Raw genomic sequence first — 72089 nt, forward strand, 5'->3', positions numbered from 1 at the left:
TGAGACGTACAAAAACAAAAACAAACAACATAAACTGTTAGGATTCTCTCCCCTCCTCTTTTCATTTCCTTCCATCCCCTCATCTCACATTCTCTTACTTTGTCTTTCTCTTGCTATAAAAAATTAATATAAGATGTTGATGTGACTTAACCTTGACCGTTCAAACAGAAAGGGAGGGAAGGGAGGGGAAAAAAAGAGGGGAGAGAATCCTACTCTTGGGCTTTAAGTAAACATGAGATTGACACGGAGGATTGGGGACAGTGCCACCTCGTGCTTTAACGGAAAGAAACATTATTTTTGGACTAAATTTGCCAACGGAATACATCACAGGGTTTTAAATCTAATTATTTTTTTTTACCACAAGGGCTATCTTCCATATACTTTATGACCATAAGTACCATTTATCCGCACCAATCATATTAATAACAAAATTAATAATAACAAAGATATTACATTCATAATAAGGGTGATCAATCTGTACCTTTTTTGGTTATGCAAATAATGATATCCAGTCATACAATAAGATATATACTTGCTTTTAGAAAATTAGTCGTACAAAGGTATGAGGATGATTTTCTTATATGTGAGATTCCAGCTGACAGAGGTGAGAAGTAGGTAGTGCTCCATAAGATTTATGACAATGTGATTTCCACTAACATAAGAGCTTCTCGTGCTGATAATGTGTTGTAAAATTAAGGGTACGTGTGCAGTGGAATATAGTAAATAACACACCATATTTATGAGGTTCAACAATTGTGCCTACGTCCTTAGAGCAGTAGTAGTACTTTTTTTCATTATCTGAAATAATAGGAGCACAAAATAGCTTTGGCTATTTTCTCTCTTCCCTCTAGCCTGCCTCACTAGTTGTTTTCTTTTGCATCTCTCTTCATTCTTTCCTATCTTTCCATCTCTTATTTCTTTTCTCTCTTCCTTTCCTTTCTTCCATATGTTTCTCACCTCACTTCTTTCTTTTATTCTTCAATTTTTTATAGACAAAAGTTAGGACCTAACAAACCCATCATATAGGTTATTTTAGTACATTATGAGAACCAAAAGTCATCTAAGTGAAGTAAACTTTAATCATCTCTCGACACGGAGGATTGGGGACAATGCCACCTCGTGCTTTAACGGAAAGAAACATTATTTTTGGACTAAATTTGCCAACGGAATACATCACAGGGTTTTAAATCTAATTTTTTTTTTTTACCACAAGGGCTATCTTCCATATACTTTATGACCATAAGTACCATTTATCCGCATCAATCATATTAATAACAAAATTAATAATAACAAAGATATTACATTCATAATAAGGGTGATCAATCTGTACCTTTTTTGGTTATGCAAATAATGATATCCAGTCATACAATAAGATATATACTTGCTTTTAGAAAATTAGTCGTACAAAGGTATGAGGATGATTTTCTTATATGTGAGATTCCAGCTGACAGAGGTGAGAAGTAGGTAGTGCTCCATAAGATTTATGACAATGTGATTTCCACTAACATAAGAGCTTCTCGTGCTGATAATGTGTTGTAAAATTAAGGGTACGTGTGCAGTGGAATATAGTAAATAACACACCATATTTATGAGGTTCAACAATTGTGCCTACGTCCTTAGAGCAGTAGTAGTACTTTTTTTCATTATCTGAAATAATAGGAGCACAAAATAGCTTTGGCTATTTTCTCTCTTCCCTCTAGCCTGCCTCACTAGTTGTTTTCTTTTGCATCTCTCTTCATTCTTTCCTATCTTTCTATCTCTTATTTCTTTTCTCTCTTCCTTTCCTTTCTTCCATATGTTTCTCACCTCATTTCTTTCTTTTATTCTTCAATTTTTTATAGACAAAAGTTAGGACCTAACAAACCCATCATATAGGTTATTTTAGTACATTATGAGAACCAAAAGTCATCTAAGTGAAGTAAACTTTAATCATCTCTCGAATCAATAAGCATTCATATTGCTTTTTCAGTGGATATTCACTTGCTTTTATAACATATACATATTTGTTACATATTACACCCATACTCTATTTTACTAACTATATATGGGACAAAGTGACAATCAAGTTTTGTTTGGGGGCAAATGAATAAAGAAAGAGAGAAGTGTGTACTTGGGCCTTTTGGCTGGCGGCCTTGATGGCTTTCCGAATATGCCAAAGGCCATTCCTTTCGAGTCCCGGATTTCACAATTCACATCCTCTCTAGGACTCTGTCTATATAAATAGCCCTCATAAACTATGACGACTCCGCCGAATCAAAAACATCCCCGCCCACCTGAGTGTCTTCATCAACCCTCTCATCTCTCCTCACCGAACCCTCCCTCTCACCCGTAAGCTCCCTCTCTCTTGCTCTCTCTCTACATGTTTGTATTTGCATGTCGTATTGGATTCTTTGGTATTTGAGATTTGATCTTATATTAGTGTACTTGTTAATTGGTAATTGTTCTTTTCAATTTGGGTTTTGTTTTTGGGGTTTAAAAATTTTGGGGTTTTGGTTTTGAGATGAATAATTGATTGAAAACTAAAGACAGGGTAATGAAAAGTTGAAAGCCGCAAGGGTTCAAGCACCCTTTTTTTTTTCTTAAATCAAAGTTCGTTTCTTTTTCTTTTTAGTATCTTTTGTTTTGGATTTTTAGAATATAATTTGTAATCATCAGGGTGTATGTTTTGAACTGAGAATTAGATTCTAGAACAGCCTGAGCTGCAATTTGGAAATTATATGATTTGATTTGTGTTCCGGGTCGAATTTGGTGAGAAAATTTCGGTTTCGGAATTCATGTTGTGGATGTTAAAAAATGGTCAATGATGGCTTGCATTGAGTTTTATGTCTGTCTCATAACTCCTTTTGTTAACTAGATGTTGAAATAATATCACTTCCAGCAAATCATAAGGTTGACGAATTAAAATTTGTTTCATGAGTTCGTATGAGTGCATTATGCATGTGTTATGATCACGAAGTTGACGATTTCTTTATATCATACGAGCTCTTGTGAGAAGGGTGCCAATTTTTAGTGCTTTGGTTTGAATAGTGGATGCATACTTTCGTACAACGTCTAGTTTTAGAATTAATATAGTTGTTTGAGATTTAAAGCAACAACCTATGTATGCTAGTAAACCAAAACGGGGCCTCGGGTGCAGAACATAGAGCGCTTGCTCCTTCTCATAGTGCCCCGGACATTAATTGCCTTGCTGTTGACTGCAAGTATCACCCATCTTGCTCAGTCGGGGTTGTTGGAGTGACAGTCTGAAATTCAAGAGTGGATAGTGCTGTATAATGCTAATCTGTAACGCATCCAAGCTATGGGTAGTGGTATAGGTGTTGAGGGCTGCGGCTGATTAGGTGTTTGAATGGTTTAATTTGTTTCATCTTGTATATATGCATTTACTTGGTTGTTAGTCGATATTGTGTGAATTCCTTCTTGTTATAATTTGGTTCTTAAATGCTGTATCCCTCATTTGATATTGTCGTTAACTCAATTTTACTTGTCATAATTGTTAATGATGATGTTTATGTTGATTCACTGTGCTTTAGCTTTTACTAATCCTCTTCTCCGTTGGTGTATGAATTCAGGGCTAAGCATGTCAGCCATGGCAACCGTTCAAGTTCCCACCCAATGCATGTTCAGACATGCGCCCCAGAAGCAGTTCACCAGTTCAATTGTGAAGCTATCTTCTCCCCTTGGATCTGTGAAGAATATCTCCAAGTCCTTTGGCTTGAAAGCATCCTCAAACTTCCGGGCATCAATGGAGGTATACAAGGTGAAGCTGATTGGGCCAGATGGTGTGGAGAATGAGTTTGAGGCGGCGGATGATTGCTACATCTTAGATGCAGCTGAGAATGCTGGAGTTGAACTGCCATATTCTTGCAGGGCTGGGGCATGCTCTACCTGTGCAGGGAAGCTGGCGTCGGGTTCAGTGGATCAGTCCGATGGTTCATTCCTCGATGACAACCAAATGAAGGAGGGTTATGTGCTGACTTGTGTATCGTACCCAACTTCGGACCTTGTGATTCACACTCACAAGGAGAGTGAGCTGTATTAGGTGGTTTGCCGTCGGCATAAGTAGAATTATGAAAGAACGTGTTATTGTCAAGTCTCTCAATCATAGACCTTCCTTTTGTTCTGTTTGTTGTGGAATCGTGTATCGCCGTTAATTTTAACGGTTGCTGTTTTATTGGTTTCTGTCTGTGGCTCTTGAGTTTGACACATTTGGAGAGACATCAACTTAATGATGTTATGGCTTCATCAATTTAAAACATGAACAAAAGCTTTCACAGAGATAATCACCTATTGAATTAGGGTCCCAATTATCAATGGAACATTATCCTATCCGGATCCTTGTTGTGAGGATCCTAGGGATTGGTTTATCCTATCAGTTCATTAGTTATCTTATAGTCAGAAATTATTTTGAATTTTTTATTTAAAATTAAACTCAAACAGTACTTAACGAAAATTGGCCGCACAAAGTACGATGAACAGCCAAGATGAGTTGATTCCTAGGATCTTCTTATCCTCACAAAGAGGATTGGAGAGGATCCTCATTCCAGTTAAATCACCTTTAAGATCACTCGATTAATTGACCATTATTCCCACATACAACACCACCATTCATTAATGAAAATTATTTTCGTTAGGAGAGAGGGATTTAGTGGAGATTGAATCTGAATTAGGGTGTATAGACATGATTGTTTTTCATAAGTAAAGCTTTGCGTAAGTAAAGCGCCATATGCAGAATTCTTCATTAATTATGTGAAAATTTCAAAAATAAATGTAAAGGGTTATTTTCTATTTTGAAACTATTTAATTATGTGACTAATTATTTGATATTCATTAGTTTAAAAAAAAAAATTGAATCTAAGAAGAGTACTAAACATGAAGGTCGATTTGAGACTTTCAGACTTGTAAACCGATCAAATTCGTTAATCCTTATGAAAATATATTGGTTAATCTTTAATACTAAACTTGGATGGGATTCAAAATACCGAATTAAAAAGCCTCTTATTAAATTTCAGGCTCGTTTGGAAATGTTTTAAAATGATTGAAATCGTTTTTGAATAAATTAATTTTAAATTCCAAAAGTACTTTAAGTGTTTACCAAAAAAAAAAAATACTTTAAGTGCTTTTTGGAATTGCTTCTTGCAAAAAGCATCTGAAATGTACTTCTTACAAGAAGCACTTATGGTGCATTTTTAGGATCCACTAAAATTTTTACTAATGATTAGTTTTAAAAACATTTTTACCAAAAGAGTTTTTTTATTTATTTTAAAAGCACTTCCAAACAAATTTTTCATACCTATATAATTGAACTTAGGGAAACCAATTCACTAGAGTATTGTAGGTGTTTAGATTACAGACTTGAAGCAAAGGCCCACTGGGCTTGGAACTGTAAATTTCATATTAGATTTTGGTTGGTGCACCAGGCCCATGCTGGGTTGTAATGCCTAGGCAAGAATGTGGGTTAAGCCATTGTGCGGGGCAATGCCAACAAAAATATAAAAAAAAAAGGTGGAAAGTAGAAAACAGAAGAACTAAGGTTTTTTTTTTTTTTTTTTTTCTTTTCAAATAATATATTTTGTTAAATTAAATATCAGATCAGCCACCGTCATGCAAAAACTTAATATCTTTCCACTATTATAGTAAAGGGCCACTTGCGAGGAACTAAACTAAGGTTGAGTTTGAAAAAAAAAAAAGCGCACACACACAATATTGTTGGCATCAGCAATTTTCGAATGGTCAAACTCAACTCACCAATTTTTATTGACAAAATTGTTAGATAATAAGTTAGCAAATTTTCAGGACGGGCCTGGATAACTAAGGGACAAGGATTGTCTGCCCTCCCGTGCCCTCCTGTTTTGTGTGGTCACGGTTAAGCCACGTCAACATTCTAGATTGTTTTTTCATAGAGATAATAAGACAAAAATGAATAATAATATAAAATGTTGACGTGGCTTAACCGTGACCACACAAAACAGGAGGGCACGGAAGGGCACCGGAAGTGGGAGGGCAGACAATCCTTGTCCCTATCTAAGCCCCTATGTGGCTCCACCACGTGGAAAAGTGTAAGATTGTGGTAATTTATTTTTCTTCTAAATAATCAATATTATCTATACTAAAGATGAGAGAAGGTAGGCTAAACCTTGTAATGAGCTAGTCATAATAATATGGTTCAAATTCGCTTTTGACGAGAATTGCATCTAAGATCTCTTATTCACAAGTGAAGAGGAATATCACTAAATCATAGTACTAAGAGGAATATCACTAAACCATAGTACTAAGAGGAATACCACTTATTTTGATTATTTTTTTTTTGTTTATAAGAATAAACCATATTCTAAATTAACTTATTTTGATCTCTTTTCTTTTTATTTTATTTTATAATAAGTGATATTCTACATTAATTTATATTAAAAGGATAATGAGAGTTTGAGTTTAGAATACAATGAGTTAAAGAAGACATTTATCACCAAGATAATCCACCGCCACCATTGAACTTTGATTATTTATGAATTTGCGTTGAAGCATAGCCGCACAACTCGTAAACACGTGATTTATGCTAACCTACAATTGGACGATATGCGGTTTCCTATAATCACATTTGTACACTGCAGCTCACGTTCGTAAACTTGTAAATTACAAAAACAGAAATGGTGGTTGGGATGTGGCGTGCTGGGACGGTGGTGGTAGAGATGATGATGGTCATAGTGGAGGGCGATGGCGGTGGAGAATGTGACGGTGGTGTTGGTGATGGTGGTGGCAGTGACACGTAATAGATGCTCTACTTTCAAGTTATGAACAACATGTATTTTTGGATCATACGCTCCCTCACTCGGTTAATCATGCTCTTCTCTTTTATTATTCTAAAATATGTTTTTTTTAGTATAAAAGGGCGTGATCATGCGCTTTCATAGAGAAATCTGATAAATAAACAAATAAAATATATGCATTTCAATATAATAATTTAAAAATAAAACTAAAACAAAGGCCGCGTACCCGGAAAAGAACCATGACACGTGCCATTGCTGAGCTGTCAACCGACCTTTCTGTTGAACGTGCGAAGAAGCCGCCCCAAAGCGGTGCTAAACACGTGTGTTCTATTAAGATTTGTGTCAGCAAAACACACCTTTTATTTAAAAAGGAAAAATTTGAAAGAGTTCTAATTTTATAGTCCATCTTTTAAAATAGGGTAAATTACATAGTAGCCTCTCAGGTTTGATGTCTATTACAACCTCATACAACGTCTTTAAAACATTTCATTTTCATACATCATGTACCATTTTATTTCAAAATAATACATCCGTTAGATTTTCCGTCTATTAATCCGTTAAATGCTGACGTAGCTGCCACATTTGTGCCACGTGGCTGCCAAATGTGTGCCACGTGGTAAATATATATTTTTTTAATTTAAAAAAAATCTGAATCTTCTAAATTAAAAATAAAATAACAAATAAAAAATAATAAAAAAAAAAAGCCTGAAACCCATCCCTCCCCGCAGCCCCCCAACCTACCCACGCCCACCTCCACCTCCACCTCCACTACAATCCCCCACCCACCCCTCACCTTCCCGAAACCCCCAATTCTATTTGAAAAAAAAAAAAAAAAACAAAAACCCAGAAATCCCCGACCCATTTCTCCCTCTTCTTCACTCTCTTCACCTCCCCTTCATTCTCTCTTCCCAGATCAACGCCGCCTTTTCCCCATCACCACCGCAGAGCTCTCTCTCTGATCCCTCTGCTCCTCATGGAGGTCCTTCGTCACCACCCGATCTCGCCGTCGATCGGGATTTCTCATCGTCGCCTTGCTGCTCCTGCTCGTTGTCGTCTTCGACGACGAAGATGATACGGGTGAGGATGACGTCCTTGCAGTTCGAGGGGGGGATATGGGTTTCGCGCCGGAGGGGTGGTAATGGGATCTGATAGGAGCATATTTATGCGCCTTAGTTAGCTAGTTCTTATGCATTTCCATGGTGTTTTCTTAGTTAAAGTAGTCTTTTAAGCTAGTTTTATGTGTTTTCAGGTTTTAAGGCCAAAGGATGCAAGAAGATGCATTTTGGAGCTTTTTGGAGCAAAATTGGGCTTGGAATGATTATCACATAATTGGAGCCAAGGTTTGGACGAATTTGAAGACTTGAAGATGATGATTCCTACTTGAACAAGGTTTCCTAGTTGAAGTAGGAAAGTGCTTACATGAAGGAGGATTCCTAATCGACGAAGGATTCCTAATCGACGAAGGATTCCTAATCAACGAAGGATTCCTAATTGAAGATGGATTCCTAATCACATGAGGATTCCTAGAAGAACAAGGATTCCTCCTCCAACAAGGATTCCTACTTGAAGTAGGAAAGTTAAGCCAAGGTTTCCTACTTTGGTTTGATTTTTCCTAATTGTCCCTAAAAGTTCCAGCAATTATGAAGACTTTCTAAGCATTCTAGGACACAAAACAAAAGCCTAGAACCCTTTTGAACCCTTGCCGCACCCCCCTTTGCATTTCCTCTTCCTTATTTCCTGTTTTTATGCTTTAAAACACCTTCCTTTTGTGTTTTAAACCCTAGCCGAATTTCCCTTGCCCTTTCCTTTAATTTTCTGATTTATTTCCTAATTCTAGAATCCTTAGACTTAATTTCTGATTTCCTAATCAACCTAGGGTTTTAATTTTTGTTTTCCTTTAAATAAACCTCCTTGTTGCAGCCACAAAACATTCCACACACATCCATACAACTCCATTCACGCTAGAATTCATCCACCATCCCTAACTGCACCTATCCTTCACAAAACTCCATAGTTTCTGACCCCAAACCCCCCTAGCCGTGCCATACACCCATCCTAGACACTTTTCCACCATTCAACCTCATCCAAAACCATCCCAAACCATCTGCCATATTCATTCTACATTCCAGAAAACCTAGTTCTACAACCTGCCGCACCCCTCCACCATTCTTGCCGAGCTTTCCACCATCTTCCATCCATCCACCACTCATCCACACTCATCCTACAACCCTTGCCGTGCCTCTACACCCCCCAAATTCCATTCTACGTCATCAAAACAATCCAAGAAGCATCACCATACAATTTGCCGCAAGCAACAAAGGGGACATATTCTCTACAATTGTTTGGCTTTTCAATCTGAGTTGTTGAACGATTTTAGGTGTTTTCTATCTTATATTTCAATGTCTAATTCATGTAATCTTTGTTTTGCTTTAAGTATGATTGGCTAAATTCGTTTTGGCTAAGGGTGGATTCAAAACCATGATTATATATGTGAAATAAGTTGATTACTTCCAGTTATCGTTGCATAAGTCGTGAATACAATTCGCTTAACCGTTTGATTTAGAACTTATTCTTGTATGTTGATTGAGAGTGCACGCTTAATTTGCATGCTTGAATTTGGTGCTAGGATATAAGTTTGTTTCACCTAATCGTTATGAATTTATATTCGCAAGTAGTGAAGGTCGCTAGTCACGATCGTGTTAAGTAGATTCCTGGCAAGAGTATCATGCTTTTCATAGTTACGAATGTCTTGTCAATGCTTATGATTTCCAAAGAACGTAATGATTCTAACTTGTATCTTTATCATGCTGTTCATATAGAGAACTTGTTAGGAATAATTTGTTTGCGATGCATATTCATCCAATTCAATGATTCTAGGGAAATCTGAAGGTTAATTTAAGCGGACCTAATTAACTTGGAGTGTCGAGGTTCATAACTTGTTAAATTGATAACTGGAAATCGATTTAGATTGCATATATTTCATGTGTGGAGAAGAACCCCTTAGCTATTCCATCATCCATTGATTCATCACAATTTTGTCTTACAATCTGTTTTCTTTACAATCTGTCTATTTAGTTTATTTTCGTCCAAATCAAATCCCCATTTATTTTGAAGTCCTAGATTAGTTAAAAAGTGTGTTGGTTTATGTTTTTAAGTGTTTTGGTACAAGTTAAAACCCAAATTCGTCCAATTTGGTGCTTTGTGTTCAAAACTGCCCAGAAAGTGTTTTTAAGGCAGTTTTGAGTCTTTTAGTTGCTGTTTTGAGTTTTTGGTTTGTTTTAGTATTTTAAACGTTAGTTTTGCATTCTTTGAGTCTAATCTAGTGTTTTAAACTTTGTTTTTGCGTTTCTAATTTAGTTTTCAAGTGATTAGTGCCCCTAGTTAATCCCCGGTTAGAACGATCCCTACTTACATCATTACTACAATTGTCACAAATAGGGTTTAATTTGTGTGTCAACATAATTTTCACATCAGGATTTGGGTTGGGTTTCGCGCCGGGAGGGGCGTGGTAATGGGATCTGGGTTGGGGGGTGGTCGTATGGGGTATGGGTTTCGCGGGGGTATGGGATCTGGGTTGTTCTCTGGTTTTTTTTTCCTTCAAAGGTGCAGGTATGGGGTGGGGGAAGATGGGAACGGGGAAGAAGGCTGAGGGGGGTTCACGGGGGTGGGGTTTTGTTCAGCTTTTGGGTTTTTATTTTTTTTAAATTTAGAAGATTTAGGTTTTTTTTTTTTAAATAAAAAATTATTATTTTTGCCACGTGGCACACATTTGGCAACCACATCAGCACAAATGTGGCAGCCACGTCAGCATTTAACAGATTAATGGACGGAAAATCTAACGGATGTATTATTTTGAAATAAAATGGTACATGATGTATGAAAGTGAAATGTTTTAAAGACGTTGTATGAGATTGTAATAGACCTCAAACCTGAGGGGCTACTATGTAATTTACCCTTTAAAATATGTTTAATTTTTAGTAACTTTTGATTTTTGAAATAGGTTCAATTTTTAATTCAATTGGACCCATATCAAAAGACCTCTTATTAAAAACACCATAATTAGTTAGAAAAAATAAAAAATTAATCATGTTAAATTTACCTATTTGTTCGTATGGTGTTAGAAATAGAATCTCTCTACATTATTTTTGGCTAATACTAGGAGATCACATCATTTATTTTAAATTAAATTTTATATAATTAGATTATTAGTTAAGTGTTCATAAACGTTCATATTTATTATTAGTAACATATTATTTAATTTGTAAATTTTAATTTTTTTAATAATATTCTATATTATTTTGTAATTGACACGGAAGAACACCAGTCTGAGTATACCTGCTCTCCTATTGTTGGCTTATATCAATGTCATCACTTTGGACATTTGGAATAAAAGGTGACCTTTCAGCTGACACCTTTTCCCCTTTCATACCCCATTTATATATTCTCTATTTTCTCACCATCATAAACTATTATGTATGCTAACTACACACTTAATCATTCATCGTGTATTATTTTACTTAGTTTTAGTTTTTTTTTCAAAATTAAAAAAGTAACATTTAATACAAAAGTTAACTAGAGTAGGTAAAGTAACATGTGTCAGATGATTAGATGTCTAATGAACATACTCCATAGTTTATGATGATGAGCAAAAATTACTCCCTCTCAACATCAGTGCTCCGCCTTTTTTATATTCCATTTTTAACTACGTATATTATATTTTTGTGACACTAGCACACTAAATTTCAACCGCTAAACGAATATAAACATAATAAATTTTCTTGCGGCGAGATGTGTATTCAATACATACTTTTTTCACATTAAAATAACACTATATTTTATGAGATGAAAAGATCGCTTTCATAAATGGCGGTTTTTGTTTTGCAGAAGTTTTCTTCAACTTGCTCGGCATGGTGGATCTCTGTATGTATCGGACGTTGATTAATTGATAAAACTTTGGTAAAAGGGCAAGCACGCTGATAGCGAAGCACCTGATGCCAAACTTGATTGCATCATATGATAGACTTCGTTGAATCGTTTTCCCCTGCACTTACACTTCATTCTACACAACAAAAAGAAGATATTTATTAACCTTTCAGATCCTGTTATCGAGAATGCTAAACCATAATGCAGTCTATTAGTTAAAAGAGTTTATTGTAAGCGGTGAATTGCTTCAATGGTCAAGGTTTTTTTCAAATCATTATGTTCTGAGTTTAAACTCACATTGCGGAGATTAGTCTGCTTGGACTAAAAAGTGTATTTTTTATTTTGAATAGAAAATATTTTTGAAAATATGTCACATATTATGTTTGCTTCACGATTTATTAAGTTTGATCAAGTCAAAGGAGTCGTCTACAATTTGCTTATGTTTCCTTTTAAATGTATTCGTTTTCTTTTCAAATGGTAGGGATTTAATGAATTCAAAAAGCTGTTACAATCCTGAAATAGAACTAAATTCATGTTATGTTTCTATTAATTGAACAAAAAATAAGTCAAAATCTGATATGTATACAATGAATTAAGTAAAGTTTTGGTTAGAGGATTCATGAACTCATACAACAAGGTTAGAAGTCAAACCAGCAAAAAAATCTGACCCAAAGAGTTCCATTCTCCTTTTGCATTTGATAATTCAATGGTAATTAATGACATGGACAATTGCCTATAATCTCATCTCAGCTCCTTCATTATCTAAACCGAAACCTAACTTAATACTACGATATAGTGTATTATTCTTCATTTGTAAGTAGGAAGTCTTATGTTCAATTCTCGTCAAATGCAAATTTGAATCATATTATTGTTAACTAATTATGAAGCTAAGCGCACTCTTTATTCCTTAATGTTGATAAATATTGTTGGTTAAAAAGGAGTTCGCAAATCAAACTGCCCAAAGATGGCAAAAGAAACAAAAAATATAGGAAAAATCACTTTGACTTTCCATATGTAACCTGACCTGGTGGTAAGGGCGTGGATTGCGGCTCCCCAATAAACAAAAAAGGGTAAATTACACTGTACCACCTCAGGTTTGGGGTCTATTACAATCACATACAACATCTTCAAAACATTTTACTTTCATACATCACCTACTATTTTATTTCAATATAGTACCTCAGCTACATTTGTGCCACATGGCAAAAAATAATTTTTTATTCATTTAAAAATAATTAATTAAAGAAAAGTTTAAAAAATTAATTAATTAATTAAAAAAAAACCATAACCCAACTTCTTCCCCAATACCCCCTGTAATATGCTGAAAATTTAAATATATGGATTATATATATTCATAATTACAAAATGTGGAGAAAATCGAAAATAAATCGATTTATGGTTACGAAGAATTTAATCGAGAAATTTTAAAGTTTTGTTTCCAGAAATTATTAAAAGTTACGGGTTTGTATTATTGAGATTTTATGTTATTTTTGGAGAAATTATATTAATTCATATGAACTTAGTTGTAAATTAAACTGATTATGAAGTTTGAGAATTAATTATTTAAAATCCGTAAACCTTTGGAAGTCACAATTTATATTTTTGGATAGAGGACGATCCCACGAGCGTGTAGGCAAAAACTGTGGAGCCAAAAATAATCACAAGGCAACACGTGGATTTTTAGTGAAAAGGACAAAGTTACCCTTGAGACACACCGGTTGTCCTACGCGTGAGCAATGGACAATCATTCTTTAATCAAGCCAAGAGTGTCCAAAAAAGGTAACCAATTCCAAATTATCTCATCCATCCTCATCTTAGGTAATTACTTCATAACCTACAAATTATTCCATATAAATGGAGATTAATTGGCTAATTAATAGATTAATTCCTAATTAATCCATTAATCACCAATTAAATTGCCCATTTTCACACAAAAAACCTCTAAGGGCCGGCCACCTCCATTCCCTATATATATGACCCTATTTTTTTCTAAAAAAGGAGGTCCACACTCTTGCAAAACTCCCAAAAACTCTCCAAACACTTTTCTCTCTAAGTTCTAACTTTGGCATTGGAGGTTCTTCGACCAAAGCCCTCTCATTCATCGTGGGCACATGAGGCTCTTGGCCTTGACCAAAGGTGTTGATTGTTTTGTAGGTGCAATTTTGTCAAAGAAGGAGAAGGCGAAAATTTGCATCCACAAATTGGTGCTTTCATTGAGAGTTGAGTCTCACACTCGTAGAAGACTTTCGCATCCAAGGTTTTCTATTTTCTTGTCCATTTGTAGATTTTTCGTACGTTCTCACTATTAGAATTTTTTTATTTACAAAAATTCTTTGATAAAACGTAAAAGAGAAGTACAATGGCTAGAAATTTAGAAAATTCAACAAATAAAAATTTCAATATTCAAAAGATGGGACCACGGCGATCTATGAGGCTAAATGTGACAATAGGTGGAATGACACCACCACCACGAGTTTCCACCACTGGAACCACCTGCGGTGAGGTCCATGGTGTCACCACCACGGCCCGAGCCGTGCCATCCAAGGCAGCTCACGGCACTAAGGCCACGGCCCAAGCCATGTCACTCCACGCCCAACGCGTTGCCAAGCCGAGCCCAAGCCTCGCACCTGCATGCATCATACTCTGAGCAGTCCACTCCCGTGGCCCAGCCTGCTCCTGTCGAGCAGCTCACTCTTGTGGCTTAGCCTGCTCTCGCGGCCTAGCCTACTCCCACGGTCCAGCCTGCTCTTGTGTCCCAGCCTGCTCTCGCGGCCTAACCTGCTTCCACGGCATTCCAAGCAGCCCAAATCGACCTAAGACTATCTCAACCATCCAGACCAACCATTGAGTCGGGGGCATTTCCCCATGTTTCTCCGCGGAATTGACATTTCCCAATTCAAATCTCGCACCCAGAGCTTACCACACTTCCATTGCTCAAGGAGGCATATTCCTTCCAAGCTCTTCTAATCCAAATGACGAACAACACTTGTCTCGACAAGTCATAGAGTTGACGAACGCCATTACATAACAAATAACCTTGGTGAATCAACTCTTGCAACGCACCGAGATCTAACTTGCCCCGGAAGAGGTGTCCCAAAGAAGGACAAGGGCAAATGAACCTCTCCACCAATGTCCCGGCAAGCAGCCACTTGATGAGTCACGAACCGAGTGTTCTAACGGAGTACTCCCAATTGGACCCCCGAGATAGCGTATATTCTCATCTTAGTGCGTGAAGGAGCGTGCACTCTCAGTTAGGCCCACGGATAAACATACACTCACGGTTGGGGCTACACTTCCATAATCAACATGAGCAACGTTCCAAGCAAAGTGTTCATTCGCGGCAAGGCCTGCAAGGAGCATCCTCCACCTCACATCTGAGCAGGTAGCACAACGGATGGAGATAAGTATCCCTCAATCCTACTCAAGTTCAACCAGCAGCTTGCGAGTTACTCGCTCTCTTGCTAGGAGCATACCACACCGACCACAGTCGTGGCATAGACGAGCCGAACACATGGAATAGCAGCTTAGACTAGCAGGTCACGACCGAGGGCAGCCGATGGCTCTGCCATCCCAACAAAGGCAAATTCAGGAAGAAGTAGAAATACTCTTGAACGAGCGATTACACGATTTCTCGCATAACGAAGCTATTGACAAGGTGTTTCGATGAGACATGACCAACATAACTGAGTCATCTTTCAATGACAAGATCGAGCAGACGGAACTACCCCACATAGATTGCCGGATATAAAGACTTTTTCTGTTCCGACAAAACATAGCAGCTCAGCCTAATGGCACGCCGATGGCAAACGAGTACCAGAAAGACACACCAACCTAACTACCAAGAACCAGAGGCAGGTCTTATTCTCAACACTCCAGACAATTCCTCCTGCTGCGCACAACTTGGCCCAAGCCAGCCCCATCTCTACTTTCATAACCACGCCTGCCTACTTCACGGTTCCCGACAACCATTAATCTTGCACCATAGCTCTTAGCCATGTTGATCTTGCCATGTGGCTCGTGCCAACCAAGCCTCAAAAAAGCACACAACGAAACACCTAATGATGGCACAATAATTCTGGGAATAGCTCACTGCGCTTGCACTTTTACGCGAGGTCCACAAGCAGTTTGAAGTCTCAAGCAGATCGCCAAACATGACCTCGCAAGTTAAGGATTATTTCGGTTGTCCCAGCAGTCTAGCTTTCCTCAGTTGCACTCACGACAACAACTTCCATGCTCTCCATTGTGAGAAGATAAACTAATTAATCTCCAATACGAGAAGGTAAACCAATTCCCCAACACCCATATGGGTCTGCTCTCCAGTGCGAGAGGATAAACTAATTGCTCTCCAATACGATAAGGTAAACCAATTCCCCGACACCCATATGGGTTTGCTCTACAGTGCGAGAGGATAAACTAATTACTCTTCAATGCGAAAGGTTAAACTAATTGCTCTTCAATGCGAGAGGATAAACCAATTCCTCGACACCCATATGGGTTTGCTCTCCAGTGCAAGAGGGTAAACCAATTCCCCAATACCCATATGGGTTTGCTCTCCAGTATAAGAGGATAAACTAATTGCTCTCAAGTGCAAGAGGGTAAACTAATTGCTCTTCAGTGCGAAAGGGTAAACTAAATCTTTGACACCCATATGGTTAAGCTCTTCAGTGCGAGAAGGCCATATAGTTCAATAGATCAAATGCTTGAAGATCAACTAAGCAATAAATGGTTAGAGGCAGCAGCCACTTTTCACTTAACAGTTCGCTCATCTGACACTTCATCTTCAACAACTCTGATCTTGGCAGCTTCATCCTTAACTGCTTCATATATAGCAGTTGAAAAATCAAACTCAAGCAGTTTCCTCATTTTCAACAGGCAGCCCAAACAATTGCCTATTCCATGCCACTTCCTCGGCCTATACCGAACCAATCATTAGCTTTAATCAAGCCGAGCTGCTCAAGCAATGGCCCTTGCCATAACACATCTTTGGCCCATGCCAAGCCGATTCCTAACCCCTGCCAGCCGACGTGCCGCACCACCTAGACGACTGCCATGTGGTAGCACCACCCAAAAAGAAATTAAGTTTTTATTACATTGGTGCGGCACGAAGAAGACAAAGAAAGCAACAAACGACGGTCCTTTGCATGGGCAAGATGTAGAAGATTGCTAGAGGAGGGGGAATAAATATCATCTAAGCTCTCTTTCTCTCTCTTGTAGGGTAGAATAAATCACTCTCCAAAGTTGATTTAATAACCCACTTAAGGTGGACTTAAATAGGTTTTGAGAGAAATTTATTTCCCTTTCCTAGAAGGATCTAATTTCATATTAAAGAGGGAATCTACATCAAAATAGGAAGCAGTCCTAAGTTTCCTAGAGCAAGAAGATCTCTACACAGGCTGCCCTTTCCTACGAGCAGCCCAGTTGGTGTGGGGCATTTGTGGAGCCAAAAATAATCACAAGGCGACATGTGGATTTTTGATAAAAAGGACAAAGTTACCACTGAGACACATTGGTTGTCCTACGCACGAGCAGTGGACAATCATTCTTTAATCAAGCCAAGAGTGTCCAAAAAAGGTAACCAATTCCAAATTATTTCATCCATCCTCATCTTATGTAATTACTTCATAACCTACAAATTATTCCATATAAATGGAGATTAATTGGCTAATTAATGGATTAATTCCTAATTAATCCATTAATCACCAATTAAATCACCCATTTTCACACAAAAAACCTCTAAGCGCCGGCCACCTCCATTCCCTATATATATGACCCTATTTTTTCTAAAAAAGGGGGGTCCACACTCTTGCAAAACTCCCAAAAACTCTCCAAACACTTTTCTCTCTAAATTCTAACTTTGGCATCCGAGGTTCCTAGCCAAATCCCCCCCATTCATCGTGGGCACGTGAGGCTCTTGGCTTTGACCAAAGTTGTTGATTGTTTTGTAGGTGCAATTTTGTCAAAGAAGGAGAAGGCGAAAATTTGCATCCATAAAAACCATTCGTGAAACGGAGTTGTAACGATGAGTTATTAATGTTTAAAGTTAGGGACATTTTTAAATTTTTGACCCTCCTCTAGAGAGCTCCAGATTTGTGGGAACTCTGATCAGATGCCACGTGGGTGGCTGTGATGGAGAAAAGAAAGAAATGGATGGCTGGGATTGAAAGAAAGGGGGAGAAAATGAGAGAAATGAGGACGAATGGGGGGGGGGGGGAGGAACCGAGGAGGGAAAGGAGAGAAAGGGAGAAACATGGGGAAACAGGGTTTTTCCCCAATTCGTGACCCGACCCGGTATAATCTTCCAACTCCGATCAATGTTGATGACAAGGTTGGTGTCCAAATGACCCTTACCTCAAGACCAAATGATCCCTCTTCCATTTTCATTCGAAAATGTAGGAAAATTTGGTGGAATTTTTTGGTGAAAACCATACGGAGGGGTGCACAGGTTAGGCTTCAATTCGCCACAATCTGAAGCTAACTCCTGCAATTACTAACACCAAAACACTCTCCTTAAACCCAAAACCAAAGCCCATGCATTAGTAGGGGTGATGGAGTTGTTTTGGAATCGAATCAAGAACACCAAAAAACAAGGGTTTTCGGCAGTTCGTGGCAAATTTGAGGTGTTTCCCTACCAAATTGGACTTGGCCGCATGTATGAAAGTTGCTCCACTCATTGAGTATACTTGCCTGTAAAATTTGGTAATTTTTAGAAATAGTTGATATTTTCCGGCAATTCGGGGTAGCCGATCGCCACTGGAGGCGGCAGGTGCGGCGGCGCACGGCCAGGGAACCGACGTTGCTATTTTTCATGTAAATTTCGATATTCTGAATCTATAATTGGTAACCATTTGATATGAATTTGATTATGAAGGTTAGTGTTGAATATGGTGGTTACTAGAATATGTTTGGAAATTGGTAAATAATGAATTGTGAACTACAAATGGCTTGGTCCTTGTTTAGGGTACGTAGGCAGTCTAACAAGACGTTAGATGCAACCATAAAATAAGTGAAATTAAATAATCGAGAATTAATAGTTAGTCGGAGTTTTGAGCTAAAAGAATAAATTGGTAAGATAATTGAATATTGGTATGGTTGGTGAGAGCATTATGGTTTTTACCATTTTGTGGAATTAAGGAATTAAAAGTAAAGAACCTTAACCTTTGAATAGAAAAATTTCAAGAGTTTAAAGTGGGCCTACCATCAAAATTATTATCCGAAATAAATTATTCAGGGCCGGGGTGTTACAAATGGTATCAGAGCAAATGATCTTATTTTACGAGATGCACTATTCTTGAGTCTTGTTGGTGCGAATTATGATATGCATTGTTAACACACCCCGACCGAAGTTGAGACATGTTGGTCATCACGTGAGCGTGATGTAGCCTTGTGTGCAAAGCGGAAGCGATAAAGAATAAGGAAAAACGAACAATTTAAAACCAAGCAACTAGCAATTCCAGTTAAGAAAGGATGCTAGTGAGGATCTAAGTGTATAAATACACTTTTAGAGCAATAAAATGATCTAGTTGCAGTCAAGTAAGACAATTACCAAGATACAACACCCTAAGGTGAATCCTACTTTTCGGATTCTGTCAGAACACCGTTGGATTCCTTGTGGCCACCAAACTCTGCTACCTAAAACCTGGAGGGGCGAAAAACAAAGTTGAGTGGGTCAGTAAAACACATTTACACAAAAACCTTATTTTCCTTTGAATATACTAACCTCTCGTCGTAAAACAAGTATATAGATACTTTCCCATAAAATGGAATACATAAATATGTATATATCTCAAATCATGCTAAAAAATCAAGATTCATAATTGTATGTATGCCATGCCTATATATATAACAGAATAAGCAATTCAGGTAAGAATAGTTTCGTAGAAATCTAACATGTTAGCCGGAACCTTTGTGGTAGTCTGTACGGCTGAATTCATAGCTCAAAAGTCAATCTAACCAGAGTCACTACAATGACCTATACGGCAATATACTGCACAAGAGTTAGAACCAAAATCAAAGGTCTGTACGACGATAATGGGTGTAATATAATTATGCTCAATACTACTTTTACATAATAGTCGGGCGATAAATCGCTAGTCACCTACGAGTCGGAACCATAAATAAGGTCTGTACGACAAGACTGTGCACCTAAATTGGATCCAATGTGAGCATATGGTGCGGGAGGTGACATAATAAACAGGCCTGTGTCATATCTCTGGCTAAATCACAATCACCCTAAGTGCAGTTTTATCAATATTCAATCACATATCACATCATCGACAATTCATAAAACCAAACATAACTTACCTGAGCTTACCTGAGCCTTCACAGCACCATGCAACAATATGCACAATTATGATAATGCATATACTAAAATAAAATATAGCATAGCATGGCATTTCAATCACATTTCCTTAAATACGTTTTCTGGGAAAAACGTCAAGTGTATATATATATATATACTGAAAATAACTGCCCACTCACTGATATGAAACCGGGTCGTAACCCCCATGCCTAGCCTGGCTACGTTCGTCCTCCGGATAGGTCTCGCCTATAGGAGAAGTAACTATATAAACATTACTTTAATGCACATATACCAAACTATGTAATAACTTTTCATACATAGCTCAAATTAGGTATATGAATATACCACAGTGACCTACACAACGTCACGATCACCCAGGAATTTTTAAAATATTTTTCTAACCCCACACGAGCAGCCACGCGCAGGGCAATACACGCGGCCACACGCAGGGCAATACGCGCTGCCACACGCAGGGAATCCTGACGGATTCTCTAACCCCGTTAGGAATATTCCGTTAAAAGCTAACAGATTCTGTTAAGTTTACCTGAAGGCGTCAGAATATTCCGTCAACTCTGACGGAATATTCGCTCGTCTTCTCCGATTGTTCGCCGGACTCCTCGCCGTCGCCGAAAAATTAGGAAATCGAAAAATCTTCATATCTCAGCCAATTCAACCCCATTTTCCATGAAATTTTCACCAAAATGAAGCCCTAATCATGAAGAACACAACCTTGCCAATTTGAAGCTCCAAACGTCATAGGATCTTGCCAGAGAAATTCCACAAAATCCGGCCAAGCTTGAAGCTCACGATCCCGACGTCCAAAACACATCAACGAACTACTCCGAGCTTCTTGGAGACGTCTAGAAGCTCCCTATGATCTTCAAAATCATTGAAACCTTCGTTTTTACGTGTGCATGAACACTGCACATTTTTGGGTTCTCGGGTTCTCAGGGAAAATGGAGGTTCTAATCCTAGAGAATAGTACCATTCAACTCGTAAGGTCACAAGGAACAAGATGGTGACCTTGAATCCCTCGATCTGTGAAGATTTGGCTTGGTTTAGGTGTGGTCCGTACGGAGAAGGAAGAGAGAGCAAGAGAGAGAGTCTGAGAGAAAGGGCATGGGAGTGAGAAAGAGAGAAAGTGGTACTTTTGTGTGTGTGTGGTTTACAAACAACCAACCAATCACCATTAATTTCCTTTAGTTCCAATTGGTCCCAAAAAACTTAGGAATTTAACATATTAGTCCACTTCTAATAGCATGTCACACACAACACATCTCAACGCCTAAGGGCATTTTAGTCTTTTCACACCGTCGATACTTAAATAATATACTTCTCCGGGACGGGCTGTGATAATTGTGGTTGCATTAATTCATATTTTTAGGAATAAGTGGCATTCATGTTTCATATGTGAAATACATATATAAATTGTATTAGGATTGTGGTACAATTTCCTTTGAATTATGAAAGTTTCGTTAATGAGAATTGTGATTTGCATTTATAATGCATTACTTCTAAGTTATTTGAGTAATGAGAAAGTTATGTGAAATATATATATATATATATATATATATATATATATATATATATGTTGAGAATCATCATCAGGTGAAATGAATTGGATTGACATTATGTTATGTAGTATGAGATATTATTGGGTTGTGGGTGTGAATTATGAATTGTATTGATATTGCATTATTTCATAAGTTCTATGAGTATGACGAAATTTATGTGGAATGCATATATTGTGAATTATGATGCTTTAAATCGAATTGAGTGGGAGTAGGAAAATTTTAAAATATAGTATTCATGTTATAGCTTTGAAGATGAGCATTTGCTTCAAGTTTTGGATTAATCTTGAATTAAATTGATATTATGCTATGCATTATGAAAATGTTGAATGTTAAGGTGATTGTGAGGTGGTGGTAAGTAGGTGGAGAATTTGTATTATACCTAGCACTTGAGATATTGAATTGGGCAAAAAGGCCCATGGATATAAGGGGGGATATGTGAATTGGGAAAAAGACCCGTGGATATGTGAATTGGGCAAAAAGGCCCATGAATGTGAAATTGGGCGAAAAGGCCTGTGGTTATGTGAAATGGGCGAAAAAGGCTTGTGGATGTGAGAAATGAATGGGCACAAAGACCCAGTGTTCTGGAAGAAAAGCTCCTCGTGTGGGTTGTGGAAAAAAAAAAGTGTGATGTGTATTGGTCAGGTATAGTACAATCTTTTCCAGCCTACTGATGCGAAAATTATCTTAATACACAAATTTAACCCTCTTTTGACAATTGTAGTACAAGTATAAGTAGGGATCATTCTGGACCGGGGATTAGGAGGGCTTGCTAATAACCTCTAAACTGACTCAAAAACATAAAACTAAACTTAAAAATACTTAACAAGACTCACAAGACTCAAAGCAAACTTAAAATACTCAAAACAGCTTAAAACAACTAAATAAACTTAAACTAGACACTAGGAATGATTTTGGACGAAAATTGACTTTTACTTTAATCAAAACATTTAAAAACACAAATTAAAACAGATTCTAACTAATTAGACACACTAAAGTAAAGGGGGATTGAGTTTTGGACGAAGTTGAAACAAACAAACAAGTATGAAAAACTAGACAGATTGTAAAACGAATGTGAGAAATAAGGTGATGGATGGGATAGCTAGAGGTTTTTTCTCCACACATGACATGTATGCAAATAATTCGATTTCCAGTTACTACTTCATTGAATTATGAACGACAATGCTCCAAATTAACCGTGACATCACTAGTTAACTTTCAGATTTTCCTTGTTTTATTGGATTGGATGACATCATTCGACAACCCAAAACATTCTTCTAAAGTTCCCTACATGACATCATAATAGAGATACAATCAAAGATCATTACATTTAATGAAAATCATAAGCATTGACAAAGCACTTGCAACTATGACATCATGTCACTCATGCTAGGAATTGAACTTAACGCAATCGTTTATAAGCGACCTTCACTACATGTGAATATAAGTTTGTAACGATTATGTGAAACTTCCTTATATTCTAGCAACGGATTTATGCATGCCAATTAAGTGTCGACCCTTAATTAACAAATACAAATAAGTTATCAATCAAATAGTTAAGCCAATTGCATTCACGATTCAAGAGTTCATAACTGGAATTTATCAAATTATATTGCACACATAATCATGGCTTTGAAATCACCCCTAGCCAAGAGGGGTTTAGCCACTCATATTTACAACAAAACAAAAGGAGATGAATTTAAACATTAGAAACGAAAGAAAGAAAACACTTAAACGCTCCAACGATCCAAGTTGGACAGCAAGCACGTCCAAGCACTTTCCTTCCCTTCCTTTGCTACAGCACAAGGTGTTTATGAGTGTTTGAAGGTTTGTTTGTATGGAGGAATGGATGTGAAGATGAATGGATGTGTTTGGGTGAAGGTTGTATTGAAATGGGGATGAATGATCAAGCAAAAACTAAACTCTATGGCTGCCACACACACTTCCTTTTATAGAGGAAGTGCACGGCAATGGAGGGAATTTGGTGGTGTTTGCAATGATTCAAGGGTAAAAATGAAGTAATGATGCAAAGCATGGGGGGTAACATGGAGTTGTGTTGTAGCAATGAGTGCATTGAGTGGTGTTTGAAATGATTCAAAGGTGAAAATGAAGTGATGATGCAAAGCATGGGGGGTAAAATGGAGTGGTGTTGCAGCTAGGGAACATGAATGATTGTGCACATGGTAGAGAAATGATGCACATGGTAGTCAAAGGTGCAGCAAGACTCATGATGCACAGCATGGGATTCCAAATGTGGTGGATGGTGCATCAATAAGTGCATGTAGTGGAGGTAAAAGTTGTATGAAATCTGATGGGTGAAGGGGACAAGAAATGTGCAGCAATTGAGTGCAATGATTCAATGTTTTGATGCATGGAATCAGAAATAATGAAGGAGACAAGGGTGGTGCGCGGCATGGGTGGATAATGAGTGTAATGGTGCATGAAATGAGTGCAAGAAATCTGGTGCATGAAGGGGACAAGGGTGATTATGCATGGCATGGGTGGAAAGGTGAGTAAGTGGTGAATCTAGTGGTGGGTTCAAAAAACCGAAAACCGAAAAAAACCGAAAACCTAACCGAACCGAAACCGAAAAAACCAAACCGAATTGCAAAAACCAAACCGAATCGAATTCTTTTGGTTCGGTTTCGGTTTTAGTGGTTTAGAAACCGAACCGAACCGAACCAAATTAATTAAATTAAAATTTTTTAATTATTTTTTTAATTTAATTATCTATTTTGGGTATTATTTTCTAAACCCAATTTGTAAGCCCAATGTGTTGCCAAACTTTAAATCCAAAATATTAAAAATAAAGCCTTTAGAAACTCGAAACCCAAACTTTAAGCTCAAAATATTGTTTCTTTACCCATATCCAGATTTATTTAAAAAAAAAAAAAAAAAAAAAACCAAGATGAAACATGAAAACAAGAGTAAACTGTACTATATGCATGCCACATTTCAAATATTATTTTGCATTGGATATGTATTTCTCTATGTATAGCAAACCTGCAGCAAATAACAATCATTAGGATGATAATAGGCATATATTCCTTTCCCATCTCATTGATCTCCTATGCAATATATAACCCAACCACCCACGGATACTGCAAGGAAAGCCATAAGCTTCTCGGAGAGAATTTATAAATCACAGGTTGATGAGTGTTCTCCGCTTGGATGGACGTCATTCCATGATGATGGTTTTTCTTGCATACACGGAATAAGAGCCTATTGTTCCAGGTAGTCATGAAAACAGCTTGATTTGATATTCATTTGTTCTAGTAGCTAGGTTTTAGTAATATAATTTATCACCATATTTATCAAGTTTAAGGTCTAAACGTTATTATGTTTTTTGGAATGATTTTAGGGCAGCTAAATAACATGCCAATATCTAGATTTTAAAAAAAAATTCATGGAAAAAATCGAACCGAAAAAAACCAAACTGAAAAAAACCGAACCGAAAAAAAACCAAACCGAAAAAAAATGAACCGAACCGAAATTTCGGTTTGGTTTTGGTTTTGGCAAAAAACCGAACCGATTTGAACCGAACCCAGCCCTAGGTGAATCAATGAGTGCAAGGAGGTGAAAGGATATTATGCACATGGTAGACAAAGGAAAGGAAGTGGAATGATGCAACAAATGAGTCAATGGAGGGAATATGGATGATGTGCACGGCATAGGAATCCAAAAGGAGTGCAATGGTGGTGCAAGGCAATGATGGAAAGGTGAATGGTGGAGTGACACCCCTTTGTAGCTGAGCTCTTTGTCCTTTTTACACTAATTCTTCTTTCTCTTTAACACATTCCTAGCCTCTTTAGTCTTCAATTTCGTCCATCCACCTTGTTTCATGCATGTGCTATCCATTACAAGCCCAAAACTACTCCAAAATGCATCTTATTGCTTTATAAGGCCTATGGACCTACAAACAAACGAAAATAGCTTAAAATACATAATTAACTAAGAAATAACAACATAAATGCATGAGAACAAGCTAACTCAGTCGCATAAATATGCTCCAATCACCTACTAGTCATTGATGAAGATAAAAGAAAATGGTGGTGAAATTAGTGGTTTGACAATGATATAGGTACAAATTTTAAAAATATTATGGCCACGATAATTTGGTTGGAAACTTTTATTTTTATGGAAGATACGGTGATTTTTCGAATGGGAAGGAAATTATAAACTGTAGTTATGCTTGATCATTATATTTGGAATGGTGAAAAGATTATGGAATTTTCTCCTTTATTTAGGGTGGATGTGAATGAAATTATGAAATGATATTTTACTTCGTTTAATATAAACGAATTTCTAGTTGTGTGATATGAGAACTTTTTATGATTGATGAAAAATTGATGGGGAAAAAATTTTACAAATTTGATTATTTTGGTTGCCTTGGTCTTGAGTTGGCATTGTTAGATTTGATATTGCAAACAAAAACTGATGACGAGCATATATTCTCGTAACTATGTGATTATTTAAAATTTAATGTTGTTGACCGTTAAAGTTGTGATATATATATATATATATTTCTCTCCCTTGGATGATGGAATGTAAGTAGTGCTCTGGAAGTGCGAGTCACTAATTTATTAAATTTGTGGCTACATTTGAGGAAAGTTAAAAGTGAAGCAATCGAAAGGAAGATTTAAAAGGTTTTACTTTTATTGTGGGCAATTTAGTTAATTGCGAAAAATGAAGGGAACCATAAAATGAGAATTTATATTGGTGGTGTTGCGAATTTAGTTTTAATTTTCTTTCCATTAACCAGTGAGTGTGATTGGAAATTTTCCATGAATTTGGTTGAAAATTTTTTTTTATGTTCATTTTGCCAATCATAAAGTTTTGGTTGGAAATTTATAATATTTATTGTTGCCAATGAGTATGGTTAGAATTTTTTTTATTTATTCTGCCAATAAATGTGTTTGGGAATAGGAGAATGTGAGTGATTATCACAATTATAATTCGTTGATTTGCTTATTTTTTTTGGAACTTGAAAGTGTGGCATGAAATTTCGAGTTCGTTAATATTAACGTTTTCCCGGTTGGGTTTTACGTTTGGGGAAGAGAAAGTTATAAATTCAAATTTGATTTGTTGGTTTGCCATTAATGAATTATGACAGAAAAATCTGATATTTTGTTAGTCATGATAGTCATGGTTTGACATTTGACATTTTAATCAACTATGCGTTGCGGAAATGAAGGTTTAAACTTGAATGTGGAAAGAATAGCAGTGGCTCTAATCAATATGATTGTGCCTACATGTGCATTGTTTGGATTTTGGTTAGAGAAATATTTCGTATTATTTGCATAGATGGTTAATAACAAAACGTGTGCCATGTATGTGAAATCCCAGATGCCCAAGTTCAAATGCAATAGATGAACATATACTTAAGTTCAACCCGTGTTTTGGTTGGTTGATGCATGTTAATTTCAAGCCTTGGTTTCATTTCAAGGTAATGAAAATTTTGGATCTTTATTTTGGTATGGTAGCGAGTAATGATGGTTGGAATTCCAATGATTTTGGTTGAAATTTTTGCTAACTGATTTGTTAATTTTAGTGGTTTGGCTTGATATTGTGATATTTACTTAGCTACTGATGAATTACAGCTAGAATTTACGATATTTATTCTGTTAAGGTATATGGCTAGAAGTTATGGTATTTTTACTTATCAAAGAAGGTGGTTGGAAAATTGAGAAAATGGGTGCGATCACGATAAATTCTTCATTGATTTTTTTCTAATTTGAATAAAATCGTGGACAGAGGTTATAATCTTATTCACCATAGTAGAGATGGTGGAAATAGTGCTAGTTCTTGCTCGTAACTTCACAATTGAAATCTCGGGGACGAGATTTATTTTAATGGGGGGTGAATGTAATACCCTGAAAATTTAAATATATGGATTATATATATTCATAATTATGAAATGTGGAGAAAATCGAAAATAAATCGATTTATGGTTATGAAGAATTTAATCGAGAACTTTTAAAGTTTTGTTTCTAGAAATTATTAAAAGTTACGGGTTTGTATTATTGAGATTTTATGTTATTTTTGGAGAAATTATATTAATTCATTTGAGTTTAGTTTAAAATTAAACTGGTTATGAAGTTAGAAGTTTGAGAATTAATTATTTAAAATCCATAGACCTTTGGAAGTCACAATTTATATTTTTGGATAGAGGACGATCCCACGAGCACGTAGGTGAAAACCGTTCGTGAAACGTAGTTGTAACGAAAGAGTTATTAATGTTTAAAGTTAGGGACATTTTTGTATTTTTGACCCTCCTCTAGAGAGCTCCAGATTTGTGGGAGCTCTAATCAGATGCCACGTGTGTGGTTGTGATGGAGAAAAGAAAGAAATGGATGGTTAGGATTGAAAGAAAATGGGAGAAAATGAGAGAAAGGAGGATGAATGGGGGGGGGGAAGAACTGGGGAGGTAAAGGAGAGTAAGGGAGAAGCATGGGGAAACCGGGTTTTTCCCCACCCCGTGACCTGACCCGGTGCAATCTTCCAACTCCCACGCATTAGTTGGGGCAGCGGAGTTGTTTTGGAATCGAATCAAGAACACCTAAAAACAAGGGTTTCCAGCGGTTCGTGACAAATTTGAGGTGTTTCCCGACCAAATTGGACTTGGTCGCAAGTATGAAAGTTGCTCCACTCATTGAGTATACTTGCCTGTAAAATTTGGTAATTTTTGGAAATAGTTGATATTTTCTGGCGATTCGAGGCGACTGACCGCCACTAGAGGCAGCAGGTGCGGTGGCGCACGGCCAGGGAGCCGAAGTTGCCATTTTTCATGTAAATTTCGATATTCTAAATCTATAATTAGTAACCATTTGATATGAATTGGATTATGAAGGTTAGTGTTGAATATGGTGGTTACTAGAATATGTTTGGAAATTGGTAAATAATGAATTGTGAACTACGAATGACTTGATCCCTGTTTCGGGTACGTTGGCAGTCTAACGAGACGTTAGATGCAACCATAAAATAAGTGAAATTAAATAATCGAGAATTAATAGTTAGTTGGAGTCTTGAGCTAAGAGAATAAATTGGGAATAAATTGGTAAAATAATTGAATATTGGTATGGTTGGTGAGAGCATTATGGTTTCAACCATTTTGTGGAATTAAGGAATTAAAAGTAAAGAACCTTAACCCTTGAATAGAAAATTTTCAAGAGTTTAGAGTGGGCCTACCATCAAAATTATTATCCGAAATAAATTATTCGGGGTTGGGGTGTTACACCCCCTTTCCCTGCAACCAAAACCCCCCATCCCACCCCACCCCACCCCACCGCCACCTCCCTTGCAACTCCCACCCGCCCCACCCAAAACCCTAAAAAAACCCAGCTGTTCAACCCAAACTCAAAAGAGGGAATTGAATTCCCGAGACGAAATGAAGGAATGGGAGTTTTGGGAAGGGCAAAGCAAAGGGAATTCTAGAGAGAGAGAGAGAGAGAGAGAGAGAGAAGAGAAGTGGACTAAGAGAGAAGAGAATTGGATCGAGAAGGAGAAAGCAGTTACAAGACCCGACCTGTCTTCTTCTCCTTGTCTCCATGGGGGCACCTCTGTGTGTCTTCTGCAACTCTTGCTTCCAAAAAAACCTACCTGAGTTTTTTAGGGTTTTCGGTAGGGTGGGTTGAGGTAGAGGGGGGTTGCCGTGGAGTTGTGGGTGGGGGCGGGATAAGGGGTTTATGTTGCAGGGAAAGGGGGTCTCGAGGAAGAAGATGGGTTATGATTTTTTTATTTTTTATTTTTTAACTTTTCTTTAATTAATTATTTTTAAATGAATAAAAAATTATTGTTTTACCACATGACACAAATTTGGTAGCCATGTCAGTTCTTAACGGATCAATCGATATAAAATGTAACATGGGTATTATATTGAAATAAAATAGTAGGTAAGGTATGAAAGTGAAATATTTTAAAGATGTTGTATGCGATTGTAATAGGCCTCAAACCTGAGGTAGTACAATGTAATTTACCCAACAAAAAAATATGGAAGGTCCTGGTTTCGATACCCCGAGTTGATGAGTCTACTTGATAGTGGCCACAGATAGAGTGAAATTCCCTATAGCCTATTCGGGGGCCGGAATAGGTGAATAATTGTGGCCTGCCACAAATTGTCTTTTTTTTTTTTTTTTTAATTTATTTAACAAACGATACTATCTACAATAAGAAAAAAAGAGTGAGTTCAACCTCACAATGAACTAGCAATAATTAACAAACAAATTTACCGTGCGGGTAAGTCACTACATCCAACAGAGACTAAGCTGAATTTAATACGTCAAAGCAAACAATTGGCTTTTAAGAATCGCTAAATCCAAATAAATATTAGTGCAAAAGTAGGAAACCCCTCCACCATGATCTAAACGAATCAGTGTGTACCCCAAAAACAAAGCTTTACTTTGGTGTACACAGGATCGTTTTTTTGTCTACTCAATTGTGATTGAATGTCACTTAAAGTTCATTTTGGCTTGAATTCAATCAAATTGAAGGTTGTTTAGTGACCTATATGTTTCAAGTGGATAGCAAAATTTACCATGCTAATTATAATTCTTAATTGAATTGTTGATTTATTTGACATCAAAACAGATAAAAGTGTTCAAACAAGAAATCCGTGTGGGAGTTGCGCTGCTCAAGCAATCATACACAACTTGTTTTTTCTGAACAAATATTTTTTCTTTGTCATTAGCACTACTATTGAGTGACATATCTGTCTACTTGTAAGTAGTGGCAGATTCATAATTTTAACTTTAGAGGGTTTCTCTGTAAAACGTCCAAGTATATTTAGTGAGGCAATTCGTCGAGCATTTTGTGGGCATGTCGTCATCTGTTGAGCCATTTGGCCGTATGTCAATCGAGTTTGTCGAGATCCTCTACCTAATGTTGTCGAGGCCTCCTGTAGAGATACTTCGAGCATACATTTCATCAAGTACTTGGTGGGCACAAAAAAATCACATACCATAAATTCAAAGGACTTTACATTTGTTTTCCGACCTCTATAGGTTCTACAACCACCCTAGTCCCTATATCGATTCGCCCCTGCTTACAAGTTATAAGTAGAATATCTAAAATTTTGTTCCCATAATGAGTTTAATGCTTGATTATATGATTTCACGTAGTGTATAAATTTTTGTAAAATATGTGTATCAAAACAAAATCTTTTCTTCTTTGACCAAAAAACCTGTTCTTGGAAGGCAAAGTGCACGCTCCTATATATATTAAAGGATCTTGGGCATTGCTAGGTGCTAAAAGTTGTGCGTAGTTCTTGGGATACAGGCTGCAGGGGCCAGTGGGGGAGGTGGCGGAGTTGCCTTGTTGGAGGTGAAGCCCAAGATCCGATCAGTAATGGCAGCCTCCACTGTCTTATTCACAATTATTCTGCTCTTCCTCGGTCTCTCAGGTTCGTCCTCCTACTTTCTTCCACCTTCACCTGTTTGGTTCCCAAGAAAGTGCAGGAAAATAAAGTAAACACAGAGAAGAAAAGGATGGAAATTTTGAGCTACAAGTCTCAGATTTTCTTCCTGGGTCCTCTTAAAAGAAAATTTTCGCAATTGGGTCTTTATATATTTCCTTTTTGGCTTTCATGAAAGAAAGAGTAACTGAAAATTTGAAAATTCTCTTTTGCCTCCCGTCTAGTTTCCTCTGTTTTCTCACCAACCAAACATAATCCAATCTTCTGTTTTGTGATCAATTTATATTAACCACTCACTAATCTACGATGGGTTTTTTTTTTTCTTTCTAAAATTCGGTATTAGACATTTGACAACGTATTTTCATCGAATTTAGTATCTGAATTTAGTATCTGTTTTCAGATTCAACACTCCAAGTCCAGAGCCTGAGCTTCGGAATCAACTATGGACAAATAGCCAACAACCTCCCATCTCCGTCGCGAGTGGCCGTCCTCCTCCAGTCCCTCAACGTCAGCCGCATCAAACTCTACGACGCCGATCCCAACGTCCTCCAAGCCTTCTCCAACTCTGACGTCGACTTCATCATCGGCCTCGGCAACGAGTACTTGCAGAGCATGTCCACCGACCCTCTCAAAGCCCAATCCTGGATTCAGCAGAACGTGCAGCCCTATCTCCCCCAGACCAAAATCACGTGCATCAATGTCGGAAACGAAGTCCTCGGCGGCAACGACACCCAGCTCTGGTCGTACCTCCTCCCGGCAATGCAATCCGTCTACAGCGCCCTCGTCGACCTCGGCCTCTCCAAACAAGTAGCTGTCACAACCGCGCACTCGCTTACTATTTTAGGAAACTCCTACCCACCGTCGGCGGGGAGTTTCCGACAAGATCTCGCTCAGTATATCCAGCCGATCCTCAGCTTCCACTCGCAAGTTAATTCGCCCTTTTTGATAAATGCTTATCCCTACTTTGCTTACAAGGGCAGTCCAAGTGAAGTTTCTTTGGAGTACGTGCTGTTCCAGCCTAATCCTGGCATGGACGATTCAGTCACGAATCTCCACTACGACAACATGCTGGATGCCCAGATTGACGCCGTTTATTCTGCCATCAAGGTGATGGGGCATTCAGACATCGAGGTCCGGATATCCGAAACCGGGTGGCCTTCGAAGGGGGATGCGAACGAGGCCGGCGCCACGCCGGAAAATGCTGGTATTTACAATGGTAACCTGATTAGGAAAATTGAAGAGAAGCAAGGGACGCCGGCGATGCCTAAAGTTCCGGTCGACATTTACGTTTTTGCACTTTTTAATGAGGATTTGAAGCCCGGTCCTACGTCGGAGAGGAACTACGGACTATATTATCCGGATGGTACTCTGGTTTATGATATCGGATTCCAGGGTAATCTTCCTCAAGTCCAGGGTAATCCTCCTGGAGTACAAGGTCTTCCTCAGCTAACTTTTTCTGCAGACTCGAATGTATATGTAAGTAAACATTACCTTTTGTTAATTATTCTTTCTATGATCTTGGTTGGAGTTAATTTTCTTGAATTTTGAATACAGCGATATATTTATATTAATTTGATATCTAAGCAGAGAAAATTATTACTAGACCATAATTTTCTTAAATTTCTTAACAATGATGCCTAATGCTATATTTTCTTTGTTTTTTCAGGCCATGTCCATCTTCAATTTTCTGATCCTTCTCATTGTGTACTTATTATTATGTGCTTATTAGAGCTCATATATTTTATGAACAACTTTTTGGGGAGGAAGACATGCAGACAGGAGCAAACATGAAGAATTCCACAAGATTTTTTCAGAAGCAATAGGAATTCTAATAGGTTATATTAATAGCTTTAATTCTTCTTATACTGTATACATTTAGTTTCATTGATTTTCTTTCTACACTAGTGAGCTAGCCAATAATCTTCCATAGCAGCTCAATTTTACACAATATTGCTCAATAATGGGAAAAAAGTACACACAATTCTCGTTCTCATTGTATTTTTATCGAGATTCATTACTCTGCTTTTGATGTCTTATGTTCGATTTTTTTTTTCTCTCACTTCTATCGGAAAAAAAGATATTCAAAATGTATCTAGTGTTTTATGTTCGATTTTCTTTCTTCCGCTCTCAATTGTATCGAGAACAAAAAAAAATATCATATGCATGGATTACTTGGATCTAATATAAGACCTAATATAAAATCGAGCGTAATGATATTTTAAGATTTATCTAACCAATATCATTTAGTAAAATAGGATTTTGTTGTTGTTGCTGTTGCTGTTGTACGGTGGGAAATCAAATGGCATCTGTGAGGTAAAGGCTGTCAGGTTCTGTCCACTTCATACGTGCACCAAGTGGACTTTTGACACCAAAAAAAAAAAGAAAAACATATTTTATGAGTACAATGACACATAAATTGTTTGTTTTTATGAGCGGAAGCCATCCCTTCCTTCCTTATCATTCCACTTGTAATCATGCATGCGAATCTTTCCGTGTACAAAATTCTGTATGGCTTCCGATTCACAAAAGTCCGAATTGGCTTTTGACTCTTCCTTTTGGGTTGCCTTTTCTATTTTTCAAATTTTAATTTTAGAGCTATCTGAATTATAGAATACAGTCCATATCAAAAATAAAACAAAATAATATATAAATTTGTAAAGGGACGGAGTTAGAATTTTTTTTTAGTGGGGACAACATGAAAAACAATTAAAAAAAATCTTTTTAGTGTTTAGGAATTTCAAATGACGACAGATCACAATTTCAATATTATAAAAACTTTAATGTAGTAGTGGAAAATGGCAAGTTGATAGGAAAAATATTAGGAAAACTAATAAAAATGATTTGAAAACTTTGAGTTTTAACGATAAAGACAAAATAAAGGATAAAGTGAATAGTACCAAGATTGACTTTTTCGTGTAAAAATGTAGCTTTTCGTTTAAGTGAATAGTACCGGGAGCTTTTCGTTAAAGTTCTCAATATGAACACACAAGAGGCGGATGAGGGATTTATCGGTTTCAATGACATAACAAGATCACTTTTGATCATATTAAGTTTGATATAGAGTAGAAGTAGTATGAATGTATGCTTAATATTAGACATATATTTTCTTCAAAGATAACACGTGTATATATATAATTGTAGTATGCAACTTAATTAACGAATTATTTGAGTAGGGACATCTACCTCTAGTAGGCATTCATTGGATCCGTCCATGAATTTGTATGAGAAGTACATTTTCCAAACTCTCACGATTTGTTGTGATAAAATTCAACGATTAATAATAAGTAATTTAATTAAAATAATATCAATGATATTATTATTGAACCATAGTACGGCTTAACGTCCATAAAATCTTTCATATGGCACCAAAATTAAATGATAATTCAGAAATCCTTATCAACTTTACCTTTGGCGTGTGAACTGTTATCTCGAAAGTGGTCGGCAACACGGCTCTGCATTTTGTTTTTCGTCTATTTGCGGCGGCCTTTCGAGTTATCGAAATTGAAGTTTTTGAGTTTACATGCATTAGGGTCACGAAGTTTTTGCTTGATTTTATATCTCCTGTCAAGCTTAGGTCAAACTTTAACCAAATAAATATTATTCTTCAGACTTTGGATATTATTATTTTTTATCGTATCCAGTTTAGGGCTTCAAGGCTTCAACTAACTTCAGTTCGACTTGCCAATGTTATTTGCGTCCAGTGCTATTTATTTTTACGTGCGTGAGAATTGAGGGACTCTATTGCAACAAATATATTGTTCTATAGATTTGCAATCGATGATTGTCATTTGTTTAACAGTATAACTCGTCCGATAAATACTAGTCACGTGGTTTCATCGATTACAAGATAGTTTTCTCCGCTCGATCACCCTGCTAATTTGTCCATACCTGACATTAGTATTCTCTGCCGCTTGTAATATTTCTAATCCTTAATTATGTGATAACGACGGTTAGAAGACTTAGAACAAATTAAATAATATAATTATATGATAAAAATAGAGGTATTTTTCTTCAGTACTTTGTGCAAAGATTTTCGTCAAAAAAGCAGGCGCAGTGAGTATAATCTTGTAGACAAATTAAACTTAGTAACCATGATTTCTTCATTAATTATTTGGTGGGTGAACAAAATAATTAGTGTCAGAATAATTTTGTTTTACTAATGTAAACAAGATCAAGCAAAGCAATATAAAGCGGTCGCTTTCATTCTTTTGCATTGTAGGATTCTCAACAGCAATTCAGCTGCAGCCTGGGCCCCCAAACCCAAGTAGGATAAGCTTTGACAGATACATATATACACATGGAGTCCATATCACACCGAGTTTCAACGATATGAACTGTCTATTTTTCAACTTAGACGTTGAACTAATTAGTGGAACCCAGTTGATGAAGTGTGGATCAAGCAAGATAGGTGATGTTGGGTTGGCAGTTGACAACCAACTCGATTTTTAGACAGCTTGATCCAACCATTTGGTTTAATTAATTAACGATATCAAATATAAGAGGTTTCATGTCATTGGTTTTAAGAAAACAGAATACCACATTTAATACAATTCTTCTAATTAAATTGTTAGCCTCACATTTTCTGGGGGTCTTGGATGATTGCGGACATGCCAATACGCGGTCGAATAGGCGAAGTGTGTACTTCAATTTTTTATTTTTATTTTTATTTTTATTTTTATTTTTTTGTTTTTCTTAACTTCTTCAAACAATTACGGCTGAGGAAGTAACCCCTCGGAGTTAGATGTTGCATGTTGTTGAGGCCTAAAAATGTGCAGTGATTATGTGCTTTGGGTTGCATGTTGTTGAGGCCCAAAAATGTAATGAGCAAGCCCAATCAAGTCTTGAAGCCCAATTTTCAAGAGAGCCCCAAGTCAAGCGCGAATACATGCAAAGGTGCGGGATCGAGGAAAGAATATATTCACAACCATGTCACACTACCTTAATTGAGCCAAATATTTATATAAATCATGCCATGTCCATGCCTATTTGTCATGCTAAAGTAAGCCCAAGCCACATGCTTAGGGTTTGTCAAGTGAATTGTGGTGTAGATGGTTACAGGAGTTTATTGGGCCTATGTGGAGTCAAGATTATAGAGGATTTTATGCTGCTTGGGGCCAAAGATCCAAGCCCATAACCCTTGTAGCCCACATAGGCAAGCATTGAGAGAGAACATACTTAATTTACCCATTACCTAGCAAGCTAACTAATCTAATTAGAAAGGAATCAAGTCCTAGCTCTAAGATCACGTGAAACCCCTAGCAAAACATGCATTTAATAAGGAGAGAGGCTAACTTTCCCTTCCCAGCTCACACATAAGTTCAACGCGTGAAAGCCATGAGGTGCACTACCAAAAGTAGCGCTTGTGGAAAGCTGACCTGGGAAAGCAACGCCTTGGGAAGGAGGCATGATGCAGGTTTGATAGGTTGGTAGCACCCAGCCATCTTGCACCGAAATAGAGGGTAGCAGAAGAACTAGGGAGAAAAGGGAGAAAGAAACAAGACATAACTAACGATTCCTGGGGAATGAATCATTCAACTACAAATATAGGTCAAGAACTTTAGAGGGGGATTCAAGATAACAAGGAGGGCCAAAGAAGCCAACGAGGCATCAATCTGCAACACGACTCAATAAGTATAAATAGTAGTTTAATTAATTTAAATAGGTATAAATAGTAGTTTAAAAAAATAATTTGTTCAAAACACTATATTTAAATAGGTACAAATAGTAGTTTAATTAATTTAAACAACACATATGAGTTGATGTGTGACTGTTGTACTATAATAATTTTCAATGTGATGGGAACACGACTCAATACACTAAATGTCATAATACAATTGGTTAAAAAAAGTTTCAAGTTTCCAACAAATTGTAATAGTACACTTAATGTACCAGACTGTGTATCCAATACACTAAAAAATCTCTCAGTCGGCAAAGATGGTAAGAACTTCTAGTGAGGGCTTCATTGTTGATCAAACGAGAACCTAAGGCCATCTCAATTGAGGGCCAAATCCCCAACTTAGCCCCTTTTGTCAAAACCCATCTTCAATGGAGGGTTATAAAGAATCTACCCTAAAGGATTTAGGCGCCAATTCCTGAGGGCTTGCTACATTTGGCCCATTTGGTAAGAATGAGTCATCACTGTTCATTGCCCCATAAAGTGAAAAAGACTATCTGGGACATCATATAGCAGTAATTGTGTGCTTCTGGTTGCATGTTTTATCATGCACCCGCAACTTTTTATACACAAACTGACACTGTTTATATGCGGGCCCAGAACTCTAGCCGTTACAATTTTTTTTAAACGTGAAAACAAATTTTATGTGAAATCTTGCTAATCGGTTCTCATTCTTACACCTGTTATACTCTAAGAGCGTGTTTGTTTGCTCTCGTTAGAATTCACTGGAATGGATTACTTTGTTAAAACTACTAATCCCGTGTTTGATGCGAGTTGGACTAAACTTAAATGAGACTAAGTCGGACTTGTTCTGACTAAGTACTTCGCTAGGTCGTCCTAGTGAGACCCCCCAAAAAGCATGGGATTCCTAATCCCGTCTCCAGCATCGTTTGCACGCCTTTGTCGTCTACAACTTCGACTCCCTTACCCATACCCAGATCTCAAACCCACTGCCTAAATCTCAAAATCAATACCTAAAATTCAAAACAAAAAAATGCAAAACCCCCAAATTTAAGCACCTGCAGACAAATCCCCACACAAATTCATAATAAAAAGGCAAAATCACCAGAAAATTTTGAGATTTTCCTAGAAAGTCAGTGAAGGCACTGGGTGGAGAGCTCCGATAAATCCTCTGCGCGAATCTCTGCATAGGGAAAATAGGGGCATAGGGAAAATAGGGGGAGAGTGGACGAGGAAAAGTTGGAGAGGGGAGGGCAAGAGTGGGTAGAGGAAAATAGAAAGAGGTATATGGAGAGGAAGAGAATTCTAAAATAATGGTGAAACAGGATACAGAGAGGAGAGGGAGAGACTGGCGGAGGAAAAGAGGAGGAATGGGTTAAGATGAAAAAACATGAAAAGATATTGGTTGACAGAGAGATGATTCTAGAAACAAAAAAAAATGATAAATTATTAATAAATATAGATTAAATAATATAATATTTGAATCTTTTAGTTATCTTCTTCTTAGTCGGACACTGCACCAAACACTTCACTAAGTTAGTACAACTTAGTCTAGTCTAAGCCAGTCCAGTTTAGTCCCTGTAGTTAGTCAAGTCCAAGACAGTCCGGTGCAAGAAACGCACCCTAAATACTTCTCTCCAAAGATAGATATATTCGGTATACATCTTCTTAAAAAAATAATTTGTTCAAAAAATTATATTTCGATAGGTACAGATAGTGTTTTAATTAATTTAAGGGAACTTTAACGAAAAGCACCCGGTACTGTTCACTTTAACGAAAAACCACATTTTTACACTAAAAAGTCAATCCTGGTACTATTCACTTTACTCTTTATTTTATCCTTATCATTAAAACTCAAAGTTTTCAAGTCATTTTCATTAGTTTTCCTTTAATTTAAACAACACATAGGAGTTGATGTGTGAATATTGTACCATGATATTTTTCAATATGGTAATTAAAAAGTAATAAAATATTGAGAGGAATAAAAAATAGCCCATGTACCCAATGTTCTAAAAGACACTAACCGCTAGTTGGGCGGCACATTAGGACCTAATGACTAAGTGGCTAGGTGGACCATACAGATTTAATTCAATTTATTATATATATGAATTATAGCCTACTTACACTCTAAAAAAGTTTATACTTGTAGTGAGAAATTGGGATAAGTTAAAACTTAAGCCATTTTGGCATTGGCATCATCACACCTGTGCACAGAGAGAGAGAGAGAGAGAGAGAGAGAGAGAGAGATAATGAAGAGAAACACGAAACAATGAGAGAAATAATATGGGTTCTTTTTAATAAAAAATTAAAAAATAATGGAACCCTAAACTTTGAATTGCCTAGCCACCGCCTAGGCCGCCTGATCAACTTAGGTCACCTAGCTCTTCTAGCCTGTCTAACCCGTCTAAGCAGTTGCCTACCCCTACTTGATTTTCCTCTACATTTTGACCTTAATCGCATCGATCCTCCACCGCCTAAGTCGATTTTGAGAACAATGCATGTACCATTCAAGATGAAAAATTATAACCCTGCACTATTCCTTAAAGATTATATTTTTAGTATGCTATATTTAAGAATGGTGGCTAAATATGGCCAAACCATTGGAGATGCTCTTAAGAAGGCTAATGAGATCTAACTAGAGTTCTTTTTTCCCTTGAGCAATGGTACAATAGAACGAGAAATTTTTCCGGGTTCTGGTCACTATGACCCTTGGTGTTGTAATGAATGAAAATAGACACGTGGCTCTTCCATGTTTAAATTAAATTGCAGTCTGATAATTTCTGAGATAGTGGGCCCCGCAAACTAGAAAATAGAAACTTCGTTAAACTCCGTCAAACTGTGTCTTTATCTCTGCCTCCTCCATCATCCAGATTGCTGCAATGTGCGACGGCCTCCTCCTCCATTGCTAATATCTCAGTTCTCTATAGCTTCTTTGAGTAATTTCTTATTCTTTTATGGGTATTTATTTTTCTTCTTCTGGTTTTCATACTCTTCTTATCTGAGAGGGCACTCCCAACAAAACCTTTCGAAATATTCAGCTTTCTTTCCCCCCGATAATACCTCTGCAAACAAGCTATACTAGAGCAAGAATATCTCATATCATCAGGGTTAAAAGCAAGAGTATCCCATATCATGCTTTTTCCCTGTCTTTTCCTTTGGCCTTGTTCTTACCTGCAAGACAAGGAGAAAGAGAGCAATCAGTCAGCACTTGGAATCAAGCTTCCAGCCAGGAACTGACTGCCTGGAACCCCTTACCTGATTACTTACCTGGCATTGCTCTCGAGTACTCATCTTCAACATCTTATGCTTCTAGGGAAGATACCGCATCTGCCTGAGGAACAGATAGGGCAAGTGAGAAGGATACAAGGAAGCATGTGGAGACAAGCGTAACAGCACACGTGCCGATACATCCACTACTCTGAGCAAAAGTATCCCATATCAGCAGGGTTGAACGTACTCTAGATTTGATGGACTTGTTTTGACCCTCAAATTCTTCAGTCGGCCTTATACTCTGGAGGAAACCAGAAAACCCTCCAGCCCAGTTCAAGAATAAGCCTGTGGAAAGTTACTTCTTCAAAAGCAAAAGTATCCCATATCATATCTTCTCATTTTTCTTCTCTTTATCCTTCATGCTGCCTGCAAGATAGGGAGAATGTGAACAATCAGCCGGAGCTCTGATTGCTTACCTTGTCTGTCACCTCTTTCAGCTGATCCCCTAGCTCGGCGACTGGGGAGACTCCTACTACATGGTTTGTATCGCGCTTCACCAAGCCTGAAACTACAAGTAAGCTTCAAGTGAAATTGATACATTACCTTGTGCATCTCCACCAGTTAAAGATACCACCCCTGGATGGAGGAAGAGTACTTCCAGAAAAGATGCCACATCTACCTATGAGACAGATAAGGCAAGTCAAGACGATACCACACTCCGGTACTTAGAAGTTTCGTGATTACGAGATCATTCTCCCACAATATTTCCTAATGTCATTTGTACTAAATCATTCACTTGTACTCACTAAAGGAGAGCTTGAACCTATGTACTTGTGTAAACCCTTCACAATTAATGAGAACTTCTCTATTCCGTGGACGTAGCCAATCTGGGTGAACCACGTACATCTTATGTTTGCTTTCCTATCTCTATCCATTTATATACTTATCCACACTAATGACCGGAGCAATCTAGCGAAGATCACAAAAAGCGACCGTTTTCGCTACCTAGGATCTATCTTGCAAGAGAACGGAGAATTAGATTGAGATCTCAACCATAGAATACAAGCTGGATGGATGAAGGGTAAGAGTGCATCCGGCGTGTTGTGTGACCGTCGTAGGCCACTGAAGCTCAAGGGAAAATTTTATAGGACGACAATAAGGCCAGCGATGTTGTATGGCACAGAATGTTGGGCGGTGAAGCATCAATACATACACAAAATGGGTGTAGCGGAGATGAGGATGCTTCGTGGGATGTGTGGGCACACGAGAAAGGATAAAATTGGGAATGAGGATATCCGAGGTAAAGTAGGAGTAGCCGAAATTGAAGGAAATATGAGAGAAAATCGGTTCTGGTGGTTTGGACATGTGCAAAGAAGGCCTACTGACTCTCCGGTTCGAAAATGTGACTACAGGACAGAGGTTCAGGGCCGAAGGGGTAGAGGAAGACCTAGGAAAACTTTGGAAGAGACCCTAAGAAAAGACTTGAGTACTTGGATCTAATTACGGAGGACATGACACAAAACCGAGCGCAATGGCGTTCTAGGATTCATATAGCCGACCCCACTTAGTGGGAAAAGGCTTTGTTGTTGTTGTTGTTGTTGTTGGTTTTCATACTCTGAATTTCATGAAATCAAACAAGGAGTATTGAATGATTTGGCTTGACAAGCCATGCATGGCGGCCCATTTGCACTAATTTTTCTGTAAAATGAGGTTTTTATCTGATTTTTCTGAAAAATGATAGTACAACTCAAAGAAACAATCTGAAACTAAGGGCTGGTTTGGTATTGCTGTGCTTTGAAAAAAAACTGTTGTGAGAATAAACGGCTGTGCTGTGAGAATAAGCGGCTGTGAAATAAATCAGTAGAGTGTTTGGTAAACTTTTTTGTAAAAGTGAGTTTGAAAAAAAAAAACAGTCTGATAGTGGATCTTTTCATTAAAGGAGCACTATAGCTCCGTGTGCTTTGAAAAAAAACCAGTTTTCCAAAGCTGCAAATAGCAGCTTCAACTTTTTCCTTTGATTTCAGCTTATTCTCACAGCAGCTTCCAAAATAAGCCATTTTTTTTAGTTTACCAAATACCTAAAACCCTTACAGCTTTTTTTCATGGGTGCTTTTTTTTAAGCACCTCACTCACAAACCATCCCTAAATCTGAAGCAATTGTTGATAAACTGCAGTATAGATTGGTGTCTTTGTATGAGGGCAGGGAAGGCCATCAGAACTAAGGACAAGAACCAGAGTAAGGGTTCGTTTAAATGTTATTGACGGCAGTGGAAGTTTGGCAGACTTTCTTTTCTCTTTGGTTTTTTAAGAATGCAATTTAATTGAAACATGGAAGAGCCATGTGTCTAATTTTCATTCGTTGGAACACCAAGTGTCATATGTGACTGGAACCTGGAAAAATTTCTCCAACAGAATGTGTCAACCATAATATAGTACAAACTTGATATGGAAGTTAAGTTGAAGACTTCTCACTTACAAGTAAACATAAATGTCAATAAATCATGATATTAAAAGAGCTTAATGTTAATTTAATTACATTTGTTATTCAAAAGCAAGTCTTGTGTTCGAATCCAATCCAACATCAATTGGATAAGGGTTGAACTAGAATGGATGCATCAAGTTGAAAATCAAAGTTATCCATAATAGACGAATGAACATAATATGAAATTATGAATTTTACTTTACTAATTGAAAAGAATCATCGAGAAGGCTATACAACTCAAGGAGACTGCATCTTGTTAGACTTACATTTTACAAAGTCACAAAATGTTCTATTTATAAAAGACATTTTACAAAGTTACAAAATATCCTATTTATAAGGGGTTAGTGCCCTAATCCTTTTATTTATAATAGTACCCTTACATATTAATAAAAAAAATATTTTCAACGTATCCTAACCGATTATCAAATTAAATTGGTTTGTACAGTCTGCAATTCAAAATCTACACTGGATCGAATATAAATTGGCTGAATATTATCAGTTTTGAAACAGATGAACACCAACGGATCGAAAAAATATTAACAAATTCGAGCCGACGATTGATGAACGCCTCTATCAAAAGGTAAGAAATGTTTTAATTTACAAAACAAAAATGTGAGGGTAAGAAATGTTTTAATTTACAAAAAAAAAAAAGGTAAGAAATGTTTTGAAAAAAATGGAAATTAGTTGTGGGACCCACTTCACATTAAACTTCAACGATCCGAAATGTTTATTTAATAAGTCTTGATTCATAGATCATCCTTGCAAAAATTTAATTCAATCCAAAACCGTTTGCCTATTTAATTATCACGATGAAATCAATGTTTCTTAGAGAACAAAGTGTTTGTCAATTTCTTCGAATTCAATTAGATGCCTCAAATATTTCCGATTTGGCTAATATTTTGCAAAGATGATCTATGAGTGCAACTTAAAAAATAGATAGTTCGAATCGTTAAAGTTCAATGCGGTATGAGCCCCACAACTAATCTTCATTAAAAAAAATGGAAATTCATTCTCTAAAAGGCTTCCGACATCTATACACACACACACACATACCATAATGCTTCTTACACACACCCTTGTTATTTTTTAGGCATTGATTATCTTTAATTCATTTGATCCAATGACATGAAATTGAGAAGAATGTGTGAGAAGTTTAAATAAGGACGTGGATCACTATCCTAGGCCAAATTACTTGAAAAGCATTGAACCAATTCTTGTCTAGGTGGTCCACTGCATAGCCTGCATTTTATTAGTGAACGTTTAATTGTATTCATAGTTTCTTATGGAAAAATAAATAAAAAATCCTTGGGTGTTCCGGAGTGATGGACGGAGCCAATGAAGGCCTCACTCAAGTAATTCGTTTGTTTAGTTGCATACTACAATTATATAATATATACGAGTTATCTTTGAAGAAAATATATGTATCTAATATCCAACATACATTCATTCTACTTATACTCCATATCAAATATTATATGAGCAATAGTGCTTGTTCTGTCATTCAAACCCAAAAAACTCTCTCCCGTCTATCATGTACTTATATTTTTCTCATCACTTTGCCACTTTCCATTACTATATTGAAATTTTTGTAACATTCGAATTGTAATACATCATCATTTGAAACCATTCTAATATCATATTGCGTATGACCATATTATAATAAGGTTTTCTTAATTGTTTTCGGTTGACCCACTAAAAGAAATTTCTGATTTCGTCCCTAAGTACTTGGTACTCTGATTGTTTTAATTCCTAAATCTTTATTTTATTTTTTTAAACAAAAACTTAACAACTAAATAATTTAGAATATCATATACTCCAAAGCACTCCAGAACGTCTCTTCTCGTGGGATGGAATCATATGGCTGCATATTCGCAAGGAAATGATACACGTGCTTAAAATTATTACTCCAGCCGCCCAAGGCTAAAGATCCATCCTTTGTCTCCTGTGGAATACTGCAACACCGTGACGACCTTTTCAACTACAATTTACAAACGTGTTGGTGTTACTACCGGTTGGCTAAGCAGCCACCCCCCATGTGTAATTTCAATCATAATTTTTTCACTTTACAGCCGTGTGCGGCCCGTTACAAAGTTGTGTCACGAAATGGATGTGGAAAATGAGAAGATATATCTCTTGATCTCTTCCAGCAAGACCATCATATTAACTGATCCGTATCTTTGAAATTTCATCTAATAGTCTTCATCTGCAAATGAAAATTTTTAATTTCTAATCACGAACATAAAAAAACCGTAAAGATTGAATGTCGCTAGAGGAAACAAAACAAAGGATAATTATCGAAATTAAAAAGTTAAAGCTTTTAAAAGAAAGAGAAGAAGATGCATCAAGGAGCATATAAAATAATCAGACAAAATAAAAGCAAGTAGGAACAAGAAACATGAAACAAACAAATACTTTGTAGGGTAAAAATAGAACTAGCTGTAGGAACCACTCCACGTCGAATTTAACGATCTGAACAGTCTATTTTAAAAGTCTCAATTCATAGATCATCTTTGAAAAAAAATCAATTTAATCCGAAACCATTTGTCTATTTAATTATCACATTGAATTTCATTGTTTCTTAGAGAACAAAGTGTTCGTCAATTTCTTTGAACTCAATTAGATGCCTCAAATATTTTCGAATTGGCTAATATTTTACAAAGATATTTTATAAGTTGCAACTTGAAAAATAATGATTCAAATCGTTAAAGTTCGATGTGATGTATGCCCAACAGCCAATCCTCATTTTTTTATCCAGTCCCTTAACTCCAAACCGACTAACCGTGAACTCCAAGTGATGTCCATCGAGAAACAAGCACAATTTTTTCGTACAAGGGATCAGTAGGATGACAGATGACTCCTGTTTCAAACAAATGAGGGCAAACGTAACAAGAAGATTAGGCGTTAATTACAAAAAAAGTTGGAATCAGTAGAATCCTATTTCAAACGAATGATCTCAATCGAATACACCCCCTTTATCGGGCATGTTTTCTCCTTTTACATCGTATTGACAAAGGTTCAAAATCAACAATCAAATATACAATGCGAGCAACTTTTACAATTCAAAGCATAAAGCTTGCCTAATGTACACAGTACAAATTCCTCACCAGCAACGAAATACTTAACAAACTAAATACTTACAAAGAGGAAGGCCAAATCAATTATACGACACAAGAAATGGGATGACCATAGACATAAATTCGTCGTAACCAAAAGTTGCCGAACCAGTATACCGCCGATCTTTCTCTTTGAACCTATCGGTCAAACCCTGAAATCAAAATAATGACAATATTTACATGTAATTAGCAAATTCCGGCAAAAAATTCAGAATGAAAGATCAGCACACTGCATTATCTGCTTAAAGAATTGCATCAAACTAGCAATTTGCTCACCCTCACAATCATCCCGCATCTGCATATCAAACAAAACGCTATGTCAGAAGAATCATAGCCACAAAATGATTCTTAGGAAGAACTGAACAATTCATGTGAAACTATCTAGGGGTTATGCCAGACGTCTGCCTTTTAGACATGATTTTACCTGAGCAGTGGTCCTAATTCACATACTAGCAAAAGAAAGCTTCCACTACATAATATTAGAAGACTTACTCGACAAAACTGTCAAAGTTGAGTTCAACCCTGCGCCCGCTTCCATCGTCATATTTGGAAATCAAAAGTTGAAGAGCAGAAGGTGGCATGGCAAGGCCTAGACCGTAGAGTGCATCTCTCAGTTCCATAGAATCAATCTTTCCACTCCTATCTTTGTCATACCTCTCGAATATGGACTGCAATTTCAGGTTTAAACAATAATTCAGTGTGACAATTTATAGCAAAGAGAACATGGAATGGATTTATACAATCTAAAGCATGTTCTTTTAACAAGTAGAGAGTCAGGCAGCATTCTCTGACTCCTAAAAATGGCATTGCAGAATGGCAGTGTATGACAAGATTTGATTGGGTTCCACAAACTAAATTATCAACAACCATATGAAACATATTTAGCAGTTATTGAAACCAATCGGCATAGAGAACTTCATCACTAGGTGATCGTTACAATTTAAATAGTTCTATAGTAGTTTATATAAATTAAGAGTTGAACCATCAAATGAGTACACCTCAATCCTTACAAGTTACAATAGTACCTACTACATGAGATATATTAACAAAAACCAAAGCATTCTTCAAGCAGAATAAATGGGAACCGAAAGCACCCTAAACCCTAGTCATAAGGAACCATTAACTATCTCAAGAACAGATACATATCACAAAAGAAAGTAACGGATGATACTTACTCGCCATTGTCCAAGACAAGTCCAGAGTGCAGCAAACTCCTTCGGCCCTATATCGGAAAATTTATGACAAATTAATAAAGTAAGAAGAGTTAAAGTAATAAAAGGGAAGGAAAAACAATCTACTAGCTGAAGGGGGCAACCATTTTTATCAGGTCAAACAATACAGAATTCTGATTCAATGAAGAAGTCAAAAACCATTGATGCACACATAGTCAGAAGTACATTAAAATTCCCAGCCAAAGTTCAAGCTGGCATTATTTAACAAAAATATATTAATTTTAGTTAAGCTTTGGCAATTGAAATGGATCCTAAAACACCAGAAATAAGCAACCCATAAATTCAATTGAGACAGAATCCATATTTGTAAAATGCTATCTGAAATTCTAAAAAATACCCTTTTCAAACCTAACAAATAAGGTTTGAAATTCCCTATTTTTGTTCTAATTTCTAATCAATTAAATTCGAAGAACAAAGAAGGTATAGATTGAAAGGCAAAAAACTCACCGACTTTGAGAGAATCCGTGGGACTTTTGAAGAGAAAAATGAGCAGGCGAATGGTCCTGAGGCTAAACCTCTGGTACCCAGAAGACAGAGCTTGCTGCAGCTCGTGCTCGTCGATGTACCCACTCCTGTCCCTGTCCACCATCTCAAAGCTTCTAATCACGGCCGGGTCGGTCCCTGCGGGAAAACCCGACTGCCCATATGAAGAAGAAGAATGAGAAAAAGACGACCCATATGGCTGGTGCTGCGGCTGCCCGTAACCATGGGAGTACTGGGGAGAAGAAGACGACGAATTATGCTGCTGTTGGGGCTGCCCGTAACCATGGGGGTATTGGGTGTGCTGCTGCCCGTAGGACTCGGGCAGGTATGGCGCAGAGGGCGCGTAAGGGTGAGAGCCGTATTTCCCATTGGAAGCCATTGAAGCAATTTGCTTCTGGGTTGCTGAAATTACACAGATTTTGGGGGTTTCGTTTTTTTGGTTGCGTGGGAGGAAACGCTGCGTTTTTAAACCGTTGTAGCGCCGCGAACCGACGCAAGCAAGCGTGTGGTGGGTTTGTTTCGGCGAAATGCGGTCGGGCGATTTGCGTCCGGTGTTTGTTTACAAATTGAAGTGTTGGACTTCCATTGCATACGGTTACAAATTTTCAACTGTTAAAAGTATATACGTTTACCAATTTTTAACCGTTAGTACTTTTAACGGAAATGAGCTGGCCCTTTAGAACAAAGTACTCCTGGCCTACTCTATCTGGACTACTTTTATTCTAATACGAGCCGCACAAATGAACCGCGTGAATAGAATATTGTAATGGATAAATTACTATTTACAAAGTATATTGACATAAGAAATGAATTTTTTTTTATCCATTGAGAGGTAAGAGATGAATTACTTAAGAATAAAATTTATTTATTCATACCCTCCTAAAAATGGGACGATTAGAAGGAAGAAATTTTGCATATTGTTCGATATTAGGATAATGCACAATTCAATTCGGTACTATATGGGGTTGGATCAAAATCGAAAAAAAATTCAATAGGATTCGGTGCGGTATAGGGTGGAACAAAGTTGACTGTTCGGTACTGGTTCAGTTTCAATTTTGATTGCATTGATAGAAACACACACATTGTATTTCAAGAAATTTCGATTGACTTCAACCCACCACATTCAACGCACACCACACTCCAACTTCAACTATTACAAATTTAAGTTAAAAAAGAAAAAAGAAATAGGATATAATTAATTAAGCATTACAAATTTAGAATTTTATCCCAGAAAAATTGCTTTTGAACCCTTATTTTATCTCCAAAAGAGAAAGCTAGCACAAAAACCCTTGATTTGCAATCCATTAAGCTTACCGTTTAAATTTTGGAGTAGGATTCTCTCCCTTCCTAATTTCTCTCCCCTTCTATCCCCTCTTATTTAAACGGTTACAATTACGCCCCGTTTACATCTTTTTTTGAATATTTTATATAAAGAATAAGACAAAAAAAAAGAGTGTAAAATGAGGAGATGAAAGGGAATGGTAATAAAATGGGAGAGTATCATGCTCCTTAAATTTTTTAGGTTGTTAAAAGCTTAGGAGTGGACGCCAACGACGAGGAGCTTGAGCCTTTGAACTTTCAAAGTCCAAACTTCAAATTGGAAACGATGGGCTGAGGTGGGAGGAGGCGAAGAAAGGGGGTGGAGGAGGGGAGGGAGGAGGAGATGCTAGGAAGAGGGTGAGATACTTTACTTTTCCATTGTCGTCAATCATTGAGCAATTAAATTTGGAAGTCGACTTCTAGTCATTGGTAGTTGAGATTGGAGGAACGAGGTTGGAAGGTTGGAGGAGAAGACAGTGGGGTTGAGATTCGAGGAGAAGATGGCGGGGTTGAGATTCGAGGCCCTTCGACTGTTTGTCTATAGGAAGAGAATAATTAAATACGCATAAGAAAATAGTAAATATCATAGAATATGTTATCCCAATAATGTATATGATTGGTTGTAATATGATAATGCAACAAAGAAGATGGCGATGAGATTAACTTACATGAATCATTAGCCACGTGTGCACTGCTTTGTACGATCATCTTTGTGTTTTTGTTTTTTCCTCTTCATGATTGATTACGAGAAACTCTTCAAATGTTGAGCTTCAAAGAGTATTCACATTAATACACCAACGACAAATGATGAAGTGAGGGATTCGATTGTGCTAGCAAGATGACTCACTTCTTGGAACAGTATTTTTGGCGACACACTGTAGAGATTTTCGACTAGGATTTTCTTTCTTTTCTCTGAGGGACAAATCGAGATCATTCGGGAGTTATGAGAGAACAAATATGGATACATGTAATAACCCAAGCCGCATCCTACCATTGGGCTTGATGCCAAGAACTTTACTCCTTGCGTTAAGTCCACTCCTCTAGCCCACTTAGGCTTGTGAATTGGACTCCTTTCAATTAAGTAAGCCCAATGTTTATTTTAATTAAAACATGCCTAGTAGGTCCAAATAATTAATCCAAAATAATACTATCGTAGGTGTGTGACCCCTTAGGTTATAATTAAAACCAGCAGTGAAATTAATTAAATTTCATAAGTCATGAGTGACACCCAGCAATTAGGCCTGACAAATGGGTCGTGTCTGTCGTGTTTGTGTCGTTTTCGTGTAACACATGTTATCTTAACGGGTCGTATCGTGTCAAACCCGTTATCTTAACGGGTCCTTAACTGGTCGTGTCACTTTACCCAACGGGTAAAGTGACCCAACCCGTTATGACCCGTTAAGAAAAATATTTTTTTTTCTTAAATTTGCATATACCATACATTACCACATAAATATTACTTCAAAACGTTAAAACACATTTGTCGTTTAAGTACTACATCTACACTAAAAAATAAGAGTCTAATAAACAAACATACATACACTACTAGTCTATTACAAAATATTAAATGTGCAAGGATATGCAAATGAAAGAGTTTTTGTTTTCAAGGTTGTGAAGCATTTCTAAAAAATTTAAACCTTACCAATGGAATTCAAAGCTTGTATGTTATTCCTTTTACAAAATCCTCAATTTTCATCGATCATCATGACATAAGATTTTATGGTATCCACTAGTGTAAATATTTTAAATTGAAGATCGGATTCATTCATTGTATTCATATAGGGTCAAGGAGTGTAGCTGTAAAAAATCATCAAAATCGGAGTTAAAATAACCGTTAAATCGTGATTTTTCGTTGATAACAGTAAAAAGGTTTTGACCCGTTACTTGATCTCTGAATGTTTTTTTTTTTTGCGATTTTTGACTTATGGGATCTTGAAGCATATACAAACAAGTTTGACGATTGGATCGTTGAAATTAGTTTCATAGAATGCGTATCCCATCAAAACGATAGATTCACTAACACTTAGAGTTTATTTATACTTTCATTAAGTATAACATAAGATTTTGTGGTATCCACTGGTGTAAATATTTTAAATTGAAGATCGAATTCATTCATTGTATTCATGTAGTCAAGGAGTGTAGCTATAAAAAATTATCAAAATTGGAGTTCAAATAACTGTTAAATAGTGATTTTTTGTTGATAACCGTAAAAAAGTTTTGTCCTGTTACTTAATATCTGAATATTTATTTTTTGCGATTTTTGTCTTGTTACTTGATCTCTGAATGTTTTTTTTTTTTTTGCGATTTTTTGCTGATGCGATCTCAAAGTATATACAAACAAGTTTGACGGTTGGATTGTTGAAATTAGTTTCGTAGAATTCGTATCCCATCAAGTTCAATGGTGTGTGTATATATATATATTAAGTAGATTTAAATTTATTTATTTTGTATGTATAACACTTAAGAAATTGAATGGTATATATATTTAAGCAGATCCAATGGTCACCAATTTTTAATATTTAATTATATATATATATATAATTATTATTATAGTTTTTAGGGGCATAAAATTGTTAAATTAATATATATAATTATTATAGTATTTTTTTTAGGGTTATAAAATTATAAAATTAATATTCTGCTTATCGTGTATCGTGTTACCCACGTGTATACCCGAACCAACCCGTTATCTTAACAGGTGCTTATCGGATTACCTGATAACGAGCTGATTCGTTATCATGTCGACCTAAACACCCGTTAATTTCGTGTCGTGTCGGGTTATCGGGTCGTGTCAGGAATTGTCAGGCAGCAGCATGTCATAGCTATCCGGATTAGGTAGAAGTATACATGATGTAATCATGATACTTTTTCGAACCTTGATTTTAGTTACATTGCAATTCGGTTCTTATCATCCATATTTTGATCAAGATTTATGTGATATGAAATTATGTCATATCACATATAGATATCTATGTTCTCCGTAATGAATCTTATGTTGAAGCAGTTCTTATAAACATAGCTTGATCAACAGTTACTCTGGCTAGAGATTTTCGAGATGGGTCTTCAAGTGACTTCAAGGGATATCTCCTTCTATTGAACTATTACTAGAGGGCGATAAATTCTTTATTACACATTCGTATGCCTCCATACTCATACACATGAACCCATGAAACAAACTATCAAGCCCTGCAAAGTAGGCCTGACAATTTCTAACACGACCCGATAACCCGACACAACATGACACGAAATTAACAGGTGTTCGGGTCGACACGATAACGAATCGGGTCATTATCGAGTAACCCGATAAGCACTTGTTAAGATAACGGGTTGATTCGGGTAAACACGTGGGTAACACAATACACGATAAGCAAAATATTAATTTTATAATTTTATAACCCTAAAAAAATACTATAATAATTATATATATTAATTTAACAATTTTATACCCCTAAAAACTATAATATATATATATATTAAATTAACTATAATAATTATAATAATTATATATACTATAATAATTGTCACAGCCCGTCCCGGAATTATAAATTCCGAGGACGTGAAATTACAAAAACGCCCTTAAACGGGATTAAGGTGCGTAATTTTGGTGTTTGTTTTACCTAAAAAATTTCTAAACTGTGTTATTTTGTATTTGGACTTTAGGTAGGGTCCTACCTCCCGAATTCCTTCCCCAAAACCCGTAGGTTGTCTCTTCCTCAGCTCTTATCCTTCTCAGTCACACACTCTCTCTCCCTTTCTTCATTTCAGACTCTCTCATTCTCTCTCTTACTCTCGAACTCACTCGAACTCACGGCAAACACCAAGAACAACCACAATTCTACACCAACGTCCAATCTAAGATCACCATTGTGATCTTGGGAACTTCACGAGCACGGGGGTATAAGTTTCAGGTGAGTTTCACTTCGAGAAACCCTAGTTTTTAAAGCCCCGTGATTTTGTACTGTTCACGAACTTTGATTTGGTTGTGTTTTAGGCCAAACCAAGATCACCACGAGTCTTAGGAAGTTCCAAGGAGGCTCGGAGTGCCTCGTTTGAACAAAATGGACGTCGGGATCGTTGGGTTCGAGTTTGGCCGAATTTGAGAAATTTTGGAAGGTATGATCTAGTTGTTTTTAGGCCCTAAAACCCTTCCAACGTGATAGTACATGTTAAATGCTTCATTTTGGTATAAAATTCGAAGAAAATGGACGAAAAACGAGTGAGAATAGTTAATTAGAAAATTTTCCCAGTTTTCCGGTGACCGGAGTCCGGCGAGAGTCCATCGGAGAAGAAGCATGAATATTCCGTTAGTTCTAACGGAATATTCCTGACGCCGTTAACGGAACGGTTAGGTTTTAACGGAATATACTAGGATTTGACGGAATATTCCCTAACTGCCGTTACTGTGCCGTTAGCATGCAACGCACGTGGCCGCGCGTGTGGGGCGCGTAGGTCCGTGCCACGTCAGGCGCGTGAGACCTCCAAAAATTATTTTAAAAATTTGGGGGTGATCCTGAGGTTGTGTAGGTCACGGTGGTATATTCATATACCCAATTTGAGCATCGTATGAAGAATTTATTACCTAGTTTGGTTTAGGTGCGTTAAATGTGCGTTAAATGATTGTTTTAAGTTATTTCACTTCTAGGTGGAACTTATAACGAGGACGAGCACATCCAGGGGCGTCAAGGGGGTTACGACCCGACGACATACCAGTGAGTGGGCATTGCTTTCTATATATATATACCTATATACTCGATTTCCCCAGAAATCAAATTTAAATGAAAAGTATATTGAAATGAAATGAAATATGATGTGATTGCCATGCATAGAATGTTATGGATATTATGAACTGTCGTATGATGCATATATGTATGATGGTGCTGTGGAAGCACAGGTAAGTATTTAATTAATATTATGTTGATGATGATGATATATTGAGCTCATATCCTGCACCATGGTTTAGTGCTTATAGTATTCACCGCATCGCACGCTCGCCTTGGATCCAAGTAGATGCTGGTCGTACAGTCCACGTGGAGTGGGTACGACGGGCCAGTCGTAGAGTGTTAGTGAGATTACGACTGGTGGGTGACCTTAGATTATTGTATACAGATGAATGATGAGAGAAGCACTAGAGCGAATATTACCATGAGTCGTTCAGACTACATTAGGTGGTTCCGACTTATGTGCAGAAGGCCGGACAGGTCACGCGGAGTGACTCCGGCAGAGTGAGATTGATAGATGTTGAGCTCTAGGTTCAATCGTTCAGGGCTATTAGAGGGCCTCCGATTGATTATTTCTTTTACCTGATTATATTATGTTAATGCATTCATACTAAACTGTTGAAATTGGCATGGTACATTCTTTATTGAATCTGTTATAAGATTGATGATCGAGACAGTTGAGATATATATGCTATATACTATTTTTCTGGGAAAGTATACAGGTTTTCCAAAAAGGGGTTATAATTGTGGATTTATGAAATGATTTAGAAAAGCTTATTTTCGCCCACTCACGTTTTCTGTTTTTCGCCCCTCCAGGTTCTAGTTGATAGTTGAGGCGTTGGTGGCCTACGAGGACTGCTTCGGCGTTCTGACAGACTAAATAAATGTAGGATTCACCCGAGGGTGTTGTAAATTAGTTATGATCCTACTTGACTGCACCTAGACGCTTATGCTCTGTTTATGTGTGTTTAGTGCACTCTTATGCACATAGAATGCTAGGTTGTAAATAACTGCATTTAGTGGTTTTCGTTGACTCGTATTTTATTTAATCGTTTCCGCTTGCGTTATGGTTACGTCACGCTCACGTGACGGCCAGCACGTCCTAGTCTTCGGGTTAGGGTGTGTCAATAATTATACCCCCAAAATATTAACTATAATTATATATATATATATATATATATTAAATTTTAAATTAAATTTTATAAAAACTATAATAATTATTAATTAATATGCATCCATTGATTCCATAATTCCATTCCATTCCTGCCGCACCCTTTGAAGAAAAAGGGAGGAAAACTGAAAATTATAAGAAAGCTGAAAATGAAACAAAAAAGAGAGGGAAAGATGGGTAGGCTGTCGCCTTTTGAAGAAAAAGAAGGGAGGGAAAAATGAAAATTATAAGAAAAACTGAAAAGAAAACAAAAAAGAGAGGGGAAAATGAAAATTAATAAAAGTGGTGAGAATTTTTTTTTTTAAAAAAAGTTATTAACTTTTTATCACACATATGACATATTCCACTAATTTTATAATGACACGTGATGTACTACTCCGTGTACCGGTCAATTGTACATACAAAATAAATAGATTTAAATCTACTTAATAAATATATATATATATATATATATACCTTTGAACTTGATGGGATACGAATTATACGAAAGTAATTTCAACGATCCAACTGTCAAACTTTTGGTATATGCTTCGAGATCGTATCAGCAAAAAATCGCAAAAACAAACATTCAAAGATCAAGTAATCGAACAAAACTTTTCGATGGTTATAAAACGAAAAATCATGATTTAACGGTTATTTTAACTCCGATTTTGATTATTTTTTATAGCTACACTCCTTAATCCTATATGAATACAATGAATGAATTCAATCTTCAATTTCAAATATTAACACTAGTGGATACCACAAAATCTTATGTTATACTTAATGAAAGTATGAATAAACTCTTAAGTATTAGTGAATCTATTGTTTTGATGGGATACTCATTCTACGAAACTAGTTTCAATGATCCAACCGTCAAACAAGTTTGTACATATTTCGAGATCGCATACGCCAAAAATTGCAAAAAACAAACATTCAGAGATCAAGTAATGGGACAAAACTTTTCGACGATTATAAATGAAAAATCACAATTTAACGATTATTTTAACTCCGATTTTGATGATTTTTTTACAGCTGCACTCCTTGACCCTATATGAATACAATGAATGAATTCGATCTTTAATTTAAAATATTTACACTAGTGGATACTGATCACTCATATATTTCATGCATTTATACCATCAATTTCTAGAGTTTTTGTGATGTTTTTATATTAAAATTGTAGCAATTTACTATACTTTGTGTTAATGTATAATTAATTTTGTGTTAGCATTGTTTTCACAGAAATAATGGACTGATAGAGAAAAATAAAGAAAAGAAAGAAAAGCATGGAAAATGGAGAGGGAATAGAGACACGGAATGGTAGAGTTGGAAAGATAAAAAAAAAAAGAAAAGGCAGAGGGAGTGGACATGGCATTAAGGAAAGAGATATAGAAACGGGCAGACAAAAGGGAGTGGAAGGCAGGTGAGAAGGCTGGCAGCGGGAGGATAGAAATAAAATAAGAAGTGAAAGGAGGAGGTTATAGAGAGCAGCACGGAAGGAGGTCCAGGGGGAAATAAGAAGGGCTGCCTTTGGCAGCGTGAAAGAGAGGCGCGGGGACAGAGGCAGACGGACAACAGCTGGGAAAGAAAAAGCTGCCCTTGGCAGCGGACGGGAAGAAGCAGGAGAAGGCTGTCTTGGAGCTAGAGAGAAGGCTGCCTTTGGCAGCGTGAGACCGGAGGAAAATAAAGAAGCAGCTGAGCTGCCTTGCGGTGCGGGGGAAAGAAAAGCTGCCTTTGCAGCTGGCGAGTCAGAGAGAGGCTGCTTGGAGCAGCGTGAAAACGCGCAGAAGGAGGAGCTTTGCTGCCCTTGCAGCTTTGAAAAACAAAAAGCAGAAACGTAGAGAAGCACAAAGCAAGGAAAGGAAAACATAAGCCACGGACAGAAGCAAAAACTCCTTTTATCTTCCGGTTAAATCTTTCCAAACTTATATTTTATTTCTGTTTTAATAATGTGTAACTAATCTTATTTTGGCTAGAGGTTAATTCAAAGCCATGAATATATTTGTAATATGAATTGATTACCTTCAGTTGTGATTTCTGAGTTGTGATTTAATTTGCTTAACTGCTTGATTGATAACTTATTTTTGTATGTCGATTAAGAATGCATACTTAATTTACATGCATGAATTTGATGCTAGAATATAAGTGAATTTCACCTAATCGTTATGAACTTATATTCACAAGTAGTGAAGGTTGCTAGTCACAATCACGTTAAGTAAATTCTTGGCATAAGTTTCATGCAAATCATAGTAACGAGTGCCTCGTCAATGCTTATGTTTTTTCATAGAACTTAATGATTCTTGCTTGTATCTCTATTATGCAATTCATGTAGGGAACTTGTAGGGAATGTTTTGGGTTGTCGTATGCAATCATCCAACCCAATAACTTGTGGAAAAACTGAGGGTTAATTAGTGCAATTCACGGTTAATTTGGGGCGTTGAGATTTACAATTTATTGAAAGAACAACTGAAAATCAATTTAGGTTGCATATGTGTCATGTGTGGAGAAGAACCCTCTAGCTAGTCCGTCACCTATCCTTTCACCTTAATTTCATGTTTTTGTCAATTCTGTAATTTATTTAAGTTTAATTTACTTTTCATCAAAACCAAACCCCCCATTATTAAATTATATTATTTAGTTAGTTTTCATTGTTGTTAGTCTTTTAATTCAATTTCCGTCCATTTCAGTTCCGAGTGTCTAATTTGATTATTTTCATTATTTTGAGTCATTCTAAGTGTGTTTCGAGTTATTAGAGTTTTTAGCCTAGTTTTGTGTCCTTGAGTCTTATTTAATATTTTTAATAGATTAGCAATCCCTCCTAATCCCCGGCCTAGAACGATACTCTACTTACATCTATACTACAATTGTCAAAAGAGGGTTTAATTTGTGTGTCAAGTAATTTTCGCATCAAATTTTGGCGCCGTTGCCGGGGATTAGCAACTTTGCTAATCCCTTTATTTTTGTTTTGGTTTATGTTTATATTGGTGTTTGTGTATTTTACTTTTGATATTTGATTTATTTTTCTTTCTTTGATTTTAGGTACAAATGGAGCAAGACATGGCACTTGCGACCATTCAAGCTCAATTGGCACAGCTCACTGCTCAATTGACTCATAATGCTGAACGGACCACAATGCCAAGTGTCCCTACACTTGATGTGCCCTATGGGCAAGGATATCAAAGTCCTCAATTTTCTGCCAATGAAGATGCTTGGGGTTATCAAGGCTATGATCAACCAAGCAACAACATGTTTTCCAACGCTTACAATTCGGCTTGGAGAGATCATTCAAATTATATGTGGGGGGAACCTCAACAATTCCAACAAGAGGGATATTGGCAGCAAGAGGAGGATTTCTATTCAAAACCTATGCAATATGCTCAATCAAACTCAGGTTCGTCAATAAATTATAATCAAATTCTTAATGAATTAAATTCTTTGGTGCAGGGCTCACAAAATCAAGCCAAGGAGGCTCAACTAGATGGATATTGGCAGCAATCTGAGGAGTTTTATTTAACGCCTATGCAGCCACCACTGCATACCCCACAACAATTCCAATCAAATTCAAGTATGTCCATGGATAGTGATCAAATTCTTCAAGTACTAACCTCTTTGACGCAGGACCAACAAAATCAAGACAAGAAGTTGGATAAATTGATGAGTCAAATGAGAGAGATTATGGAATTCATGGTACAAATTCAAGAGCAAAGTGAACTCTCCAGCTCAACTGTTGAAAATTCGAAGGAAGATTTTGAAATCCACGATGCTATCACTTTGGAAGGTGACATGAAGGATGAAGCTGTCCCAGAACCATCCAAACACAGCCCGAACATGGATGAATTGTTGCTGCAAGCAGAAGAGGAGGAGGACGACCTGGGCAGTTTAGAAGAATTCTTGCTGCAAGCTCGTCAAATCCCTATGTCATCCAACTCAGGTGAGGAAGTTCTAAATTCACTTCATTCTAACATTATTCCACCGAATGTCCTTTGTCCTTGTAGGTTTTTGATTCCAAATATCAAAGAGAGTGAAAAAGACATTGTGGAAGCTCTTCCAAAAGTGCAAAGTGATATCCCAATTCTTGGTGCACCAAATCAAGTTCCCGATGGTATTGAAACGTTCAAAGAACCTTGCACACCAAGAAAAGGGATTCAAGAGAATGAAGTGGTTGAAGCATATCAAGAGTACATCCAAGAGGCTGTGCATGAGACAATCAAGCCCAAAGCAGTTGAGTTTGATGACACGGGACAAGCCACAACCATCATAGTAAACCTGGCCAAGTTCAAAGTCCCGGAAATGTTCAAAAATGTGGTGTTTGTCATTGAGTTTGTGTCGGAAAAAGAAAGTAAGCCATCTTCTCCAATTTTAGTTTTAATTTATACTAACATGTTTCTGATTTTGATGATTCAGGCACCCACTCTTGAATTTAAACCATTGCCGAATCATTTCAAGTATCACCTCCCATTAAAAGATAAATTCCATGCTTTGGAGCTGAGTGGAGTTTAAAGGAAAGATTCGTCCGGCTAAAGACGTTAAATCAAGCGCTTCTTGGGAGGCAACCCAAGCATTCAACGAAGGGAGACTTTGGAATCGCTAACCAAATCAGATTTGCATTCTTACACCCTTATCTTAACTGCTTTCATTTTGTTTTGTTCAGTTAGTTGTGTTATTTGGTTGATTTCTGTGAGTTTGTGTTATTTAGTTTAAGTGTGGGGGAAGGTTAAACAAAGTATTTTTACATTGATTTACATATTTTACATTGATTTAAAAAAAAAAAAAAAAAAAAAACACACCAAAAAAAAAAAAAAAAAAAAAAAAAAAAAAAACATAAAAGTAAAAATATTTTACAATGATGTGTAAACTAATAGCATTCATTGGTCAGGTGGTGCTTCAGTAGTCGGCGGAGCTTCAGCAGTCGGTGGGGCCACGGAAGGAGGTGGTATCGGAGGTTGATCAGTTGGAGCTTCACTACGCGGTGCCGCCCCAGAAGACGAAGGCAGATGCGGTTGGAACAAACCCACAAACCTTCGGTGATCAAGTAAAATCTGACCATCATTTTCCTGCAGCTGGTCAATTTTCCTCTTCATGTTTGTGGCATAACTGTGTGCAAGCTTATGCAATTGTTTATTTTCATGCTTGAGTCCTCTAATCTCCTCTTTGAGACTCTGTATTTCAGCCACCAACGATTCAACGTGACGGGTTCGAGCAAATAGACGTTGGGCCATGTTGGACACAGAACCCGCACACTGCACGCTAAGAGCCAGAGACTCCTTAACCGCCAATTCATCAGACCGTCTAGCGAGCAGTCTGTTATCTCTTGGGGTGACAAGGTTCCGGGCCACCACAGCAGCTGTCATATCATTTTTCATCACCGAATCCCCCACGGTAAGGGGACCGGTAGGGGATATGAAGGATGGGCGCCATATGTTGTCTGGTGAAGGCGGAACTGCCTCTTCACCAAGGTTCAAGTCAAAACGACGATCAGAAGGGCCAGACATTTTCAGAGGTGGTGAAGAAAGAAGAGAGGAGGACTGATCAAGATTAAACAAGTGCAAGAAGGGAGTGTTTACAGGAGGGAGCTCAAGTGTGTTGTGGAACAAAATTAACGCCTCTATAAAAAGAAGAAATCAAAGAGGCGCTCCTCAGAGAAGCGTCCTCTCGCAAATCGAAGAGTCGGGGCTCCTTTCTCAAAAGTCGGATTCTTTTCTCAAAAGAGGCGTTTCATTTCTTAAAATTTGGGCTTGCTCAGAAACCACGAGCCGAACCCCGGATTTCAAAAGATCAATTTGTCCAGACGTGTCGTCACTCGTCACATGCAACTTGCAGCTTTGCGGAAATTACGGGCAGCTTTGTCAGAAAGCGCGTAATTTGTACTATTCATCCATCCACCGGCTGCCGACAATGAGTGAGAGAATAGTTCCGATTGTGAAGAAAAGTCCTATAAGTATTTACCTTCGCCTTCCACAGCAAAGGCACACCCTCTCAGCACTTCTTCATCTCCGAAAATGTATTCCCAAAGAAACCTTTCGAGTTACTCTGTATTCCTCATTCCCTGGGATACCCCTGCAAACAACCCATCCAGAGCAAAAGTATTTCATATCATAAAGGTTGAAAGCAAGAGTATCTCATATCATGCATTCTCCATGTCCTTTTCCTTGTCTTTGTTCTAACCTGCAGGACATGGAGAAATTGCTCTCGAGTACTCGTCTTCCACTGCTGATGTACTTCCAAAGAAGCTGCCACATCTACCTGAAGAGCAGATAAGGTAAGCGAAAATGATACCAGCAGCATGTGGAGACAACGTACAGAAGAAACAAGCAGAGAAGAATGCAGCTTGCACAATCATCCCAGCGGAAGGAGTCTGAGATGAAGAACAAGAGAAGCTGCCACATCTGCTTGGAGAACAAATAAGGAACTGCAACATTCCCAAAGAGCAAAGCCTCGCCGTACAATATCATCAAATCATCACTTGCAAGTAAAAAGCTAAGTGTCACCCAGTTCAAGAGGAAAGCTGTGGAAAGTCAACAAGCACGACCAATGATCACTTATTAGTTCTATTCATTGTCTTTTATCGTGATTTTCAATTTTTCGTTTGCAATTTTTTTATATTTTCTTGTGTTACTTAACTAAATTATTTCTTTTCTTTGCAGGAACTTTTGGTTATTTACACCCTTGAAGTTGATTGCAGAATTTTAGCTTGGGGGTCATCGCTTGGTTTTACTGCAAACTAGGGAAGTTTTCAGTCCAATTGCTTTATTTTGTTTCTTATTATTTATTTATTTTATTTTTATTTGCATTATAGTGTTTTCTGACATTGGGGACAATGTCCAGTTTAAGTTTGGGGGTAAAGAGTATAAAAAAATGACCAACTTGAAATTTTTTGTACCTTCGACTACAAACTGGTTTCATTTGTTTCTGTGTTGTTGCTTTTTGTTTTCTTAATTAGTTTTGTTTTCTGTGAAAAAAAAAAAAAAAAAAAATTGGAAAATTTAAAAATCCAAAAATATTGTCTTGTTTCCCTTATTGTTTTGAATTAGATTTTTGTTAGCTTCCCGACCCAATGATATAATTGGATCAAATTTGAATCATGATTATCAAGAACTTAGTTAACATGTGTTTTGTGAAATTCCTAATTCTCTTGTTAGTTTTGTACATGTTTGACCATCTTTGAAAAACCAAATGCACATAGCCTTGTTAATGTGAAACTAAAGCATGACTTAAAGCTTCGTATGTGAATTTAGTGACCATATACATCCTATGTGAGTTTTTGAGCCGATTGAAAGTGTGTGCATTTTTCATACACTCCTATTCTTTCATGTGTGATGAACTTATGTGAGATACATCTCTAGAACTTGCGTAACGATCTTTCGAAATGTTTGTCATTGATTGCATGAACTTGGAAATGATAGAGGCATTAGGTTTACCACTATGGCCCAAATAACCATGTTTCCCAAAGAAAAATGATATCATTAGATTGCCAATTTGAGCCGTGTATGTTGAGCCTTTTATTTCTTATCACCAGATATGTCTACCCTTATGCCTGAAACATTTTTCCTTACCCTTTCCAAGCAAGCTAGTGAGCAATGTGAGAATGTCTTATGAGAAATGTTTGTGAAGTACTTTGAAGGTGTTTGGCAAAAGAATAAGTGTGGGGGTATTTCATGTTTGATTTAAAAAAAAAAAAAAAAAAAAAAAAAAAAAAAAAAAAAGAGAAAAGAAAAAGAAAGATTGTATACAAAGAAAATAAAAAGTTTTTCAAGTTTCAGTTAAGGGTGTGGTTGGAGGTGCTAGAAGAATCGCTGGAAAGATTGAGTTCTTATAAATTTAAACAAAAGAATTGCTTGCAATGCAGCTTGGAACTTGTGTTTACCTATTCTTTCATTTCAATAACCCTCTTCCTAAACCTCATTACATCCAATAAAAGTCCTCTTGATTTAAGTTTTGCAATTATGACTGTGGAGAAGTGATCTTTATGCAAGCTTATGGTAGAAATTTCACATTTGATTCTTTGAGCGAAACACATTAAAACTAAACACATGTGTGATTGAGTGCATATCCCGTGAGAAGGTTGCTAGTTTGCATATGATGATTTTAAAAATATAAAAATTTTGAAATTGCATTAGCATGACTATCTCACACACTACACTTCAATGATGATTCAAAGATTACTGCTAATATTTGAATAAGGAAGATGAACTTGGATTAGTTCCTTGATGCTAGCTATGGTTCTTGATGATTTGTTTTCTTGAATGAAATTCTATGATGGTCACATAGAGGGAAGCTAATGTTTTTCATGTTATTACTTTTTCATATTTTCTTTGTTTTGCTCGAGGACTAGCAAAAATGTAAGTTTGGGGGTATTTGATCACTCATATATTTCATGCATTTATACCATCAATTTCTAGAGTTTTTGTGATGTTTTTATATTAAAATTGTAGCAATTTTCAAGAGAGCAAAATGCGTTTAGGAACGTGGAATATAGGAACCTTGACGGGAAAATCTATGGAAGTAGTGGAAGTTATGGTGAGGAGAAGGATAAATATTATGTGCCTACAAGAAACTAAGTGGGTTGGTCGTAAGGCAAAGGATCTAGAAAACTCAGGGTTTAAACTATGGTATTCGGGCACAAATAGAACGAGAAACGGTGTTGGCATCATCGTGGACAAGACCTTGACACAAGATGTTGTAGATGTCAAGAGGGTAGGAGACAGAATCATGGCAATCAAGATTGTAATAGGACAAGAACTTATCAATGTGATTAGTGCGTACGCACCTCAAGTAGGGTTGGATACGAGTTCGAAGGAGAAATTTTGGGAAGACCTTGGAGACTTGGTGCAAGGAATTGCTCAGACGGAGAAGTTATTTATAGGAGGAGATTTAAATGGACACGTGGGCAGGGAGACAGGCAACTATGGAGGTTTTCATGGTGGCCATGGTTTTGGGGAGAGAAACGAGGATGGGGAAGCTATCTTGGATTTTGCAATGGCATATGATCTCTTCTTAGCCAACACCTTCTTTAAGAAGAGAGAAGAACATGTGATCACCTACAAGAGTGGGTCGTCAAAAACACAAATAGATTTTCTTCTAATGAGGAAAGAGGATCGTATAACTTGTAAGGATTGCAAAGTTATACCAGGAGAGAGCGTGACTAATCAACATCGCTTGTTGGTGATGGATGTACATATCAAAAGAGTGAGAAAAAAGAACAAGACTTGGAAGTGCCCAAGGACTAGATGGTGGAATCTAAAAGAAGAAAAACAAGTCATTTTCAAAGAGAAAGTAATCACCCAGTGTGTGTGGGATAGAGAGGGGGAAGCTAACCAAATGTGGGATTCCATGGCTAGTTGTATCCGAAAAGTAGCAAAAGAGGTATTAGGAGAGTCCAAGGGCTTTGCCCCACACCAAAAGGAATCTTGGTGGTGGAATGAGGAGGTACAAGCAAAGGTGAAGGCTAAGAAGGAATGTTGTAAAGCCTTATACAAGGATAGGACCGATGAAAATGGTGAAAGGTATAGAAAGGCGAAGCAAGAGGCGAAGAAAGCTGTGAGAGAAGCTAAGTTAGCGGCTTATGACGATATGTATAAGCGACTAGATACCAAAGAAGGAGAGTTGGATATCTATAAACTAGCTAGAGCAAGGGAAAAGAAGACAAAGGACCTAAACCAAGTGAGGTGCATCAAGGATGAGGATGGAAAGGTTTTTGCTACAGAGAACGCGGTTAAAGACAGATGGAAAGGTTATTTTCATAATCTTTTCAATGAAGGACATGAAAGGAGTGCTTCTTTAGGGGAGTTGAGTAACTCAGAAGAGTGTAGAAACTACTCTTTTTATCGTAGAATCCGGAAGGAAGAAGTGGGTGTAGCTTTGAAGAAGATGAAGCTTAGAAAAGCAGTAGGCCCAGACGATATACCAATCGAAGTGTGGAAAGTTTTGGGAGAGACAGGTATAACATGGCTCACTGACCTTTTCAATAGGATTTTGAAAACGAAGAAGATGCCGAATGAGTGGCGAATGAGCACTTTGGTGCCTATCTACAAGAATAAGGGCGATGTACAAAATTGCATGAACTATAGGGGAATTAAGCTAATGAGTCATACAATGAAGCTCTGGGAGAGAGTCATTGAGCATAGATTGAGGCAAGAGACACGGGTTTCGGACAACCAATTCGGGTTCATGCCAGGGCGCTCAACCATGGAGGCAATCTATCTCTTACGAAGATTGATGGAAAGATATAGAGATTGGAAAAAGGATTTACACATGGTCTTTATAGATTTGGAAAAAGCGTATGATAGGGTCCCAAGAGACATTCTTTGGAGGATTTTAGAGAAGAAAAGAGTACGAGTAGCATATATCCAAGCTATACAGGATATGTATGAAAGAGCAAAGACTGCCGTAAGAACTCATGAAGGACAAACCGAAAGCTTTCCCATAACTGTAGGATTACATCAAGACTTATCCTTAAGTCCTTACCTTTTTGCGTTGGTAATGGATGAGTTAACAGGACATATTCAAGGTGATATTCCTTGGTGTATGCTTTTCGCAGACGATATAGTGTTGATAGATGAAACTCAGGAAGGGGTAAATGCAAAGCTTAACCTTTGGAGAGAAGTGTTGGAATCTAAAGGTCTTCGCCTAAGCCGATCAAAGACAGAATATATGGAGTGCAAGTTCAGTGCAAATGGAGGTCAAAACGAGTTAGGGGTGAGGATCGGAGATCAAGAAATACCAAAGAGCGACCGTTTTCGTTACCTAGGATCTATCTTGCAAAAGAACGGAGAATTAGATGGAGATCTCAACCATAGAATACAAGCTGGATGGATGAAGTGGAAGAGTGCATCCGGCGTGTTGTGTGACCGCCGTATGCCACTGAAGCTCAAGGGAAAATTTTATAGGACGGCAATAAGGCCGGCGATGCTGTATGGCACAGAATGTTGGGCGGTGAAGCATCAACACGTACACAAAATGGGTGTAGCGGAGATGAGGATGCTTCGTTGGATGTGTGGGCACACGAGAAAGGATAAGATTAGGAATGAGGATATCCGGGGTAAAGTAGGAGTAGCCGAAATTGAAGGAAAGATGAGAGAAAATCGGTTACGGTGGTTTGGACATGTGCAAAGAAGGCCTACTGACGCTCCGATTAGAAGATGCGACTATGAGATAGAGGTTCAGGGCCGAAGGGGCAGAGGAAGACCTAGGAAAACTTTGGAAGAGACCCTAAGAAAAGACTTAGAGTACTTGGATCTAACGGAGGACATGACACATGACAGAACACAATGGCGTTCTAAGATTCATATAGCCGATCCCACTCAGTGACTTGGATTTTCCAAGTCTCCAACCGAGAAGTTTTCCTCACTCGGGAAATTAAGGGAACACTACCTCAACCTATATGCTCCACTCACAAAGCTTCAACATACAAGCTTCAACAAAAGAAAATTCAAAGAACTTAGCGAAGAAGGCTTTGGTGTATTTAACACAATACGTTGAAATGAAGGAAAGCTTATTTATTGATATTCCCGATAAGTTACAAATATGTACATATACTTGAGTCAAAATAAACAAACAAGAGGGAGCCTTCACAAAGGTTGCTTAGGAGAAGTCTCAGTAGTCGGTAGAGCCCCAGAAAGAGAAGGCACCGGAGGGGGATCATTCGGAGCCTCAGTACTGGACAAAACCCTAGAAGGAGGAGGCATCAGAGATTGATCATTTGGAGCCTCATTACGCGGTACAGCCCCAGAAGACAAAGGCAATAAATGCCTTTGGAACAAACCCACAAATCTCTGATGATCAAGTAAAACCTGACCATCAGATTCCTTCATCTGGTCAAGCTTCCTCTTCATGTTTGTAGCATAGTCATGCGCGAGCCGGTGCAACTGTTTATTCTCATGCTTGAGCCCTCTAATCTCCTATTTGAGACTCATCACTTCAGCCGCCAATGATTCAACTTGGCGGGTTCGAGCAAATAGGCGTTGGGCCATATTAGACACAGAACCTGCACACTGAACACTGAGAGCCAGAGAATCCTTAACAGACAACTCATCAGACCGTTTGGAAAGTAGTCTGTTATCTTTGGGAGTGAGAAGGTTCCTGGCCACTACCGCAGCGGTCATATCATTCTTCATCACGGAATCCCCAACGGTAAGAGGACCAGTAGGGGAGACGAAGGATGGGCGCCATATGTTGTCTGGAGAAGGCGGGGCTGCCTCTTCAACAAGGTTCAAGTCAAAACGACGGTCGGAGGGGCCAGACATTTTCAAAGGTGTTGAAGAGAGAAGAGGTCGGACAAATCAAGATCTTAGAAGTGCAAGAATGGAGCTTCTACTGGTGGATATTCAAGTGTGCTTTGGAACTTAATGTCAGCCCCTATAAAAATCTGCACTCGACGAAGCTTCAGAAATCGAAGAGGCGCCTGCTCAGAAATCGAAGAGGCGTTTGCTTTCTCAAAAGCTGGGCTGCTCAGAGACCACGAGGGTCGATCTCAGAAATCGAAGAGGTGTTTGCTTTCTCAAAAGCTGGGCTGCTCAAAGACCACAAAGGCCGATCTCAGAAATCGAAGAGGCTTGCTTTCTCAAAAGCTGGGCTGCTCAGAGACCACGAGGGTCGATTTCAGAAATCGAAGAGGCACCTACTTTTCCAGCCTTGTCAGCACCTGTCACACGCACACTCAGCTTTGCGGAAATTATGGGCATTATGTTGAAGATTTCTGGCGAAGTAGAAAGCACATGAATCGTACTGTTCAATCACCCACTTCCCACACGCAACAGTAGCTCATGGGTACCACAGATAACTTTGCCAAAGTTCTCTGACAAAGTTGAGACACGTGAAGCTTGCAGCTCCCACTACATCGCTCTGACCAAGAAGGGTAAAAGAATTGCAAAGAAACAACACTAACAAAGTTTAGACACATAAATTTTGAAGGTCTAGCTACCATATTATTACCCACAAGGGTAAAGTAACAGTACCACTGCTGGATAATTGGAAAGTCCCGGTGTGTCAACCTCTGTGCTTCGTGGCAAGGTAGACTAGCAAACATGCCCAACCTTTACTCACATTCGAGAAAACACTCCTAACAAGATTGCTTGCTCCAAAATCGAAGAGGCACCGCCCTCCGAATCTCGAGAGCCAGACTCCCAATATGATTACTTTCTCAAAAATCGAAGAGAGGGTAAAGGAACAGTACCACTGCTGGATAATTGGAAAGTCCCTGTGTGTCAACCTTTGTGCTTCGTGGCAAGGTAGACTAGCAAACATGCCCAACCTTTACTCACATTCGAGAAAACACTCCCAACAAGATTGCTTGCTCCAAAATCGAAGAGGCACCGCCCTCCGAATCTCGAGAGCCAGACTCCCAACATGATTACTTTCTCAAAATCGAAGAGAGGGTAAAGGAACAGTACCACTGCTGGATAATTGGAAAGTCCCTGTGTGTCAACCTCTGTGCTTCGTGGCAAGGTAGACTAGCAAACATGCCCAACCTTTACTCACATTCGAGAAAACACTCCCAACAAGATTGCTTGCTCCAAAATCGAAGAGGCACGGCCCTCCGAATCTCGAGAGCCAGACTCCCAACATGATTACTTTCTCAAAAATTGAAGAGACACCACTCTCCGAATCTCGAGAGCCAGACCCCCAGCAGGATTGCTTTCTCAAAAATCGAAGAGGCATCGTTCTCCGAATCTCGAGAGCCAGACCCCCGACAGGTCTGTAATCTTCACACGCAACATCAGCTTTCCAGATACCACAAACCACTTTTTCAAAGTGCTCTGACAGAGTTAAAACATGTGAAGCTGGCAGCTCCCACTACGGTGCTATAACCAAGCAGGGTAAAGGAATAGCATTATTACTTGATGTTAGGGAGACTCCTATATATGTCGACTTCCATCCCTAACGGACAGGCAGACCTGCAAAAATGCTCAACCCTTTCTCTTATCTGAGAGGGCACTCCCAACAAAGCCTTTCGAAATATTCAGCTTTCTTTCCCCCCGATAATACCTCTGTAAACAAGCTATAGTAGAGCAAGAATATCTCATATCATCAGGGTTAAAAGCAAGAGTATCCCATATCATGCTTTTTCCCTGTCTTTTCCTTTGGCCTTGTTCTTACCTGCAAGACAAGGAGAAAGAGAGCAATCAGTCAGCACTTGGAATCAAGCTTCCAGCCAGGAACTGACTGCCTGGAACCCCTTACCTGATTACTTACCTGGCATTGCTCTCGAGTACTCATCTTCAACATCTTATGCTTCCAGGGAAGATACCGCATCTACCTGAGGAACAGATAGGGCAAGTGAGAAGGATACAAGGAAGCATGTGGAGACAAGCGTAACAGCACACGTGCCGATACATCCACTACTCTATCAAAAGCAAAAGTATCCCATATCAGCAGGGTCGAACGTACTCTAGATTTGATGGACTTGTTTTGACCCTCAAATTCTTCAGTCGGCCTTATACTCTGGAGGAAACCAGAAAACCCTCCAGCCCAGTTCAAGAATAAGCCTGTGGAAAGTTACTTCTTCAAAAGCAAAAGTATCCCATATCATCTCTCCTCATTTTTCTTCTCTTTATCCTTCATGCTGCCTGCAAGATAGGGAGAATGTGAACAATCAGCCGGAGCTCTGATTGCTTACCTTGTCTGTCACCTCTTTCAGCAGATCCCCCAGCTCGGCGACTTGGGGGACTCCTACTACATGGTTTGTATCTCGCTTGACCAAGCATGAAACTACAAGTAAGCTTCAAGTGAAATTGATACATTACCTTGTGCATCTCCACCAGTTACAGATACCACCCCTGGATGGAGGAAGAGTACTTCCAGAGAAGATGCCACATCTACCTATGAGACAGATAAGGCAAGTCAAGACGATACCACACTCCGGTACTTAGAAGTTTCGTGGCTACGAGATCATTCTCCCACAATATTTCCTAATGTCATTTGTACTAAATCATTCACTTGTACTCACTCAAGGAGAGCTTGAACCTATGTACTTGTGTAAACCCTTCACAATTAATGAGAACTCCTCTATTCCGTGGACGTAGCCAATCTGGGTGAACCACGTACATCTTGTGTTTGCTTTCCTATCTCTATCCATTTATATACTTATCCACACTAATGACCGGAGCAATCTAGCGAAGATCACAAAAAGTGACCGTTTTCGCTACCTAGGATCTATCTTGCAAGAGAACGGAGAATTAGATGGAGATCTCAACCATAGAATACAAGTTGGATGGATGAAGTGTAAGAGTGCATCCGGCGTGTTGTGTGACCGTCGTAGGCCACTGAAGCTCAAGGAAAATTTTATAGGACGGCAATAAGGCCAGCGATGTTGTATGGCACAGAATGTTGGGCGGTGAAGCATCAACGTACACAAAATGGGTGTAGCGGAGATGAGGATGCTTCGTGGGATGTATGGGCACACGAGAAAGGATAAAATTGGGAATTAGGATATCCGAGGTAAAGTAGGAGTAGACAAAATTGAAGGAAATATGAGAGAAAATCGGTTCCGGTGGTTTGGACATGTGCAAAGAAGGTCTACTGACGCTCCGGTTCGAAAATGTGACTACGGGACAGAGGTTCGGGGCCGAAGGAGTAGAGGAAGACCTAGGAAAACTTTGGAAGAGACTCTAAGAAAAGACTTGAATACTTGGATCTAACGGAGGACATGACACAAATGAGCGCAATGGCGTTCTAGGATTCATATAGCCGACCCCACTTAGTGGGAAAAGGCTTTGTTGTTGTATTGTTTTCACAGAAATAATGGACTGATAGAGAAAAATAAAGAAAAGAAAGAAAAGCATGGAAAGTGGAGAGGGAATAGAGACACGGAATGGTAGAGTTGGAAAGATAAAAAAAAAAGAAAAGGCAGAGGGAGTGGACATGGCATTAAGGAAAGAGATATAGAAACGGGCAGACAAAAGGGAGTGGAAGGCAGGTGAGAAAGCTGGCAGCGGGAGGATAGAAATAAAATAAGAAGTGAAAGGAGGAGGTTATAGAGAGCAGCACGGAAGGAGGTCCAGGGGGAAATAAGAAGGGCTGCCTTTGGCAGCGTGAAAGAGAGGCGCGGGGACAGAGGCAGACGGACAGCAGCTGGGAAAGAAAAAGCTGCCCTTGGCAGCGGACGGGAAGAAGCAGGAGAAGGCTGTCTTGGAGCTGGAGAGAAGGCTGCCTTTGGCAGCGTGAGACCGGAGGAAAATAAAGAAGCAGCTGAGCTGCCTTGCGGTGCGGGGGAAAGAAAAGCTGCCTTTGCAGCTGGCGAGTCAGAGAGAGGCTGCTTGGAGCAGCGTGAAAACGCGCAGAAGGAGGAGCTTTGTTGCCCTTGCAGCTTTGAAAAACAAAAAGCAGAAACGTAGAGAAGCACAAAGCAAGGAAAGGAAAACAGAAGCCACGGACAGAAGCAAAAACTCCTTTTATCTTCCGGTTAAATCTTTCCAAACTTATATTTTATTTCTGTTTTAATAATGTGTAACTAATCTTATTTTGGCTAGAGGTTAATTCAAAGCCATGAATATATTTGTAATATGAATTGATTACCTTCAGTTGTGATTTCTGAGTTGTGATTTAATTTGCTTAACTGCTTGATTGATAACTTATTTTTGTATGTCGATTAAGAATGCATACTTAATTTACATGCATGAATTTGATGCTAGAATATAAGTGAATTTCACCTAATCGTTATGAACTTATATTCACAAGTAGTGAAGGTTGCTAGTCACAATCACGTTAAGTAAATTCTTGGCATAAGTTTCATGCAAATCATAGTAACGAGTGCCTCGTCAATGCTTATGTTTTTTCATAGAACTTAATGATTCTTGCTTGTATCTCTATTATGCAATTCATGTAGGGAACTTGTAGGGAATGTTTTGGGTTGTCGTATGCAATCATCCAACCCAATAACTTGTGGAAAAACTGAGGGTTAATTAGTGCAATTCACGGTTAATTTGGGGCGTTGAGATTTACAATTTATTGAAAGAACAACTGAAAATCAATTTAGGTTGCATATGTGTCATGTGTGGAGAAGAACCCTCTAGCTAGTCCGTCACCTATCCTTTCACCTTAATTTCATGTTTTTGTCAATTCTGTAATTTATTTAAGTTTAATTTACTTTTCATCAAAACCAAACCCCCCATTATTAAATTATATTATTTAGTTAGTTTTCATTGTTGTTAGTCTTTTAATTCAATTTCCGTCCATTTCAGTTCCTAGTGTCTAATTTGATTATTTTCATTATTTTGAGTCATTCTAAGTGTGTTTCGAGTTATTAGAGTTTTTAGCCTAGTTTTGTGTCCTTGAGTCTTATTTAATATTTTTAATAGATTAGCAATCCCTCCTAATCCCCGGCCTAGAACGATACCCTACTTACATCTATACTACAATTGTCAAAAGAGGGTTTAATTTGTGTGTCAAGTAATTTTCGCATCAGATACCACAAAATCTTATGTTATACTTAATGAAAGTATGAATAAACTCTTAAGTATTAGTAAATCTATTGTTTTGATGAGATACTCATTCTACGAAACTAGTTTCAATGATCCAACCGTCAAACATGTTTGTATATACTTCGAGATCGCATACGCAAAAAATTGCAAAAAACAAACATTCAGAGATCAAGTAATGAGACAAAACTTTTCGACGGTTATAAAACGAAAAATCACGATTTAACTGTCATTTTAACTCCGATTTTGATGATTTTTTGCAGCTACACTCCTTGACCCTATATGAATACAATGATTGAATTCGATCTTTAATTTAAAATATTTACACTAGTGGATACCAAAAAATCTTATGTTATACTTAATGAA

The 72089-nt window shown here is 37.7% G+C and overlaps 3 protein-coding genes and 2 long non-coding RNA genes across 6 annotated transcripts; 3 read left to right on the forward strand and 2 right to left on the reverse strand.

Annotated features, from left to right (window-relative positions):
• Nucleotides 1-2164: 2164 nt before the first annotated feature.
• LOC126591381 (ferredoxin, root R-B1-like) lies at nucleotides 2165-4280 on the forward strand. Its single transcript, XM_050257052.1, has 2 exons — nucleotides 2165-2328; nucleotides 3570-4280. Exon 2 carries the CDS (start codon nucleotides 3578-3580, stop codon nucleotides 4037-4039), a length of 462 nt encoding a protein of 153 aa, XP_050113009.1. The 5' UTR covers nucleotides 2165-2328; nucleotides 3570-3577; the 3' UTR covers nucleotides 4040-4280.
• A 26121-nt stretch (nucleotides 4281-30401) lies between these two features.
• Nucleotides 30402-32956, forward strand: LOC126591125 (glucan endo-1,3-beta-glucosidase 14-like). The gene is made up of 3 exons (XM_050256693.1): nucleotides 30402-30951; nucleotides 31364-32439; nucleotides 32630-32956. The coding sequence occupies exons 1-3, from the start codon at nucleotides 30897-30899 to the stop codon at nucleotides 32690-32692; spliced, it is 1194 nt and encodes a 397-aa protein (XP_050112650.1). The 5' UTR covers nucleotides 30402-30896; the 3' UTR covers nucleotides 32693-32956.
• Nucleotides 32957-39604: 6648 nt separating this feature from the next.
• LOC126588293 (uncharacterized) lies at nucleotides 39605-40137 on the reverse strand. The gene is made up of 3 exons (XR_007611400.1): nucleotides 40056-40137; nucleotides 39866-39929; nucleotides 39605-39769 (listed from the first exon to the last, which is right to left on the reverse strand). It is a non-coding gene; the product is annotated as an uncharacterized LOC126588293 (long non-coding RNA).
• Nucleotides 40138-44815: 4678 nt separating this feature from the next.
• LOC126588286 (probable calcium-binding protein CML48) lies at nucleotides 44816-47695 on the reverse strand. Of its 2 annotated transcripts, XM_050253370.1 has the most exons (6): nucleotides 47083-47695; nucleotides 46579-46625; nucleotides 45896-46071; nucleotides 45680-45698; nucleotides 45429-45555; nucleotides 44816-45147 (listed from the first exon to the last, which is right to left on the reverse strand). In XM_050253370.1, exons 1-5 carry the CDS (start codon nucleotides 47495-47497, stop codon nucleotides 45445-45447), a joined length of 768 nt encoding a protein of 255 aa, XP_050109327.1. In that variant the 5' UTR covers nucleotides 47498-47695; the 3' UTR covers nucleotides 44816-45147; nucleotides 45429-45444. The 2 variants fall into 2 exon arrangements, with proteins under 2 accessions (XP_050109327.1, XP_050109325.1); XM_050253368.1 differs by lacking the exon at nucleotides 44816-45147 and having other exon boundaries at nucleotides 45208-45555; nucleotides 47083-47693.
• Nucleotides 47696-66981: 19286 nt separating this feature from the next.
• LOC126588296 (uncharacterized) lies at nucleotides 66982-68263 on the forward strand. Its single transcript, XR_007611403.1, has 2 exons — nucleotides 66982-67317; nucleotides 67536-68263. It is a non-coding gene; the product is annotated as an uncharacterized LOC126588296 (long non-coding RNA).
• The last annotated feature ends 3826 nt before the right edge of the window (nucleotides 68264-72089 follow it).

Source organism: Malus sylvestris, chromosome 11 (genome assembly GCF_916048215.2).
Source record: "Malus sylvestris chromosome 11, drMalSylv7.2, whole genome shotgun sequence".
Classification (NCBI taxonomy): domain Eukaryota; kingdom Viridiplantae; phylum Streptophyta; class Magnoliopsida; order Rosales; family Rosaceae; genus Malus; species Malus sylvestris.

Excerpts from the sequence above, each read along its gene's own strand:
- LOC126591381 (XM_050257052.1), top strand. The coding sequence starts at position 3,578 with ATGTCAGCCATGGCAACCGTTCAAGTTCCCACCCAATGCATGTTCAGA.
- LOC126588286 (XM_050253370.1), bottom strand. The coding sequence starts at position 47,497 with ATGGCTTCCAATGGGAAATACGGCTCTCACCCTTACGCGCCCTCTGCG. Across the intron at positions 46,626-47,082 it reads CACGGATTCTCTCAAAGTCG|GGCCGAAGGAGTTTGCTGCA; the intron begins GTGAGTTTTTTG and ends TTTCCGATATAG. Across the intron at positions 46,072-46,578 it reads CTTGTCTTGGACAATGGCGA|TCCATATTCGAGAGGTATGA; the intron begins GTAAGTATCATC and ends CTGAAATTGCAG.
- LOC126591125 (XM_050256693.1), top strand. The coding sequence starts at position 30,897 with ATGGCAGCCTCCACTGTCTTATTCACAATTATTCTGCTCTTCCTCGGT. Across the intron at positions 30,952-31,363 it reads GCTCTTCCTCGGTCTCTCAG|ATTCAACACTCCAAGTCCAG; the intron begins GTTCGTCCTCCT and ends ATCTGTTTTCAG. Across the intron at positions 32,440-32,629 it reads CTGCAGACTCGAATGTATAT|GCCATGTCCATCTTCAATTT; the intron begins GTAAGTAAACAT and ends TTGTTTTTTCAG.